Genomic DNA, 60,948 nt, shown 5'->3' on the forward strand with positions numbered 1-60,948 from the left:
CCATGTCTGCATGGGTGTCCTTCCATATTCCAGAACTATACAGGCAGGTTCATTGGCTCCTGATAAAACTGTCTGTTATGTTAATGTGATAGGGACTTACCAATGTAAGCTCTGCTTGGTCAGGGATTTATATGCACAATCTCAGTTAAGTAATATTATTAATTTAACATTATTAATGTAATATTAAAATTTCACTTTAACATAACATATCTGATCTTTCCCTTATTCTATCTTAAACTAATTTGCAATTTATTATTTTTTTTATATTTATGTTCTCTTGTGTATCCTGCATTACATTATACATAGCCATGGTTTGTTTGCATAAAAACAAAGATTTTTTATATAATGAAATCGTGTTATTTGCGCACTATACCCGTCAATATTTTTCATGGTCTGTGTTGTTATTAAAGAGTTAAAAAAAGCAGCAAATAAAGCATCTTTAGAAAGACAACTGCTGGATGTTGATTTTACTTTTTTTTTCCTTTTCAATTTGATTCCTGGCAGGGTACATAACCATTAGGTAATGAAGAAAATAATATTCTGTTCACAAGTTAAGGACATAAGTGTGTGACTTTTGCCTGCATGCGATGCGGAGCAGTCTATAATTAGAACATGTGCTGCCACCTATGACATTGGCCAGCACAGGTTCTGCATGAAAATGTGTTGTTATTGCTTCAAGGTTTTTAAATTTCCATAAAAAGTACTGGACCTAGAGATAATAAAAGGCAGTTTTTGCATCCTCCTCCCCTGTCTAAACTGAAGCAGAATGATATTAATTCTTAACTGCAACCCACACAAAATTCCCCCGTAAATAAAATAGAATAAAATATTTAAAATCTTTTAATAAAATGATAAAATATATAAAAGAGATTGTGGTAAAGTTACTTAGCGGCGATAATGCGCCAGTGATGGCTTCGCAGCCATCGCAACACTTTGCCAGGCGAAAATTCGCTCAGACAACGGTAATTTACTAAAATTCAAAGTTGCGTCCAGGGTGCCGAACCCTGGCGAATTTTCGCTAACGTTACTTCGGCAATGCGAGCTAATCAAAGCGAAGATGCGCTAGCATTCAGTTCTGCCTAGAGGTCTTCCCTCAGGCCAATTTGCATACTGCGGGAAATTTAAAGTTGAATAGTATATGTTGCAGCAAATACATTACACTACACAAGTCCAGGGAACCTTAATAAAGAAAATAGAGTTGTTATATTGCCCTACACATGAGCCCACTGTATAGTTAATGTTCCATATGTTAGAAAATGTATGGGGGAACCCCGTTACCCAAAAAAAAATGTAAAGACTTTTGCAGGCTATCAGTCTGAAAAAAAGGAAAAGACGCCAGCGTTTTTTGGACTTAGAAACTCTTTCCACTAAAAAATATGACGTAAGTAATAAAAAAGAATGAGGAAGATCTATACACTCTAGTGCACTTCACCTGGTCTCAGCTGGCGAAGGCAAGTCTGGCGAAAGAAGTTACGTTCAGTATAATTGCCATTTTAGTGAATTTGCAGAGAAACGACCATTCGCCAGATCAAAAATTCGCCTGGAAAATGGTAACGCTGACAAATCTTCTCCAGCGTTAGTCACTTCGCTCTTTAGTAAATCTGCCCCATTGTCTTCCTGCTCCCTTGCTAATGTTGGGGATAGTGATGTGGTGAAGACAATGTTTAGAATACAGGTATGGGACCTGTTATCCAGAATGCTCGGGACCTGGGGTTTTCCGTATAACGGATATTTCCGTAATTTGCGTCTTCATGCCTTAAGTCTACTAGAAATTCATTTAAGCATTAAATAAACCCAATAGGCTGGTTTTGCTTCCAATAAGGATTAATTATATCTTAGTTGGGATCAAGTACAAGCTACTGTTTTATTATTACAGGGAAAAAGGAAACAATTTTAAAAGATTTGGATTATATGGATAAAATGGAGTCTATGGGAGACAGCCATTCCGTAATTCGGAGCTTACTGGATATCGGGTTTCCGGATAAGGGATCCTATACCTGTACTTACTGGTCTCATTTACTGGCCTGCTCCCCCTGAGAACAGAAAGAAAACAGGGCAGGCACTAAATAGAATCCCTTTCTACCACACCTGGAAAGAAATGTCCTTTAAAACTGACATATTCTACTGAACTCATTTATGAGCTTAAGAAACCCTTGTAGTGGGTTCAGTTGTTGTGGTTAGCCACAATATGGATCTTCATACCTACTAGAAAATAATTCAAACATTGAATTAACCCAATAGGCTGGTTTTTCCTCCAATAAGGATTAATCATATCTTAGTTTAGCTCAAGTACAAGCTACTGTTTTATTATGAAAGAGTAAAATCATTTGTAAAAAAAAATTGATTTGGTTAAAATGGAGTCTATGGGAGACAGCCTTTCCGTAATTCAGAACATTCAGAATCGGTTTCTGGATAACAGATCCCATGCCTGTGCATATATATATATATATATATATATCTGATCCTGCACAACCACCCTAGCTTTAAATAAAATGTTCTTCTTTATTAATACATCTTTAAACATTGTAGGAATTACAATCTGCACAGCGCAGATATCCCATTTACATGTGAGTATAGTCAGAACCACTCAGAAATTGTATTTGCTAAATCCCATATAAATAAAGCTGCACAAGGCAGTCAAATTCAAACGTTCAAAGCCAACAGCCTTCAATAAACTAGGAATTTTCTTTGCAGAACTAAATAGAAAAATGGTACTAGCATTTTCTCTGATGCAATATAGACCTAATACCTGTGCCACAATGAAAATACATAATTTATTTATATGTTTTTATATACTGTGGAAAGCCCATGTTTAGGGGCAGATTTACATAGGGTCGAATATCGATGGTTAATTAACCCTCGATATGTAAAGATTTAGCGCAAATAGTTTGATCGAACGATCGAACGAAAAATCTTTCGATCGAACGATTTTTCTTCGACCTATAAAACATTAGAAAGCCTATGGGGACCTTCCCCATAGGCTAACACTGACTTCGGTAGGGGGTCGAAGTTTATTTTTTAAAGAGACAGTACAGTCGTAGTCGAAGGTCGAAGTAGCCCATTCGATGGTCGAAGTAGCCAAAAAAAACATTCGAAATTAGAAGTTTTTTTTATTCTATTCCTTCACTCGAGCTAAGTAAATGGGCCCCTTAGTGAGAACGACCATTAAGTTCACTTAGGAAATCTATGGCAGTGATCCCCAACCAGTGGCTTGCGAGCAAAAAAAAATTAATCTGCTTAATTTTTGAATTCCTAACTTGGAGGCAAGTTTTTGCTGCATAAAAACCAGGTGTACTACCTGAGACTCCTGAATTCCAGTCCACATAGGATCTACCAAATAGCAAATCACAGATCTTATTTGGCCTCCCCAAAACTTTTATCATGCTTTTGTTGCTCCCCAACTCTTTTTCTATTTGAATGTGGCTCATGAGTAAAAAAGGTTGAGGTCCCCTGAGTTATTACAGTTGACACCAAAGATACATCACTTCAACCTTTGGGATAACAGGGTTCTAAGTGTGGTACATTGCAAATTTTCTTTTTAGTCCATGTATAAAGAGACCTTCTTAAAGTTGGACACTTTGGTCAATTGTAGGCATTAAGTCACTTTGTGTGGGTGTTTTCTCTAGTTTCATACTTATATTTTGCTCTATATTGAATGCATTTTTAGCTAGTAAAACTAGGAAACGAACCTATTACTGAGACACTAAGTTATGGATGCAGGTTTCTGCATTAAAGCAGGAGATACTGCAAATGGTTCATGAACACCTTAAATTAAAATGATTGATCTTTATAATAAGCCATTTTCTGAGAACAAACAAATCATGTGACACAACAAAGAAGTAAAACCAGAAATGTCTGCGTTATGTGTGCTTTGTTAATGGGGGGATCGTGCCTTCTCTTTTTCTTTGGCTTGCAGCATCTGGAATTTCACATTCTGTGTCTCCCCCTGAAGTAAAACTGAAGACTTTGAGACAGCAGCTGCATATGGTGCATTGGCAACAAACAGAGTACCTTTAATCCGAGCATAGTTAAATCAGATACTGACCTTCTGTTAGCGCTTGCAGGTGAAGTTTTCTGTGAGGAAAACAAATAGCACTCTGCCTACCCAACAGATGTTAATGCTTTATGAATCAAAAAACTGTTACTTTGCCCAGCTTTAACGGATGATCATGATTTTACTGTGCTGCAGCGAATGCCTGGCTCTTCCCCAGCTACCACCGAGCAGCTCGCTTCATTATTCTTGCACAGCTCACTGTTTTGGGGTACACAAGAGTCATGTCTTTCTTTGGAATAGCGCAGTGAAAGATTAGTCATGCTCTGCAGAACAGCACTATGCATCCCGTAGGAAGTGGTGTCAGGTTATCTGGTAAAAGATGCTTCCGTTATTCGTTTAATATTGTGATACAAGCTTCCCAGACAGGCGGAAAAGACTTCTCAGCTAACAGATGTTACAGCTGAGGTCAGCACTGAATGTTTCAGAGCCGATTAGTAATAATGTCATCCATGTTGGAAGCTGCTGTGCACATAAGAAGAATATCAGAAAACTCATTACAAAGCAGGTTCAGAAAATGTGAGCATTATCACTTGCTAAGAAAGATATTCTGCTTTTCATATAACACTCAGTAGGCCTGTCTGTATCATGTTATGGAGTCTATAACATTATAGGGCTACTTCTGGTAACAAAGGGGCCCTGTTATCTCAAATCTCAGGTCTTACCAGCAGATCCAGGCAACAGATCCCTTATTATTATGACTAATGCAATGGCACTGAATTTGTCAGAAAACATGAATAAAGTGGAAACAACTACCCAAATGGGAAAACAATTAAGCTGTATTTAAGAGACCCAATGGCTGCTGGGCATAACATTTTGAATATCTGTGTGTGAAACAGAGGTCAAACGAGCTCTACAATTAACTGCCTACCATAGGATGATGGTACAAGGTTCCCCAGTGCTTTAGGCTTGTCAGTGCTCATTTGCTTGTGCGTGAATTACGCTCAAACTAGGGGGGCCTTCCAATAGAAACCTTCATGCCAGCCACCTATCACCCACTCTGGATGCAGTGCTGCATTCACAGTGAGTCACAATTTTTTCCACCATGTTCATGCAAGATGTAAAGTGCAAACAAGAAGTTGATTTGCACCCATTTTTTTAGATTTTTCACCTCGCCATGGCTTTATATGTGATCCTCTGGTCCCAACCTGCTATAATATAATAATGACTGAATTCTAGTTCATCTCTCTCAAATATTCAACCGATTATAACTGTCAGGGCCCCAAGGTTTAGTTTGGAGTTGCGGACCAAGGAGGAAACTGTAGGCTCCAATCCACAGTTCGTGGTAACAAGGGGTAAAGAAGGAGAGTAGTCAATCCAGGCAAAAGGTCAGTTCAGGCAGCAAAGGTGCAAAGTCACAGGCCGAAGTCAAAGATCAGAAATCAGATTAGCTCAAGACACACCCAGGAACACAATATAGTAGAACCTATAATCGGGCAATGGCTGAAATCTTCTGGCGTCCTTTTATAGGTAATTTTTCACGCCAAAACGTGCGTGATGATGACATGCATCATGTGCTGACATTGGGTGTCAATGCTGCACGATTTGACGCTGCGTCCAGATTGATATGCTGGCGTCGAATGACCACGTGGTTCCCCCTGGGCACCGCCATCTTGGATAGGATGCTTCCATGGAAGCACGTGCTGGCGAGTGCTCCTTACAATAACAATGCCTACTTCTCTACATTTCTGTAAGGATTGATTACCCTGGTGGTCTAGTGGTCTAGTGGCCTCTGGCAGGGATGCCAGTCACATGCTTCCTTCTGTCTTCGTTGCCAGTTCTCCTGCAGAGCGCACTTCCTGGTTTTACGCGCTGGTGTGATGACGTCATTGCGCATTGGCGCTAAATTCAATGGTATTTAAAGGGACTATAGATTTGAATGAGTTGCTAGGTCTAACTTGTTTAATTCCTGGGTGATTATTTCTACGTGAATCCTTTTATGTATCCTGGTTTTGACCCTTGCCTGCCTGTCTGACTATTCTGAATTTTGCAATCCTGATCCTAGCCTGTCTGACCTTGCTTGAACTCTGCCTGTACCGACCCGTCTGTCTGACCTTGCTCGAACTCTGCCTTTACCGACCTGGCATGTCTGACCTTGCCTGAACTCTGCCTGTACCGACCCGTCTGTCTGACCACGCTATTCCGTTGGTTCCTCCTGAGTTGCTGTCGCCTTCCATCCTAAATCCATGGTAAAACAATCGTGCCCCAGAACTCTTGCTTGGCTCCTCTCTTATTAAGACCTGGTGGCATCCGATTAGCAGAGGGCTCCTCCCGAAGTTAAAGTCGGCTGCTACAGGCAGAAGCAGAGCCAAGATCAAGGAGCCTAGCACTGGTTCTGGATTTAGGGTGCCGATCGTGACAACTTCTATATAATGGAAAAACTTTCCACCAAACTGCTTTAGATTTATCTTTCCCCATTTCCTTATCTGATCCAATTATTAAATATTTCAAAAACCTTTCTCATTCGTGTCATTCATATCCTCACCCTATCAATATGTTGTCAGAATCCTCCTGTTCTTACCTAAGAAAGAAACCATGGCTCCCTAATAAGCAAAGAATAATGTACTGAAACCTTCTCTTAACCTTCAAAGCCCTTCACTCCTCTGCACCACACTACATTTCTTAACTTGTGTCTCCAAATCCAATTCTTAACCTTCATAGCCCTTCACTCAGCCGTACAATACTATATTGTTTTAACTTGCAGATAACTCTAAAATGGAACGTACAGACCCGCGGCAATTCATTTAGGCTGGAAGGCAGGGTGCAAGGTGCATAAAAGTGTCGCATTGCTTTCAGCCTTCCATTTCATTAATTACCCCCTAATGTCTTTTGACTTCTGTTTGGCTTTACTTTACATAGAATCTTAGAGTTATATAGTATCTGAAAGAGAAACTTGAATAGCTATGGTATAAACTGCTGAAGTTTACAAATGTAGTTTCAAAACCTCTGCACAATAAGAAATGTAATTTCTGTTAATGGCATTTTACAATTCACTGTAGATCCATTTATTTTGGTTGCTTTTTTTGTAGACATTTGACGGCTTTACATTCTAGTGTGGTTTACAATATTAGCATTAAGCCTAATAAAAACTGTTCAATAACAGTTAATTATATGCTTCAATTCTTCATCTTATTCTTTTTAAATGATTCATTTTCTACTTTATTAGGCTACCATAGAAAGGGGTGTTAATTATATACATACTGCTCATGGTGTAGAACGAAAACTCACAATTAATAGCAACATAAAACATGAATCGAAGACAACTGCTAAATGAAAATGAAATAACAGAAGTAAATACTGTGTCTGGCTGTGCTGTAAAAACAACTATCTTATAAAGATCCAACACTCAGCAGATGCAGATTATTTGGGTCTCAGCCTCGCCCCCGTTTTAGAGCTTTTTAGTATAGTGGTGCAATAATGCTCCAGCCACATACCGATGATCCCCTTATCTCCAAATTGAAATTATTAATGACCAGTAGCTTTAATGCAGGTTTATATTTTTATTGTTATTGGATATCTTGAGTTTTTATTTCATAATGTCTCCTTCATCACTTCTAGTCTTGCATTCAAAATTCTGCCTAGCTTCAAGAGTCTTTAAAGAAAGTACTGAAATGGATACCCAGTATTTAGACATTTTTCATAAATGGGCCATAGTACAATTTATTCAAGTGGCTGTTATTAAAAAAGGTAAGAGCACCACCATGTGGAGGTGATGTTTTAAAGTTATTGCTCCAGAGGGAGGATAAAATAATCAAATACACAGGTACCAGTAGGAATAAATGATGGCTAAAGTTGTTATTGCTTCCTATGATAATAATGGTGTGCATTTTCTTTGCAGATTGTAATGACTGCCATATCTAAGAACAGAACAGGTCGTAGTCCTAATTTTCCAGGTACACATTTAATTGATGCATATCACTAAGCTAATAAAGTCCTCTTGCTCATGTGATCATATGTTTCCTTTAGCATCTCTTGATAGGCCTTAAAGGTAGTACCCAATTGGCAAGCATCCATCTGTATGATGTTATGATGTAGGTAATAGGCTTCTTATAATAAACAATTTTATGGATAGGTGTTTGGACTTTGACATGTGTGATGATGGACATTATATGGACTGGTATTGAGGACAACTGAAGTGGTGGACACTATAGACTTGCACAGTTGCATAAAGAAGGTGGGGTAAGGATGGTGTAATTTCCTGTGATGTGGAAATTGAACTTGTAGGCACTCACACTTGATAAATAAAGGTTCCATGCTAAACGCTAACATGTTGTCCGAATAAAGAACTCCATAATCCTGTTAGATTCCAGCTTCCTTGTGTTACATATAATTGAAACAGTCGCTTCTGGAGTCAGCAAGCAGTTATTAACTGGCATAAAATAAAAAAATAAGAGAATGGCAAACGGTCTTCCAATAAAGGGACAGTCCGTTTGCAAATACATCATTTTCAAAAACCTGTAATTGAACTAAACTGCAGAACAGTGTAGTTGCTCTTCGTCTCCTGTACTTTCTGATGCACTGTCCTTTGTAATTCCCTTTATAAAAATGGGTTCCTGTTACAGGTTCTGACATTTTAGAATTTCTTTCAACTAATGATCTACTGAATAATAGTCTATAACATTGAAATTAAGCAATATTGGATACCTACGGTTTTATTTCTAATTCTGATCATTTAGCAGGGCTAAGACTTCACATGAGAAAACGCTGAAGGTTTTATGCTATGATAATACATACAAACGAATAAAAACAGGAGTACACTTGAGAAAATCTGCTAACATCTTGTGGGCAATCATTTGTTCATATGTCATAAGCCAAGGACATAGAAATGGGTTGGAACTATGCGGATGCAGGACTGATTCAGTATTTATCTAGTATATAAATTACAGGATTTTGTATTTTTGCACAAATCCACCTAATCCATCTGTAAGATACAATGTAAGCACTATCTGGCAAAGTAGCATTATTATTGCTGCTAGTTTTGCTGTCCAGCCTTTAATTCATAACCGCAGTGAAGCCCAATCTGCAGTAAGTGAATGTCCAAGAGAGACAAACAATGTCTCCTGTTATAACTTGGTTCTTATAAAGTGATAAAGGCTATAAAAGTCAGAATATACACCAGGGATGATGTAAGTACTTATTAACGCCTTTGGTGGCAGAGAACAGGAAAGAGATGGGAACAACGACTTACAGATAAAACGAGAACACCATGCTTTTAAACGTGCATGCGTTCAAGATCTGATATTAAAAATAATTTAAGGCTATGGGTTTTTATACCATGACAACTGCACTGTACGTTGGCAGGTTAGTTTGCTGTTAGTTTCTGGAAAAGTTGTTGAAAGTAAATTGTTGGTGTGCGTCTGTATGAAAGTTTTACATTCCCTGTAGCTCTACAGCCATCTGAAATATATACAGATTGGTAGACAAATTACATGAGCACCCACTTTAGGACTATTTAACTGCTTTCTTATCATTTCATGGCCCCATCACAGACAATGCCCAGCAGCGAACAGGCTGCTTCCCAACTGAGGATACGATTGCAGGCAATCTGCACCACGATTCAGATAAATTGGACCATTATCTGCATCTGTCCTACAGATTTCTTTCATGCTTGCAGATTTCATTAAAGTGAATTTTCTAATATTATGTGCAATTCTGCACACGTTATAAAACTCTTATAGTTACATACATTCTGCTTTCTCGATAATAAATTATCCCTTATGTGGTTGCTGAATCAAAAGGTACTTAGTAATGAGACATTAGCACTTTTCTAATGTTGCTATTAAATCGATTAGGTGCAGCTCTACAGCATGCAAAGGATCTTTTATTGTGGTACCATCAAGAAGATATTTTACACAACATCAATCAATCTAAATGTGTTCAGAGTAGTAACAAGACGCAACTTAAGGAAAAGGAATTGCACATAGACAATATAAATTGCCCTAATGCAATCATATGTGGCATCACTCCAAAGCAGAGGGTTTATTTATCAGTATAGATTAAGGGAATGTGTGTGATTGATTATTTGTCTAGTAAATCACTATTGCAATGCATATAGACAGTATATTGAATTCTTACTGCTTACTCTTATATTTCTGAGAGTACCATACATTAAAGTTATTGCACAAATCTATCTAAATCCATCTGTAAAAGACGACATAAGCATCATTTGATGCAGTATAGGTGGTTCTTCACAGAGAGGACAGTGAGGTTGTGGAATGCACTGCTGGATAATGTTGTGATGGCTGATCCTGTTAATGCCTTTAAAGGAGAAGCAAATTCCAAAACTAATGAAAACCCCTACCCTCCATAGTCCCCCCCTCTCCCTGTTCCCCCCGCACAGGTGTTAATACCTGTAAATTAGTGATGTGCGGGCCGACCCAATACCCTCGGGACCGGGGCAGGTTTGGGCCGACCTCACGTGCTTCTTCACGGGTGGCTCTTCCCGCCCGCCACCGTCAAATGCCAGCTTCCTACTTCGGGGTTCGTCTTTATAGACGCTGCGCCTGCTCGCCCAATACTTTTTGTGACATCATCGGCAGGGCACACGGGTCTATAAAAGCAACCCGGAAGTGCGGAAGCGAGCAAGCACATGCCAAGGGAGGGCGAGTTAGGGTCGGGTGCAGGTAAATCCCGACCCGCACATCACTACTGTAAATACCCCTAAGTCTTTAATTACCCTTCGATGCAGAGCCAGTGCAGTGGAGCTCACAAGGGCCATCTTCACCGCTTCGGGGGTCAGTAACTAAGCGGTATATCAGTGCAAGTACAGTTGTAGCAATATTCCAGGTCCGAACAACTGCACATGTGCCAAAAGCCATGGAAAATGCCGAAGGGACCCGAAGATTACCAAATACCAGAAGATGGTACCTGTTAGCTCCGCTGCACTGACTCTGCATTAAAGGGTAATTAAAGGCTTTGGGGCATTTATAGGTATTAACACCTGTGCAGGGGGAACAGGGAGGGGGGACTATGGAGGGTAGGGGGTAGGGGTTTTCATTAGTTTGGGGGTTTGCTTCTCCTTTTAAGGGGCTTTGATGATTTATTCGGCAAGCACAATATCCAAGGCTATAGTGATACTAAATAATTACAATTAATATAGATATTTGTATATATATATATATATATATATATATATATATATATATATATATATATTATGACAAATGGATCCGCACTCCAAGGTTTTTTCGTGAAAAAAGTGTTGTGTTTTATTTATAAATGCATATCCAACGTTTTGGTCCCCATTGGGACCTTTGGAGAAAGAAAAAAACCTTGGGGTGCGGATCCATTTGTCATAATGTATCATTAAACCTTTGATCAATGCACCCCCTTTCATTGAATCCGGAAAAGAGTGCGTTCACCTATATGGACAATATATATATATATATATATATATATATATATATATATATATAATTTTTTTTTTTTTTTATGTAGGCGTAAGGAGGGTTGGTGTGAGTGTGTGTATGTGTGCTGGGTTTTATTTGCAGGGGTTGAACATGATGGACCCTGGTCTTGATTTGGTGAACTTTAGGTTGGTGTAGTAAGTTTATTTGCTAAAATACAGCATTTATAGGAAAATTTGTTTTTGGGCTCTTTTTTTTAAACATACTATGCAAGCCCCACCTTAAGAACTCCCCTGCTTACAACCATGGTTCTGTATCAGTGGGCATAAGAAAAAAACAGAATTAAAAAAAAAACAAGGAATATTTTTCCTGCTTCCAGCAATTGGCTCTGTCCCCATGGGCACAAAGCCTTTGAAATCAATTGGACCAATTCCAAAATTAACATTTTTATAATTTATTTACATATGTCAATCATGTCTAGCACATTTGTGAAGGGCTGTATAGTAAACAGCAGCAGTCTACTGTAAAATTGTGTATGATTTCTCACTATGCCATTTATTTCATTACTCTAATTCCCTTCTCTTATTAAATATTTAGCTACTATATCAAATATGTCCATAGCCCATTTCCCAAAGGACAACTATTCAAAACTTGTGTAATCAATTAGCAATAAATCAGACCTGTGGTGTGAATGTTCATTTAGACATGCTATAATGAAGATTAATAACTGCTTATGGCTATTAAATGTATAGGCTTGGTGTTACACTGCAGTGCTAGTTGAAATTCTAAATCAATCCTCATTATTCCCAGTGGACAATCCAAGACCTTTCAGTATTACATTGGAATTTTTTAATATCCTAAACTACAAGATCAAACAGTGTCTTAAATATTGTATTTTTTAATTGTAATGATGGCAAAGACACATCTCAGATTTATTTCACATGCATTTTTGTTTTATTCCATATATTTATGTACAATACAAATGATCGTTGATGCTGTGTATGTGGCAGTCGATAATGTAATAGAGGGTGCACATTATTTTATTTATACCATAAAACGCTTTATAGTCAATAACAACTATCAAGAAATGGCAAATGAAAATGGGTTTATTTGCAAACATTTTCTTTAGTTGCTTATTTTTTAAGTAAATAGATTGACGCCCATAAAGGATAAAAAAAATGTGTATGTTTAGAAGCAAACGACCACCTGAAAAGAATTTAGGGCTGCAGTGTTATTTCTAATCTACAGCAGCGCTATGCATATAAAATAACTACTGATTAACCCTTCTCTGCTTGTAGGTATAATAAAGAAACTAGAGAATACAGCAGAAAGAATGAACACTTACAACTAAAGCTGCGTAAACAAGTACAGGTATGTGATACATTTCATGGAAATCCCTTATCCAGAAATATCAGAATTATGGGAAGGCTATCTGCCACAGAATCAAATTTTTACAAATGATTTCCTGTTTTATATAATAATAAGAGAGTATCTTGTACTTAATCACAGCTAAGATATAATTAATCCTTATTGGTGGCAAAACAATCCTATTAGGTTTAAAGGAGAAGGAAAGCAACTGAGGCATTTTATTGCCAATAGATTAGCTGCAATAGTGCAAGCTAGAATGCTATATTCTGTAGAATGTTTTACCATGTAAAAAAGCTCTAGAAGCTCTCTCTGTTTTTGTTTAGGATAGCAGCTGCAGTATTAGCTTGGTGGACATCACTTCCTGCCTGAGTCTCTCCCTACTCACTCATAGCTCTGGGCTCAGATTACAGCAGAGAAGGGAGAGGAGTAGAGAGGAGCAAACTGAGCATGCTCAAGCCCTAGCCCTGGAGGCTTATTCTGAAAACAGGAAGTCTGATACAGAAGCCCATGTGTACACGATAAAAGGAAAAAAATGCTGTGTTTCTTTTGACAGAGGACTCAGAGCAGCATTACTTTGAGGGTTTACTGGTATATTTAGGTGGACCTTTCTGATAAGGCTTACTTAGTTATAACCTTTCCTTTACTTTAATGTTAATGTTAATGTTTAAATGTTTTTTAGTAGACAAAGTTTGGATATCCAAATTACAGAAAGTCCCCTTATCCAAAAAAAACTCCAGGTTCCAGGAATTCTGCATAAACAGGTCCCATACCTGTACCTCCAAAGAGTTTATTGTGGAGTGTGAAACAACCAAACTCATCAGGGGCTTCCCATCCCCCTTCATTAGTGGTAGAACAGACTCCGGGTGAGAGTATTGCCTTCTACCTATTATTATATAGAAATTGGGCAATATTTCATTTGATAAGAAATATTTTAAATTGTTTATCTCCGGATTGCCTCATAGACTGTATCTGAGTTTTCATTAAGGTATTTCTAATAAACTAAGAAAAAACGTGTGAGACATGCATGTGTAAAACTCTGTTTCATGTTAATAAACCATTTTCATAATAACATACATTTTTGTAGTATGTGCCATTGGGTAATCCTAAATAGAAAATTGCCATTTTAAGAAGGGTCGCCTCCTGGGATCCTACGATTCATGATGCACACAAACAAACCATACATGATAGGTCACATGAGCCAATTCTAATTTTTAAATTGGAATTTTGAGTTTATTTTAGTGTGAGTCTACTAGGGAATAGTCCAAATTCAATTTGAGTTAAAAAAAATTATTTCGAAATTTATCATGTACTGTCCCTTTAAGAATTTTAATTTGTCTATTCGCCAGCTAAAACCTGCCATACTGGTGTTTTAGCCTATGGGGAATCTCCTAAAATTTTTAGTAATTTGGTGGACTTATGAAAAAAAATTATTTTTTAAAAAATTTGGTGAAAAAACTACGATTCAAGTTTGCAGGCAGATCCTATTCACCTGAATTTAAAAAATTATATATATTTTTTTTTTTTTATAAATTTTTTATAAATTTCAATTGGTCATTTTTTTTCTCGAATTTACAGTTTATGGGAATTTTTATAAACTCCCATAAACTCTTAATTTGACCCTTGATAAATATGCCCCTTGATTCAGTATTTCTGGTAAGGTGATCACTGAGGGACCATCAAAAAATGGGGGCTCAAGGTAAAAGATGTAAGCAATAAATATTTACTTAAAAATATATTCCACTTTGGTAAGATTCCAGATTATGCAATTTAATATGATATAAACTCTATAAAATCTGCTTAAATGTTTGTTTTGGGGGTATAGTTTTCCTTTAATCATGGGCTTTGGTCTGCTTCTGGCTTTTTCCATAGAAATAAATAGGACTTGATTATTGGAGAGAGTATAATGTCAATTTGCAGTCTATAGTAACCAATTTAATGTTTGATTTAAAACCTGAAACCAGTAAATGTTGCCTGCTGTTTGGTTGCCATGGGTTATTACAATAAACTCTCTTTACTATGCAAATCCTATTGAGTGTATGTCCTTTTTTAATGAGGTCTATTGCATTAGTCATAAAGTCTGTTTGTACACAGTCGGTGCTGAAATCAGCTCTCCGTTAATTCTATTTTCTATTCTGTAATATATTATTGTAATTTATCATAAATAATGGTAAAGTGTTACATAATTCCCCTGGCACTGTATAAATAATTAATGTTCATTAGCTGAGAAGGGCATTAATATATAATGTAATTGACAGTTAACAAGTAACTTCCTTGGCCTTGCTAGATATTACAATTAATATGCAGAATCTAGGAATAGGAATCTGATATCTTGAATATGCTCTTATTATGGAATTTTTCTATTTTCATACAGTTGTTAGTATGAAAACAACATTAAGAGGGTTGTTCATCTTTGAATTAACTTTTAGTATGATTTAAAGAGTGATATTCTGAGGCATCTGGTTTTCATTTCTTATTATTTGTGGTTTTTATGTTATTTAGCTTTTTATTCAGCAGTTCTTCAGCAATTTCAGCAATCGGGTTGCCAGGAATTTTTGCCAGGCAAATTATCCTAGCAACCATGCACTGATTTGAATAATAGACTGGAATATTATTAGGAGAGGACCTGAATAGACAGATGAGTAATAAAAAGTAGCAGTAACAATACTGTTTAATCGTATTCGGACGAAATCTTCGGGGTATTGCACAAAACACTGCGCACTTAAAAAAATCATTGGGACTTTTCCCATTGACTTATATCCAACATCGACAGGTCTGAGATGCCGGATTTTCTAACTCATACTTTTCCATCCTGGGGTTTAATAAATTCTGAAAGATTCGTGATTTTTTAAAAGACAGATTTTATACTAAAAAAATTTTCAGGATTTTTGCATTCAGAGTTTAGTAAATAACCCCCCAACTGTGTATTAAACTGGTCTGGCAAAGACTACGGGGGTTATTTATCAAAGTCTGAATTTATATATTTAAAAATTTAAAAATATATTTCCTGTATTTTCCCTACAAAGGTCAGATCTTCCGCCAAAAAGTTAAATTTTCCCACCAAAATCAGACTTTTGGTTTAAATTTTTTTTTTTTTTTTTTTTTTAAAAAAAAAAAGGATTTTTGGCCGAAACTCAGCACGGACCGTGATATTGAAATGGGAATTTGCCATTGACTTCTACAGGACCCTGACATGTTGGAGACGGCGGATTTTCGTATTCTGACTTTTTTCAGCATCGGGGTAGAATAGATAAAAATTGTTTGTTTTTTTGGTAAAAAAAAATGTTGTATTTGGAGTTTGATAAATACCCCCCTAAGAGATTTCATCTGTTCTAAGTTGAAAATATACCTCTTTCTGACTCCATCTTACTCCTTTTTTAAATATTGGTTCGCTGTGTTTCTCCTTGGAAAGACACAGTAAATCTAATGCTAATATGGTTTAATTTAATCCTCTGTTTTATAAAGAAATAAAGTATGGCTTTTATTATAATCTCTTGGGGTGTGACTACTGTCTATAGAAGTCATTATCTAGAGTTCCAGGGCTGCTAAGGTCCCCCACCCCTGACAATTATTTATGTAAATATATTATACGAATTATGGTATTTATGAGTTATAGCCCATACTTGGTTCTTTATTTATTTTTTTTTTGTCAAGCATTTTCTCTCTATATCCACAACTCTTTCATTTGTATGTAGGGAAGTAGACACTAGTCACACATACAGGGGGGCAAACACAAGAACAGACACAGGGGGGACAGACACAAGCACAGACACAGGGGGGGACAGACACAAGTACAGACACAGGGGGGGGCAGGCACAAGTACAGACACAGGGGGGGGCAGGCACAAGTACAGACATGGGGGGGATAGACACAAGAACAGACACAGGGGGGACAGACACAAGCACAGACACAGGGGGGGACAGACACAAGTACAGACACAGGGGGGGGCAGGCACAAGTACAGACACAGGGGGGGGCAGGCACAAGTACAGACATGGGGGGGATAGACACAAGAACAGACACAGGGGGGACAGACACAAGAACAGACACAGGGGGGACAGACACAAGCACAGACACAGGGGGGGACAGACACAAGTACAGACACAGGGGGGGGCAGGCACAAGTACAGACATGGGGGGGATAGACACAAGTACAGACACAGGGGAGACAGACAGAAGTACAGACACAGGGGGTTCAGACACAGGCAAGACAGATAGAAGCACAGACAGTAATATCAGGATCTGGTGTAAGGGATGTTACATGTGTTGCTGTTTATCAGGCTGCCTGAATCAGTGTGTGCAAGGCTGGCTATACTTCCTACTCTTGAACATATGAGTTCCATATTGCGCTACGGGCCAAAATAATATCCCCCCCCACTGGTATTTGGTATTGGATCTTTCAGATATTGATCTGATATGGAAATGGTATTTAGGCTTTGTTCATACCCACCATGTGATGCCATTGTTGGCCTGGGTGGGATTGAATCAGTCCAGCAGTGGTGGCCAAAGTAGCAAACTTCATCACATTAGTGGTTCTTCCCTTGTATGGACACGTTAAGTGTCTCCCAATCAGGCTGGACTTCTTGGGTCAGTCCAAGTGAATCAGGTCACCCTCACAAAAATGAGCATAATGCTAGAGCTCCTCCGAACAGTCCTTGATCATACTGCAACACTTTGGGCATTAAGTAAATCTTGGGCCCTAAGCTGTTCTGAAGTCATGGGCCCATTTTCATTGATGCCAATTACCATTCCAGCTATGGACCCTGTAACACAGAGATTGTATGTCTTGGATCTGTGAGCAGTATTTTTTAGGGGGTGATATGTCAACTATGGGCCAAGTAGGTGACATGAGCCTCACTGAGAAAAGGGCAGGTGATTAGGCCCAGACTGGAGATGACAGTAACCCTGAACATTACACGGAGAGAAGGAGACAACACAGGCACACTGTATGCAATGAGAGTCAACGGGTTTTTGCATTCAGAGCACCTTAAATACAGTGAGAGGCAATGGGTGTGAGTACCTAAAAGTACTAAGCATCCCAAAAAATTATTTTCAGTGAAAATCAACACCCCCTGGGATTCAGTTCCACCTTTTCAAACACTTCTCAGATTGAGCAGGAGGTAGACATATAAAGTCCCTCAGGCAGGGGCGATTCTGAGGCGGCAGTTACAGTGCTGAATGGCAAACACCCGCAGGCCAGCTGATTCTTTTTGATTCCACAATGACACATATACAGTATATAATACACAAAAGCCATGAATATCCTGTAGATTATATCCTTATAAACGGTGAGTTCTGATGTCATCAGTTATAAACGGTGAGTTCTGATGTCATTTCTGTCACATGACTCACCGAAACTTGTGTATTATAATAAATAAAGTACCCCCAGTTGTAAAATATGAGGATATTAGAAGTTACCTCGGAGTTTCCTGACCTGTATAAAAACACTCGGCCTTCGGCCTCGTGTTTTTATATGGTCATGAAACTCCTCGGTAACTTATAATATCCTTATATTTTACAAAAGGGGGTACTTTATTCACTATATATTACTATACACATATTTTATCATCAACAGTATGTGGACATTTGCCTTTCCAACATCTCCATCATATAATGAACCCTTTCTGTAAGCATAATCAGCCTATTGGGTTTATTTAATGTTTACATGATTTTCTAGTAGACTTAAGGTACGAAGATCCAAATTATGGAAATATTCATCATCCGGAAGACCACAGGTCCCAAGCATTCTGGATTACATGTCCCATACCTGCAATATACATGTTCCACCCTTTCCCTCTTTGTAGGAACTTTGTTGTTGGTATTTGTTGAGGCTGGGCAGTCGTGATGGGAACATTGGATCAGTGTTCCAGTTCATCCCACTGGTGGTCAGTATGATTGAGACCAGGGCCCTAGTATTCTCCTAGTATCTATTCTCTACACTGACACCTGGGCCCACCAGGAGTTTTCCTCTTATCCCTGTGGGCCAGTCCAACACTGCCTTTGAGCAGCTCAGCAGTTTTTACCTACTACTTCTTAGAAGGAGAAAAGTCAAATTAAAGGAATGCTCGGCTTAGCCTTTGAGCAGCTCAGCGCTTTTTACCAACTACTTCTTAGAAGGAGTAGGCCCCCTGCAAAATAATCTATTGGGGGTCCTGACGCGAACAGTCACCCCTCCCAGTCAACTCATTTGTCTAATTGGTTGCTACAATGGTTCACTGTTTTTGTTTTTTTTGGCAATTGCTTATTTCTGCTAACATGTCTCCGGACAGGGTTTTGTATATCCACCATGTGAAGTTCGGTTCCACTATTGTTTGCTTTATTTACATTACTGTAACTGTTCCATATTTCATTCCTCTTGAATAATTTGGATATTATGCATATATCTATATTTGTTCACATCCTTTTGCTGTGTAAGCTGCATTGTATATGCATCTATGTGATGTTACTTTGGTTTCATTATATGTCAGAAATGGAAAATCTTTCATGTTTGTTTGTTTTTTCGAAAAACCAATAAAAAAATTACGGGGAAAAAAAAAATCAACTGCATGGATATATCAGTTAGCCAATGGACCGAATATTAAATTATGAACTTGCTGTATATATGCTGTAGTACTGTTTCATTAGGAACTGGTCCCTGAATCCCTTTGGTTTACTAACATGCTACATATTTAAAATAAAAGGCGAAAAAGAAATAGGATTCATATATATTACATAAGTCAAAGGTGCAACATGAATGGAATCAGCTCACGTCCTGAGGCATATATCCTCAGGCAATCCTATCAAGGCTGGAGAAGTGCTTTATACTTTAAAAGAGCCAAGAGCCCCTGCTTCACCTATCTTTCCAGCACAGAGACTGCTTCAGGGAGTTCTGTATTTAGGAGCCAATTGCCTGTAACATTCAAAAACCAGATCAGCCAATGTAAATAATGTTTTAATAGGAGTAAAAGGATTATCTGCCAAAATGGGAATTCTCTCTGAGCTCTTTACTCTACCAAGCATCGCTGCTGGCTACTAATGATCAGTCTGCTTTTACTTTATCTTTAAGAGCAAACATTTGGAGATTATGTAAATAAGGGAAATCCTCCTTATATACATTATGGCACATCAGAATAGCGAGTTACCATAAGAGCAAGACACACATATCAGCTTGTAATAAATTGCTGCAAAATGCTATAGTACACACTACAGATACCAGCTGTCTATGGATTCTGATTGCTATTTGGAGTTTAGTATAAAAAAAAAAAACAAGTGTGTATTAAAGGGATACTGTCATGGGAAAAAACATTTTTTTCAAAATGAATCAGTTAAAGGAGAAGGAAAGTTTAAAAGTAAGTAAGCCTTATCAGAAAGGTCCATCTAAATATACCAGTAAACCCCCAAAGTAATGTTGCTCTGAGTCCCCTGTCAAAAGAAACACTGCATTTCTTTCCTTCTATTGTGTACTCATGGGCTTCTGTATCAGACTTCCTGCCTTCAGCTTAAACCTCATTGCCCTGGGCAAGAGCATGCTCTGTTTGCTCCTCTCCCCCCACCCCTCCCTTCTCTACTGTAATCTGAGCCCAGAGCAGGGAGAGACTCAGGCAGGAAGTGATGTCACACCACATTAATACTGCAGCTGCTATCCTAAACAAACAGAGAGCTTCTAGAGCTTTTTACTCAGGTATGGTAAAACATTATACAGAATAAATATAGCATTCTAGCTTGCACTATTGCAGCTATCTATTGGCAATAAAATGCCTCCGTAGCTTTCCCTCTCCTTTAATAGTGCTGCTCCAGCAGAATTCTGCACTGAAATCCATTTCTCAAAAGAGCAAACAGATTTTTCTATATTCAATTTTGAAATCTGACATGGGGCTAGACATATTGTCAATTTCCCAGCTGCCCAAAGTCATGTGACTTGTGCTCTGATAAACTTCAATCACTCTTTACTGCTGTACTGCAAGTTGGAGTAATATCACCCCCTCCCTTTCCCCCCCCAGCAGCCAAACTAAAGAACAATGGGAAGGTAACCAGAAAGCAGCTCCCTAACACAAGATAACAGCTGCCTGGTAGATCTAAGAACAACACCCAATAGTAAAAACACATGTCTCACTGAGACTCCTTCAGTTTCATTGAGAAGGAAAAACAGCAGCCTGCCAGAAAGCATTTCTCTCCTAAAGTGCAGGCACAAGTCACATGACCAGGGGTAGCTGGGAAATTGACAAAATGTCTAGCCCCATGTCAGATTTCAAAATTGAATATAAAAAAAATCTGTTTGCTCTTTTGAGAAATGGATTTCAGTGCAGAATTCTGCTGGAGTAGCACTATTAACTGATGCGTTTTGAAAAAAACATGTTTTCCGATGACAGGATCCCTTTTAACTGGTCTGGCAAAGACTACGGTTATTTATCAAAGTCCAAATTTATCCCATGCCGAATTGCTGATTGGACCTTATTTATCATAGAAAAAAGTTCTCTAAAATCGGTTCAGACACAAAATCTGAAAAAATATTTTTCCTGTGTTTTCCCACCAAAACTCACTTTTTTTCACCAAAAAGTAACATTTTCCTGTCAAAGTCTGACTTTTGGCGCCAAAATTCAGATTTTTGTCCCAAACTCAGCACGGACCATGATATTGAAATGGGACTTTGCCATTGACTTCTACAGGACCCTGACAGGTTGGAGATGGCGGATTTTCGGATTCTGACTTTTTTCAGCCTCAGAGTATATAAAATAAAAAAAATTTGGTAAAAAAAATCTGAATTTTTTGTGATTTTTGTATTCAGAGTTTGATAAATAACCCCCTAAGAGATTTCATCTGTTCTAAGTTGAAAATAGACCTCGTTCTGACTCCATCTTACGCTTTTTTAAATATTTATTCGCCATCTTTCTCCTTGGAAAGACACTGTAAATTTAATTCTAATATGGTTTTTAATTTAATCCTCTGTTTTACGGCTGCTATGCGGCGGTTGGCTTTTTTTAAAAACTGCTGTGCGAACCACTCCAAAAATGCTCAGTAAATCCATGTGTGTCTAGGGCCTTACACCTTATTGGAAAACAGGAGTTAGCTGGCCAGGGTCTCCTCTAAGGGCACTGTACACTTCAATATTAGAAAAAACGGTAAAAAAAAACCGGTGCGTTGTGGGTTATGTAGTTCCTGCATGCTGTCTGTAAGCTGTGGAGAAGTTGTAACAATTTGTAACATCAGTGTTTAGTCCCTCCTTCCCTGCCAGGATTTCAAATGATGCAGAAAGAGAAGAACTGTTACACAGCTGGATTTCAGCATAGAAATGGCATTTATTCGTACTTTTTGGAGAAACATGTATCTGTGATGGGTATATTAGGGGGTTCTGTGTTATCTGGGCCTCTTTATCAAATTTTGGTTTGGAAGTTGGAGTTCCCCTTTAATGATTCTATCTATCTGAAACCAACTGAACTAAAGTCTAACTAAAGAAGTAGGTAGAAATGTTGTACATTATGTTTTGGGTTTCTGTACCAACCCAAGGCAACCACAGCCATTTAGCAGTAAAGATCTGTGTCTCCAAAGATGCCCCAGTAGCTCCTCATCTTCTTTTCTGCTGATTCACTGCACATGCTCTGTGCTGCTGTCACTTACTGAGCTTAGGGACCCACTCACAATATACAGTACACATAGAATAGAAATATCACAATATAAGGCTGATTAGTCATTAATACAGAAAATTACTACATGGCAGCACAGAAACCAGTACAACTAGCATCAGGATTTAATAATCAGCAAACCTGTAGCATCAGCTTATATTACAGACCAACCTCATTTTTTGTTTGATGGAGAAAATGAGGCAATGAATTTGAGGCAATGGCATACAAGGAGAAAGTGTGCTTCTATTTACCTGAATGGGAATAGCCTTAGAAAGCCAATGTACTTTCATGACAAGCCATTATTGCCCAAAAATGTCCAAGGAACTAGAGAACTATAATTTAGAAAAAACTAAAAATTAGCCTGTTTGTTATTTCCCTTGCTCTATTTGGCTATAATAAGATCAGCACTCAACATCAGAATAGCAAAATGAAGGTAAAAGAATCATAACAATGCAGTCTTTTGTGCTTTATAAAAACTCAGCATTTTTTTTTAATCCTCTCGCAAGAACTGCAGAACATTTCTGATTTCCAAAACCTTTTTATGCTATTTGCTAAGCTGAAGAAAAATATTTTACTTTTTATATTTCACCTGTGAATGCCATCTCCCTTATGAGCCCTAACTACAGGCCGCTAGTGCAGTGAATCAGCCGCACACTGATCCCCAGAAGGTCAGCGGTGTTGTCTATGTACCAGTTTGCTGACTGCGTGCTTCTAAATAATACTGCCTGCAAACTCTTTCAAATAGATGGTGACTAAATATAACAGCGCTGCCTGTTTCAAATTCATGTCGCTTTAAAGGAATAGTTCAGTGTGAAAGTGAAAACTGTGTAAATAGATAGGCTGTGCAAAATAAAAAATGTTTCTAATATAGTTAGTTAGCCAAAAATGTAATGTATAAAGGCTGGAGTGAACAGATGTCTATTAAAACAGCCAGAATCCAACTTCCTGCTTTTCAGCTCTATAACTCTGAGTTAGTCAGTGACTTGAAGGGGGGCCACATGGTACATTTCTGTTCAGTGAGTTTGTAATTGATCCTCAGCATTCAGCTCAGATTCAAAAGCAACAGATATGACCCATGTGGCCCCCCCTCAAGTCTCTCATTGGTTACTGCCTGGTAGCCAGGGTAACCAGTCAGTGTAAACCAAGAGAGCTGAAAAGCAGGAAGTAGAGTCCTGACTGACATGTTATACATCCAGTCACTCCAGCCTTTTTACATTACATTTTTGGCTAACTAACTATATTAGAAACATGTTTTATTTTGCACAGCCTATCTATTTACCCAGTTTTTATTTTTACACTGAACAATTCCTTTAAAAACCCTTTTTTCTACCTCCACAAAAATAAGTCTGCTGCAAAAGCATGATTTGAACTTGTTTTTTTTTATCCTTGATTTCTGAGCTTTAAAAATATCATGTATATAACAGAGTTACTATATTCACAATGCTAACAAGTGCTATCACTATAAGTAATATTAACATAGTACTGTACTATTAACATACAGCAACGTAACTAGAGGGGGGCGGGCCCTGGCGCAGGACGCGCAGCCGGGCCCCCGCCCCCCTCCGTACGCCTGGAACTGGCCGGAAAAGTGGCGCGTGAGCTGCCAGGGGGCCCTGAGGGGGTGCAGGCCCTGGCCCAATCGCACCCCCTGCTCCCCCGGTAGTTACGCCACTGTTAACATAAGAGGCTTTTTGAAGAAATGAGAGAGAAGCTGTTATTCTGGGGTTTGTTTGCTCCTAACAAGAGATAAATCATCTCATTTATAAAGACAGGGTCCATTTGCCAAGTGAAATAGGTGTACTGTGCATTTTGACCTGTGTATTGAGCCCTTAGACACAATATTTTTAAGCTAAAGATTGTACATAATACATGGAAATGATCAAGGGATGTATCACAGTTGGGGGCAAATTTACTTAAGGTCGAATATCGAGGGTTAATTAAACCTTGATATTCGGCTGCCGAATTGAAATCCTTCGACTTCGAATATCGAAGTCGAAGGATTTACCGCACTTCGTTCGATCGAACGAAAAATCGTTCGATTCGAAGGCTTTTAATCCATCGATCGAACGATTTTTCTTCGACCAAAAAAGATAGCAAAGCCTATGGGGACCTTCCCCATTGGCTAACATTGACTTCGGTAGGTTTTAGGTGGCGAACTAGGGGGTCAAAGTCTTTTTTTTAAAGAGACAGTACTTCGACTATTGAATGGTCGAACAGTCAAACGATTTTTAGTTCGAATCGTTCCATTCAAAGTCGTATTCGAAGGACGAAGTAGCCCATTCGATGGTCGAAGTAGCCAAAAAAAACATTCGAAATTCGAAGGTTTTTTTTCCTCTATTCCTTCACTCAAGCTAAGTAAATGGGCCCCTTAGGGTTGCCACCTTTTCCGGAAAAAAATATCGGCCTTTTCCCTATTAATAACATTGGGCTCAACCATAATTTTTACCGGTAAAATACTGGCCAGGTGGCAACCCTAATCACAATGTAATTGTACATGTGGATTTTTGCATATAGTAATGGGAAGGTACAATATATTTGATACAATTTTGGCTATTGTTTAATAAACTATCCCCCAAGTGTAATAAAATGCACTAAGTTTGCCCAAGAACAGTAACCCACAGCAACCAATAAGATAGTTGCCTTTAAAAAGGTGACCAGTAAATGCTACCTGCTGATTGGTTGCTACGGGTTACAGCCCATGGGCAAACCGTGCCTTTAATTATATAACCCTCCCTGTGAATAAAATGAGAAATTAACAAGCCCAGTTCCCCCCTATCCCCCCATCATTGCACCCTAGGCAGGTGCCTCTTCTGCTTACCCCTAGTTTCAGCTTTGTATATAGCATAGATAAGTGTCCTCTAGATGATAAAGGATTTCTGCAGAGATTTTCAAAAAAAATAACCTGTTTGGGTGGGTTTGAGTTTATGCTGGGAAGGCTAAAAATGAAAGCGTCGGGAATACCTTAGATAGGTTACTAGACAAGTAGCAAACTTTAGACCATTTATTACATTACCCTTGGATTTTTCCCAGGTGCATAACCCATAGCAAACCAAATAGTAAGTAGCATTTACTGGTCCCCTGCACCGAATTTGGTTGCTGAGGGTTAATAGAGCTTATCAAGTTCCATGGAAAAAGTCACAAGCAGACTATGTGGGTTTATATGTAAATGCAACTGGGTAGAATTTAGTGCAAAGTGTAACAGCTCAAATTGTATAAGGAATTGCTTGAGTCTGGCAGCACTGTATAAAGAAGGTATAAGAGGTGGGCTCAACATGGGCATCCACCCCTTAGCCCTTGAGCCATTACAGTGGTGAATTCATTCCTAAGGCTTCAGAGAGATTGTGATTATACAGGTAATTTGTCATATATGGATATTTATTATCCCATATTTGTATAGTGCTAATACATTTACACAGTTCTTGCCCATGCAAAGTATATTATCCCTATAACACATGCACACATACAGCATTCTCATCTGTACTAAAGTCAGGAAAGTCTTAGCTACACAGTAGCTAAGGGTTGAAGAAAGACACACCGTCATCAGCCTCAACCTTTTCTCTAAATAAACCCTACTTAAGGAAGGTGAAAAGCCTCTTTTGAATCTATCTCTGATTTGCCCTTTTTGTGATTCAGATCTATCATTTATTAACATATTTATGCAATGTACAGAGGGGCAAATTCACTAAGATTCGTAGTTGCGCCAGGCGTAACTTCGCCAGGCGTAGTTTCGCCAGCGCTTCGCAAATTCACTAAAATCCGAAGTTGCGCTCAGGGGTAGCGTAAGGTTGCGAAGTTGCGCTAGCGTTGATTCGCTAAGTAAAGCGAAGTTACGCTAGCGAAGGCTAATTTGCATACGGCGCCAAATTCAAATTTCAATGGAGGAATACGTATCAGCACTACAAATGGCTAGAAAAGCTTCAAAACATCAAATAAAAATTTTATTTTGCCCTACACATGTGCCCACTGTCTAGGTAAGTTGCCATGATTCAGGAAATGTAGGGGGGAGGAAGGGGAGCCCCAAAAAAATTTTCGATCTTTTTCAGCCTATCACCCATAATGTAGAAAACACGCCAGCGTTTTTTGGGACTTAGAAAAAATGTTGACTTTTTTTGAAGCAATCCCTATCTACTCTATTGCGCTTCGCCTGGTCTGAGATGGCGAAGGAAGTCTAGCGTAAAAGGTAGCGTTCAGTACACTGCGCGCGTTAGTGAATTTGCGTAGTTACGTTGCTAGCGAAACTTCGCCAGGCATAAAGGTGCGAAGTAACACTAGCGAAACTACGCCAGCGTTCGTTAGTGAATTTGCGCAGTAACGAAAATGCCAAACGCTAGCGAAGTAACACTAGCGTTCGGCGCTTAGTGAATTTGCCCCAGAGTGTCCAGGGGCCAATGAGGCGAGTTGAGGCACTCGCCTCAGGCGGTAGCTCCCCCCTGGTTGCCAGGGGCGGCAAAAATGCCACTTCTGGTAACTAAAAGACGAATTTCTGGTTTTCAACCCGGAAATTCGGCTCTTCTAGTCCAGAGAGCACAATTGCGCTCTCTGCACTAGCGACGTGGACCCGCCCTGAGCTGAAGGTGAGAGGCGGGGGGGCGGCAAAAACGAAGGCCGTTTCGAGCGGCAGATTGGGCAGGATTGCCCCTGAAAGTGTCAAATACAATAGAACCCCCATTTTACATCCCCTGATTTTAAGTTTTCCCTCATTTTACATTGTTGTTTTGTGGTCCCACCTATATATTATGCATAATACATTTCCCTGATTTTACATTTTCCTGGATTTTACCACATTTTTTTACTGGTCCCCTGAAAGACGTAAAAATGGGGGTTCTACTGTAATGTCATAAAAATATTACATGTAACATGAGATCATTGAACCCCTCCCTCAGAAAACAGAAGCAAGCAAGCAATATAAAATATTTACAGAATAAAATCACAAGAAATGTTAATAAATTGAATAAAATAGGCAGCATTTCAAATCATTTCAACAGGCGACTGGAAAAGCAGAACTAAAATTACTAAGCATCCATCGGGATAAGAGCTGAAAAGTAATTCTTATATGTAATTAACTGCTAAGCCCAGCAGAAAGACATTTAGTTGATTTTGTATATAGCAGGAATTAATAAATGGGTCCTTAAGCAGGAATGCCATGCAGGAGGTTTGGCAACATTTTGCATTCACTTTCTAATTACACTGTAATGACAGAGCTGGCTTTCCATGGGCATTTTTATTGAAAGCCTAGAAATACATGTCTTTTATGTCCAATAAATTGGATACTTAATTTGAAGGGAAGCAGAATGTCATCAGAATGGTATATAACGTAGCTGAAATCTCTTGCACCTAAAAAATCATAAAGTGCTATGCTGTGTTTTTAAATCATATCTTTCTAATTCCCAATAAAATCTGTAATCTGTTAATGTAGGTTCTGTTTGAAAATAGGACAAGTTTGCCATCTAGAGGCATACTTCCAAACAACAAAGAGTCTTTTGGGCAATGATATACTGTATATTCAATATAAAATACAACAGGTACAGCTTAAACAATATTAATGATAGGCAACATAGGGAACATTTTGGGGCATGCCATTCCCTTTTTCAAGTCCATCATTATTAATAACACAGCTGTAAGCATTTAAAGGCATTGTGAGCCTTTATGACAATGATAATCATTGTCCACACATTCCCTCGTTCTCTTCACCATTTAATTGTGTAGCCAGGGCATGGGGATGGACATTGGGTCCCCCCAATCTGGTGCACAAACAAGACTCTGAGATGATACAAGGCTTGTCTTAATAATAGTGTCCACAAAATGGCTACTGCCTGCTTGCTATAATTATGAATTCCCAGACTGAAGGAAACAAGATTCTAATAATTTATATTGTGTAATTAAAGTTCATTTTGCTTGACTAATGTTATAAAATAGGATTTTGCATCATTTTTTTGGGTGACGGGTCCCCTTTAAATCTATTAGGTCACAACGTGTCATTTAGTGATCCAAAATATCTTATATTGCTTTAATATTATCAGCAATATTATGAGCTCCCCCGAATGGGTTTCAGTACTGTTCAATCACATCTGTTGCTTAAGTATTAACGTAGGGGGTGTAGTTTTCCTTTAAGATGTTGCTCTGGCTATGCAGAGTGTCATTCTGCTGAGTACAGACCTTTGGTGGTCTGGGGGAGGACTGCAAAAATGGCTTCTGGGTATGTTACCTTGAGAGGCTAGCCAAAGAAAAAGCAAATGTGTGACCCCTCTTCCACTCTGGAACTAATTACAAGACTCTAGATCTGAAGGAGGTATATTGTAGCAGAATCGATTTATTAAACCATGGCAGTGTAGAGCAAATTATGTGAGAAATGTTGTACCTGCCATTTTGGGAGAACCTGACCGTTTTAATAAATGTGGATAACTGTTTTATTTGTTTATATTATGGGGGTTTATGTAGTTAGTCCCTATTTAGCATTATAGCCCAACAAAAGGCTTGGTTTGAGTAAGCATGGCTGAGATAGAGGTGTTTTATGAAATAGTTCTCTTCCCCTCTTGGATGGTGCCCAGAACATGGTAGTAATGGGCCCAGCAAAGAGAGAAACCTAGTGCAAAACTGCACTTCAGAATTTGGAAAGTGACCTATGGACCAGGGCTAGCTCACTGTAGGCCTAAATCCTATAGGAGAAATACACTAACGGGCGAAAAATTCAATAGGCAACGCCTTCGCCAGGCGCAACTTTGCACATACAGCACTAATTCACTAAGTTGCGAAGTTTCGTCTCTGGGGCGAATGCTTGCGAATTTGCGCTAGCGATACTATGGCAGACATAGCGAAGTTGTGCTAGCGTTAGATAATTTGCATACGGCAAGAAGTTAAATTTCAATGGACGTATATGTTGCAGCAAATACATTACACTACACAAGTGTTTTTTGGGACTTAGAAAAAATTTGTATCTACTCTATTGCACCTGCCAGGTCTGAGATGGCAAAGGCATGTCTGACGATAGAGGTAACGTTGAGTAAAAACAAAAACTTGTAGTGTATTTGCATAGTAATGCTCTTTCGCCAGAGCGTAAATACCCCTGGCGTTAGAGTGTGAAGTTGTGCTAGAGTCTATCTCCTTCGCTAGCGTACTTACGCCGTTAGTAAATTGTTAGCTAGTAAAAACGGACGGATTTCCGCCAGCTTTAGCCACTTCGCCCTTTAGTAAATTTCCACCTATGTGTATTTGCTCCATGATTGAAAGATTGTCCGGGCTGTTTGGTAATGTTGTTTGTACAGCCAAGTAGTAAAGAAGGTTAGTACCCTTAGGGGTAATATAATAAAAAATATTAAAGGGCAAATTTATTAACACTGGATACTGGAGACTTCACTCACCGCAACCAATAAGCAATTCGACTTGAACAGTCAACTACAAGTTACAAAAGCAAAGATCTGATTGGTTGCTATGGGCAACATCACCAGTGATGTTTGTCTCTAATTTTAATAAATATGCACCTAAGTTTGGCCAGGTCCAGTAACCCATGGCAACAAATTTAGCAGATAGCATTCACTGGTCACCAGCTTAAAAGCAAACATTTTATGTGCTTCCCTTGAATGCTGCGGATGGAACCAGTGTACTACTTCTGTCTGGAACATCTGAAAACTTGTTTTTATTTTAAAATCTGTACTGTGCTTGTTCAGGTGATTAATGCCCATGGCATCAGTTTCATTACAAATTAGCAATTACTTAGTATGAAAAATAAATTGGATTTCAGGGCTACCAGAACTTATTTAATTTTTAAATGTTGATATTATACACAGTATGCATTCCATGATGCTGTTTGGGATGCTTTTCTCATTAGGCTACTGCACTGTCTGGTGTGGGCATATCAAGATTTCTCATCAACCGGGATGTTTCAGCAGACAACACAAAATCATTGATCTCAAAATGAAATACTGTTAGCATTAAATAAAGAACTGACAGGCACAATAAATTAACAGCATCAATTGATTTCTCTGACAGAACATAACTGAACCAAGTGAACTTAAATGAAGGCATTCCCCGCGGATCCTTTCTGCTTTACAGAACACAAAGCTTGCGGTTATTGAATAATGTTTACTCTGTGGAAGTGTTAGGATTCCTTAAAGGAAAACTGTCAAAAATTATATTTTTCCATGAGTCTATATATATAGCCTGATGTGTACAGTAACTATGGTAAAGAGCTTGGAATATTCTCATTCTCATATTCTCTTCTTACGTGAGGTTGGCTATATCTACATCCATCCTGTGACATGCACAACCAGGGCATTTGGGGTATGTGCACTAAACTATTCATATACCTTTTTAAGAAGAGATAGAGAATTACAGCTTTACTTACTGTAAGTAATTGCTGCAGCCCTGCTCCCATTTGTTAGACCAGGGCACCAAGGGCCCACCAAAGAACCTAATATCAAAGGCCAACCAAACAGTAGTGAGCCCTGAAACATTTTATTCTTGCTAATACAAACACTTGTATCTCCATGTTAAAATATCTCTTGTTCAATTGTAAATACTTAATAATAAGGCAATAGACGCCAGTTCATTTTTGGGAAACATTTTATACTAGTGATGTGCAGGTCGGGATTTCCCCAACCAGCACCTGACCCTAACCAGCCCTCCCTTAGCCTGCTCTCGCCCGCATCCACACTTCCGGGTTACTTTGATAGACCCGCGCCGCCGATGAAGTCACAAAAGAGGCAGGGCGAACAGGCGCAGTGTCTATAAAAGACAAACCCGGAAGTCCGAAGCCGGCATTTGACGGTGGCGGACGGAGAGAGCAAGAGAAGAGCTCAAACTGCACCCAGCCGCCACCCGTGAAGAAGCGTGCGAGGTCTAACCAAACCCATCCGACCCGCGGACATCACTATTTTATCCAGATTGTTGCTTTATAAAGTTGTTTCAGGTACTGTATTGGCTCTTACTCTGTCATTTACACCGACAGATCTTGTTCTGACAGATCTTGTTCCCGAAACGCATAAGGCCATGTGGATCCTCTCATTGTTGGAATAAAATTCTATTTAATCTTATCCGGAGTGCCGCCCATCAGCTTTTATTGCCAATTAACAGACAGAGTTCTGTGTTTTGCTTCCACACTTCTTCCTGTTACAGTTAGAGCTGCAGTATTTCTGGTCAGGCGATCTCTGAGGCAGCACACAGACCATCACAAAATGGTGGTTCAAGGCAAGAGATGTAACAGGGCAATATTTACTTAAATATATATATATATACACCAGTTTGATAAGATTCTTTTAATATGCCACTTAATATTATAAACTACAGTATCTGTTGATTAAGTATTCATTTGGGGGTATAGTTTTCCTTTAAAGGGTTGCTCACCTTCCAAACACTTTTTTCAATTCAGTTGTTTTTAGATTGTTCCCCAGAAATAAAGACTTTTTTCAGTTACTTTCCATTATTTATTTTTTACTGTTTTTCCAAAATTTAAGTTTAAAGTTGAATGTTCCTGTCTCGGGTGTTTGGGTCTGGCAGCTCAGTAATTCAGACGCAGGCTCTAAACTGTTACAATTTTGCAACATTTAGTTGATACATTTCTCAGCAGCATCTCTGGAGTATTAGCAACTATTGTATCAATTCTAACAGCTGCCTTTAATGAAACCCAGAGATTCTGCTCTGCAGGGACAAAGATAAGAAATGTATCAACTAAATGTATCCATTTAGAACAGTTTACAGGGTCGGTGACCCCACCTCAAAGAGCTGATTCAGAAGATGAAAAATGACACTTTAAACTTCAATATTAGAATAAACGGTCACACAGAGAAAGTCATTGGAAAAAGTTATTTCTGGTTATTTCTGGTGATCTATCTGAAAACAACTAGTTGTTTGAAGGTGAATCACCCCTTTAAAGGAAAACTATACCCCCAAAATGAATACTTAAGCAACAGATAGTTTATATCAAATTGAATGACATATTAAAGAATCTTACCAAACTGGAATATATATTTACATAAATATTGCCCTTTTACATCTCTTGCCTTGAACCACCATTTCGTGACTCTATCTGTGCTGCCTCAGATCACCTGACCAGAAATACTACAACACTAACTGTAACAGGAAGAAGTGAGGAAGCAAAAGGCAGAACTCTGTCTGTTAATTGGCTCATGTGACCTTACATGTGGTTTGTATGTGAGCACAGTGAATCTTACGATCTCGGGGCGGCCCTTATTTTTTAAAATGGCAATTTCCTATTTATGATTACCCTATGACACATACTACTAAAAAAAGTATATTATTATGATAATGGTTCATTTACATGAAGCAGGGTTTTACACATGAGCTGTTTTACTCAGTATCTTTTAATAGAGACCTACATTGTTTGGGGGGTATAGTTTTCCTTTAACAACTGTTTAGACCCGGGTGTTATTCTGGACATGACTGGGAACAGCCTAAATTTTCCTTGTATATGATTTTTAAAGGTTGGGAGTTATGCTGTAAATATTTACTTCTATATAAAAATACACCATGTCCACATGGCTGTCCAACATCTCATCCCAAAAGCAAGGGTATTTATTTAATGTTTATATTCCCTTTGTTCCTATATAAGTTTGCACAAAATGATAAAATGTATTTGCTGTGACTTGTTTCTATTCAGGAGCAGGGGTATTAGTAATTTTTTGTGATCAAGCCTGGCTCCCAGTCAGCATTCCAATGGATTTAGTTTGGGGCCCTTTGAGCGACATTCAATCTTTTTCACTGCCATCATTATCATTATTTATTTACTGTATAATACACAAAAGCCATGAATATCTTGTAAATAATATCCTTATAAACGGTGAGTTCTGATGTCATCAGTTATAAACGGTGAGTAGTGATGTCATTTCTGTCACATGACTCACTAAAACTTGTGTATTATAATAAATAAAGTACCCCCTGTTGCAAAATATGAGGATATTAGAAGTAACCTCGGAGTTTCATGCCCTGTATAAAAACACTCGGCCTTCGGCCTCGTGTTTTTATATGGTCATGAAACTCCTCGGTAACTTATAATATCCTTATATTTTCCAAAAGGGGGTACTTTATTCCCTATATATAGTGCCATCAATTTACACAGCACTTTACATTAATTTATAACAAACAAACTAAAGAGATTTGTGCATGAATGATAGCATTTGAGTTTGCTTTTACTGGAACCAGGGGCCTTGGCCAAAACTATGGGGAACAACCCCAGACCATTTATAATTCATTCACAAAACCTTACGGTCAGCATCTAGCATACTCCCAGCATCTGCCTTACATGCACTTGTCAGTCAGTCAGATGGTGAAATGTGATTTGTCACTCCAGAGACTGTGTTTTCTTTTTTTTTTTTTTTTTGATCCACAGTAGTGCAGATTTAAACAGCGGCCAACAAATCTCCATGTGTGTCATAGAGCAGATACATGACCAAATGAATGCAGATACCAGCACAGTAAGGGGCCTATTTATCATGGCGTATAAGGGTCAGAGCACACTCTCAGATTCGGGGAGTTAGTCGCCTGGCGTACTCCCAGCATCTGCCTCCCGCCAGCTAGAATGTAAATCGCTGGCGGGATGGCACTCGGATCGCTTCATTTTCCGAAGTTTCTGCAACTTCCGCCAGCGATTTACATTGTAGCCAGCGGGAGGCAGTTCAGGGAGATTAGTCGCCCCGAAGAAGAGGAGATTTGTCGCCGGTGACTAATCTGCCTGAATCTGAGCGTGTGCCTTGACCCTTAAACGTTGTAGAAAAACTTCACAGGCGATGTTGCCTATAGCAACCAATCACCAATTAGATTTCAACAATCACCTACAAGTTAGAAAAGAAAAACAAAGATCGGATTGGTTGCTATGAGCAGTACAGTATCTTGTACATGTACAGTATCTGCATTCTTTTGGCTGTGTATCTGATCTATGAGCAAGTTAGAGAAATATTTATCTGATGGTGGGAATGGAAATATATACATACTGGCTGAACTGCAAAATTGTCATATATCCTCCAATGTGCCTTTTTTAATAATGAACAAGGGGAGTACCTTTTTTCCATAAGGCCTGTGTTTCAACAGAATGGGCACCAAATACATTTGGGATACCATTAAAAGAATGTCCTATCGTTATAGTGACTTGGAGATTGATTGTGCTTACACAGCAAGATACAGAATCAATTTATCAGTCTCTAAGACAAGAGATTTAGCTGCTATCTCTGGTCTATTTTAAGGCTGGCATTTTGAATAAATCTGGTACTTCTCTGAATATTGGCACAGTTATAAAGCCAGGTTTGCTGCCAAATGAACCTGCTAAAAAGCAGCTCCCTGATGTCCCAGGAAGCACAACAGAGATGAAAAGGCCGGGACTTCCACGCAAACATATTAAGAGAGATGAATGCGACTTACCATTAGTCACAAGCACTGTCAGCACAAAACAGACAATCTATCCTCAGAGCGGAATTAAGGATTAGGTTAAAGTGACAGGAATGTGTCCTCTCTGCAGAACTAACATTGGGAGGATGAATGAAGAAAGTAAGGCAAGCATGCATACATTTCATTAGTCTCTATAATTTCCACCATTGGATCACTTTAGAATAATTTTGCTTCTGGCCAGATATTTGTAAAAGCTATCACTGTGCTGCATTTCCCACAGGAATCTGCAATGTAATATACGTGCCAATATACGTTTTTTTTTCCACTGTGGATTTAAACAGAATCTGACAGCCTTGCTTCCAATTTGCATGTGCCTCTCAGCACCAGCTCCCCAGTGAGACTCTTGACAGCTCCAAGCGGCAATGACAGAAGAGATGCAGGAGCTCTCCACAAATTTACTGTCAACTTAAGTGTTTACTTACTTCCATTTCATTAAAATTGATTTTTTTTTTCATGCAGTCAAACACACCCATAGTTTGGGAGCTTCCTAAGGCGAACATGTGAGGTTAAAGGACAAGGAAAGTCTAAAATAGAATAAGGCTAGAAATGCTGTATTTTTTATACTAAACATAAGCATGCACTTACTGCACCACAAGCCTAATCAAACAAATGATTTATACTTTCAAAGTTGGCCACAGGGGGCTGTCATCTTGTAACTTTGTTAAACATCTTTGCCTGACCCTGCACATGCTCAGTGTGGTCTGGGCTGCTTAGGGATCATCATAAACAAAGCTGCTTGAATTCTTCATGGCTTGTAAGTAAGGCGGGGGCTCCCCCTGCTGTTCATAAGTATGACTGTTTAGCTGTTTAGCAGTTAGGGACCATCTGACAATTCCTATCCACAGCAGTAAATGAAGGGAGAATTTCACTGCATACAATCAGGTTTCTTATAAAAACGGTGCACATTTTTTAAATGAAGTATATTGGAGATAGGTTTGTTTTTCATTAAAGAAAGTAAAAATGGGATTTTATTTTTTTGCCTTTCCTTGTCCTTTAAGGGGGCAGCAATCATAACCTAAATTGTTGTATTTCAAAAAAAAGTGTTGTATTTCAAAAAAAAGAAAAAAAAGGTACAGTTACTACTTTATTAAAGCTACAGTCTTAAAAAATACTGCCATATAGTAGTTATTTTTATAGCACAGATTCCAGATTCCCCTATAGGAGCTTTGGGGCAGATTTACTAAAGGTTGAAGTGGCTAACGCGAGCGACATTTCGCCGAAAAATCACATCCACAGGGACATCGCCAATTTACTAACAGGCATATGAAACAACTTGCTAGCGAACGGGACCGTCGCTAGCATTCGTTCACACTCTATCGCCAGTCGACTTTTCGCTCTATCGAACGGGCGTAACTTTTCGTTAGTTTCTTTCGCCATCTCAGACCAGGCAAACTGCTAAAAAAAAAGCTACATCATATCCTGTTAGGGTTGCCACCTGGCCAGTATTTTACTGGCCTGGCCGGTAAATATGATGGCTGATCCTAATGCTGTTAATAGGGGAAAAAAGATAAATATATAGGAAGGCCGGTATTTTTTTCCAGAAAAGGTGGCAACCCTATATCCTGTCTGCCATTGAACATTCGTTTTAGGGTGGGCTCATGTATAAGGCATTAGAGGACCTTTATGTCTTTATTCAGGTTCCTTGGACATTTGTAATTAAAAGTGGCCACTTACAGCATTTGCACCAATATCTCTAATAAAGACATCTATACGACTTTAATGTACCTGCCCAGGCCTGGATCTGTGGGTTCTGGCAAATGCCAGAGGGGCTGTAATAAGGTGCCAAAGAAAGTCAGTATTTAGTGGGCTGGTGGGGGCTGATTGGGCCTCTGTGTAGCTGAAATGCCAGGGCCTATTTTAATTCTGTCCAGACCTGTACCAGCCTTATTCAAATTGACTTAATTGTAAGAAAACTAACAAAGTTTCGCTAGGCAGAAGCGTTCGCTAGCGTCATTTCGATTTGAAACGTTCGCACTGCCGAAGTAATGCTAGCAAAAAGTTGCCAATGTTCAGTGTCCAGGACACTAGTTTGCATTTTAGTGAATTAGCGAAGTGGTAATGAATTTTCACCCAGCGCGAATCATGGTGTATCGTTCTCTGGCGACAATTCACCCTTTAGTGAATTTGCCCAATTGAGTCTTGTCCGGGTCATAGTTGGATAGAATGCTTTTTTTCTGCCTTATATCAGAATAGTAACAGATACAATTTATCTGCATAAGAATTTAGAACACATCACCCAATAAATATATTTTCTGAGTAACACATTGTTTACTAGCAGAGCAAGTTGTAGAGTATCATCATATATTGTAGCATTGTTATTATCAAGTATTACAGCAGAAATGTATCTGTAACTATGTATACAGCCATGTAGTCTAATGAAGCCAAGGGATGCTAGCATCAGGCAGGCACAGGGTGGAATTATGTGCTACACGAACCACAACATTCCAGACACACACGGAACAGATAAAATGTTATCGTACCTTGGAGGACTGTCACCATTTTCAGGGGATCATACAGCATATAGAGCCAATTTTATATGGCTAAGATAAGAGATTTGTATGGTTTAGGTTTATTACTCTAAAGTCTAACCAGAAATATAGCAAGAAATACTATATTTGCACCAACCAAACGGTTTAGCAGTGTTGGTGGAGCTTATGATACGGTTTTGTGGGCTGCTAAGAAGTTAATCTTAGGGATTGTTGGAAATCATCAAGGATAAAATTAGGTCATAGCAGTGATTCCAGAAGGCTGATTATCACACATATCCCATGTATTGAGTCCCAATTACTAATTAGTGTTGTATTTTTATATTAGAAATAAACTGTATATGTGGCATATCAAATGTTTTGGGTAGCAAAAAATTTTCACCCATTGGAAACTCTGCAAAAAATGTTGCTGATCAATACTAAAGATCTGTAATCACTTTGGGGTGGTACATTAGCCTAAAACTGTTAGTGCAGCATTTGTAGCCTACATCTTTGTTAAAGGAAAACTATACCCCCCAAACAATGTAGGTCTCTATTAAAAGATACTGAGTAAAACAGCTCATGTGTAAAACCCTGCTTCATGTAAATGAACCATTATCATAATAATATACTTTTTTTAGTAGTATGTGTCATAGGGTAATCATAAATAGGAAATTGCCATTTTAAAAAATAAGGGCCGCCCCGAGATCGTAAGATTCACTGTGCACACATACAAACCACATGTAAGGTCACATGAGCCAATTAACAGACAGAGTTCTGCCTTTTGCTTCCTCACTTCTTCCTGTTACAGTTAGTGTTGTAGTATTTCTGGTCAGGTGATCTCTGAGGCAGCACAGATAGTCACGAAATGGTGGTTCAAGGCAAGAGATGTAAAAGGGCAATATTTATGTAAATATATATTCCAGTTTGGTAAGATTCTTTAATATGTCATTCAATTTGATATAAACTATCTGTTGCTTAAGTATTCATTTTGGGGTATAGTTTTCCTTTAAGCTTAGATCTCCTTTTAAAGAGATACTGACACCTGAAATTAAACTTTTTTTTACATCTATTATAATATTGGCTTTGCAAGCTACTTCTAACTTTGCCATAAAGTATTTGCATGATGCTTTTACATTACCTGTCTGATCCCCATGTTCCTGTATGAGGGGGCTGCCATATTTGTGCAACAGGAGTCGGTTAGCATTAGAAACTGTAACTAACAGGCTGAGATGGGACAGTCAGGTTGGCAAAGTCAGAGAGTCAGACTTAGGAACTTCAACTAACAATTATATACAAAAACAAACCTCTCAGCAAAAAATGATCAACATGACCTATAGGTAACATTTAATGTACATTCATATGCTAAAATTAATTTTTTAGTGTCAGTATCACTTTAAGGAAAAGTAACACCAAGAAATGAAAAGTAATTAAAATATAATGTCCTGTTGCATGAGTAAAACTGGACTGTTAGCTTCAAAAATTCTATAAGAGTTTAGAACAAGCTGCTGTGTAGCCATTTAAGATGAAAAAAGGAGAAAAGGCACCAGATAACATAAGCTCTGTAGTATACAATTGGGTTCTTCTGAACTTTTATCGCTCATCTACTGTGTATCCTTTGCTTGAATGGCTGCCTCCATGACTACACAGCAGCTTGTTTACTGTATATAAACTATAGCACTGTTTCTGAAGCAAACAAACCAGTTTTACAAGCACAGGCCCATAGTGCATTATATTTTAATTAATTTAATACTTTCATTTGTTGAAAATAATTACATTTCAGAGGGGGAAGCCACACAGATACTAGTAGCAGCTACAAAATAAATAGTGATAACCTGCATTATCAATGCTCACCATTCTTATCTTTTTGACCTACTCTGGATCAACTAGGTAGGTTTCACTTGTGTGTCTTCAGCCTAATAAGTAACTTTGTATCAGAACCCTATCTCCAGACTGCTTTCCTCTTCCTAGTTCTTTGACAAAGGATAAACACTACCTTCGAAGGGCACCTGTTGAGTAAAAATGGTATCCCCAACCAAAGGTGAGGGCTTATACAGCCTGCATTCCAGTTGTGGATAAGTTTTGTTTTTAAACGCCCCCTGCCAGAGCTACGCTACCCTCACCGGGAGGGAGCTTCCCAGTGCACGCAACCATGTTGTGTCACTCGCATGTGCATAATGAAATGTGCCACGAATTGCTCACAATGCGCATTCGCGGGATGTCACATGCCGTTATGCACATGATTGACATAACGGCAATGGCTGTTCGCACTGGGAGCTCCCTCCGGTTGCGGGTAGCATAGCGCTGGCGTGAGGCTTTTTTTTTTTTTAAAAAAAAAAAAAATGTTATCCACAACAAGAATGAAGGCTCTATCAGCCGGCACCTTTGGTTGGGAATAACATTTTTACCCAACAGGTAATATGTGGCAGAATAGACCTTTGCTCAATGTGAGCACAATAAAAAGGATTCGATGTGAATGACAATCTTTGTAAAGTGCTGTGGAAATGCACATTTTATAAATCCAGTAAGTAAATAAAATTTGAGCTTAAAAGCACTACTTCACTTAAAAAAAAATGGGTTTCCAAATATACAATATTAATCCTGGTTTCCTTTTAACTCCCACTGTAATCAGGGTAACTTGCTTAAATTGAAATGAATGAGCACTATAATAAACTAGCTTGCTGCATATATTAGAACCAACAATCTATCCTACAACAGGATTTACAGCTTCGCATATGTAGGAAGCCCTATTCCTTTTTAATGCTATTAAAAAAAAAGCCAAAATACAGCTACTAAACGGTATTTAAATGTTTAAAAACAAATAAAAAACACTTTGAGACTGCACCAATTTTATTTACAAAACAGAAGTATATTGTGAATCCATCTGCTTGGTGTCGATTTAATGGGTATGATCTTTATTCCCCAAGTCTCACACATCTATTGCATTTGCTCAGGTGTCTAGTCCAGCTGGGGGGGAAAAGGAAAATTTTAAAAAGTGAATATTTGCAATAAAACACTTTATTCCTGAAAGAGAGATTTAAAAGACATTTGGAAGCTAATAATCTATCATTATTCTACAAATAAAATATTTGTTATTTACCAAGTAGTGATGCTCTAATAATGAGATACTGTAGTAAGACAACATTGCAAGCCTGGGTTCTGTCTGGAAAGCCAACAGCACATCACAGTTCTGGATATAAATTCATTAATGCATCAGCAGGGTAAAGTCACAAGATAAGCTTTAAGAGTACTGGCACATGGAGTCATTTCAAGCATTTACCCTGCCCTTGTTTCAGAGGTAGGGAGAAAATGCTCAAAAGTGGTCAGTCATTCACTACTAATGCAATTGCTGGTGCAGTTGCTTGGAAACACAGACTGTCCGCTCAAGTGCATGCATGTTTTGCAGGTAATCGACCCAATATAAGAATGGAGGTTATTTGTAGCTGTGAACCAAAAGCTCCCCATAGATCCTTTCTAGGCGGTTACACCCAGTGTTTGTGTCTTAAGATACCACAGTTAAAGGAACAGTAACATCAAAAAATAAAGTAATGCAGTGATGCCCTGCATTGGTAAAACTGCTGTGTTGGCTTCAGAAACACTACTATAAGCTGCTGTGTAGCAATGGGGGCAGCCATTCAAATGAGAAAAGGCTCAGGTTACACAGCAGATAAGCTCTGTAGAACATAATGGCATTATCTGTTATGCACTATTTAACCTGTGCCATATAGCCATTTTTCAAAATCTGCCATTGCTACACAGCAGCTTGTTTATATAAACTATAGTTGTGTTTCTGAAGCAAACAGATCAGTTTTACCAGTGCAGGGCAACACATGATATTTTCATTACTTTAAAACACTTATTTGTTGGTGTTACTGTTCCTTTAAAGGTACAGTAACATAAAAAAAGTGTTTTAAAGTAATACAAATATAATGCAGTGTTGTCATGCACTGGTAAAACTGGCGTTTGCTTCAGAAACACTACTATTGTTCATATAAATAAGCTGCTGTGTAGCAATGGGGGCAGCCATTCAAAGCAAATGAGAAGAGACATAGGATACACAGCAGATAACAGATAAGCTCTGTAGAACATAATGGTGTTATCTGTTATCCACTATTTAACCTGTGCCATAGACTTTTTTTTAATTTCCACCATTGCTACACAGCAGCTTGTTTATATGAACTATAGTAGTGTTTCTGAAGCAAACAGATCAGTTTTACCAGTGCAGGGCAACAATACATGATATTTTCATTACTTTAAAACACACAGTTTACTGCCTACCCAGCATATGGTGACCGTCTGGAACCCTACAGTACAAAATGTTCCCTTCTTCTACACAGCCTAGGCTGAAGAGCTGGAAATAAACAGATGGCTGGTGCTAGCAATGTTTTGGGGGACATTAAAATAAAAAGTTATGAGATACAACACTGATTTTTATTGGTGTATAATGCAATAGCAAAACTATATGTCCCATTTAAAAGTATAGGAGTGGGAACTGCCATAGTACAATTAAATGCTACACAGTACAGATACTCCAATTTGTATACAATTGCTCTTTTCAGTAGGCATGCACCGAATCCACTATTTTGGATTTGGCCGAACCTCCAAATCCTTTGCGATAGATTCGGCTGAATACCGAACCGAATCCTAATATGAATATGCAAATTAGGGGTGGGAAGGGGAAAACATTTTTTACTTTCGTGTTTTGTGACAAAGTCATGTGATTTCCCTCCCCACCCGTAATTTGTATATGCAAATTAGGATTCAGATTCAGTTCGAATCCTGCTGGAAAAGGCCGAATCCCGAACCGAATCCTGGATTCAGTGCATCCCTACTTTTCAGTACCCTTTTAGTTAACACTGCAGTAAATAACTGCAAATATAGTACATACACAATAAATATGGCGTCAAAACAAAGTATTTGCCATTGCAAGATATGCTTCTAAAAACAGAAGCCTACTTTAATCATTTCTCCAGTGTTCTCCTTGCAAGCACTAGCCAGCTATTTCACTCCTTCTGCGGTTTCTCAGTCTGTTTCAGCAGCAGGTCTCAGCATTTTGCAATGCAGGATGCCAACCAATCTCCCATTGTGTGGATTGGAATGCAGCCAGCAGCTCGACACACAGCTGACAAGAAATGCAGTTTACATTTCCCTGAGTAAAGTCATCTTTGTTAATAACTACCTACATTGCAGTGGGATGAATACTATACAAAAGTTGCTATACCTTTATTTGTAATGATAAAAATATTAAAAGGTAAAATATTGGGGGTAATTTTTTTCACCCCTAACTTGTATCAAGCTTGGGGTAAAAACAATACGAAAAGGCTGATTTTACATTTTCCATGACCAAGAAAAAATAAGTGTTAAATCAGGGAAACACATTTATTGGTGGAACTACTAAAAAGTGATGTAAAATATGGGTAAACTTAAGTCAGGGAATACAGAGGCTTCACTGTATTTCTATTTTTTAGAGTATAGTAACTAGGTGCACAGTATTAAATGTGTCTCAACTGCAATCTTCAGTACAGCTGGCTACATTCAGGTTCTGCAGGCCTCCTTTTGTATTATAAATACTTATAAGAAGCTAGAAGTGTCATGTGATTGCCCACAAGGGCATATAAAACTACAACTTGCAATTGCAGGTACAACTACCTATATTTTCACTATGTGCAGAGATAGAAAATTGTCAATAAAGTAGTATTACCCAGTAACAAACAATGCATGTGGAAAACGTTAAGGCTACAGGGCGCCATTAAAAGTACAAAAACATACCTTGACAAATCCAATATCCTTGGCATACTGTCTGAAGCACTGACGGCACATATTAAGCCCGTATTTACGGATCAGTCCATGTCTGTTTGAGCATACACGGCTAGAAAGAGCAGAGAAATAGAATTAGGTTTTAATCTCTCATTCAGGGTTACCAGGTTGGCGGGTTTCCAGCCAAATTGGGCTACAAATTTAAAGCCCAGGCAGGTTTTGAAAGTACAAACTAGCCAAGGTACAGATTTGAAACCAGCCAAAGTTTTTTGTTGCCCTAGTGTGCCAAGCCTGTGTCTGCCAATGCATGTTGGGTAATGTAGTTTTTGTTTAACAATTTGCAAACTGTCAAATTTAATGTAAGACAATAACCAGCATGCAATGGGACAGAGTTGTGTAGAAGTCAGGCGTTACTAGATTTTGGGCTCTGTATCCCAGTCTCGTCCCTCTTAAGCACTCGTGTTTTCTGGTGACTTCTCAATTTGAGACAATTTTGAGGCAAAAATCTGCTGGCCTCCAAAATGTCTAGAGGTGACCTGTTTTACCAATATTTATTGAAATTGTATATGTATTAGGGCCTTATGGGGTCCCTATACCCCCCTCTGTAGTTACACCCCTAGTGACGGGCGAATCTGTCCCATTTTTCTTCATGGAAAATTTGCAAATCAGTGAAAATTTGAAAATAGCGTATTTTCACATAAATTAAAGGGATACGGTCATGATTTTTATGGTGTCATTTTAATTTCTAAATTACAGTTTACACTGCAAAATAATCTGCATATAATTCACTCAACAATATAAAATGTAATTCTTGAAACAGTAAGTCTTTTTTGGTTTTTTTAGTTGTAATATTGGTGTGTAGGCGCCATCTCCATTCATTTTGCCTGGTCATGTGCTTCAGGATGGAACTGCTTTCTGGCAGGCCGTTGTTTCTCCTGCTCAATGTAACTGAAATGTGTCGCAGTGGGACCTGGATTTTACTATTGAGTGCTGTTCTTAGATCTACCAGGCAGCTGTTATCTTGTGTTAGGGCAGGGGTCCCCAACCTTTTTTACCCATGAGTCACACTCAAGTATAAAATATTGGAGAGCAACAGAACCATGCAAAAAGTTCACTGGGATTCCAAATATGGGCTGTGATTTGGTATTGGTAGAACCTATGTTAAGTTGCAGGCAACAGGAGGCTCGGATTGTCAGTATTCCTGTTTATGCAACTATAGCTTGCCTTTAAGCCAGGAATTCAAAAAGAAGCACCTACTTGGATGCCACTGGGAGCAACATCCAAGGGGTCAAAGAGCAACATGTTGCACACAAGCTACTGGTTGGGTATCACTGTGTTAGGGAGCAGTTATGTGGTTACCTTCCAATTGTTCTGTTAGGCTGCTGGGGGGACTTATATCACTGCAACTTGCAGTACAGCAGTAAAAAGTGACAAGTTTATCAGAGCACAAGTGACATGACTGGAGGCAGATGGGAAACCGACAATATGTCTAGCCCCATGTCATATTTCAAAATTAAATAAAAAAAAAAAATCTGTTTGTTCTTTTGAGAAATGGATTTCAGTGCAGATATTCAAAAAGAAGCACCTACTTGGATGCCACTGGGAACAACATCCAAGGGGTCAAAGAGCTACTTTCGAAGCGACTCTTGGCTAGTGTTGGGCTGGTTTTGTAGACCCGGCAGCTCTGCTCTCTCATTTCATTACAGCAAGTCACAAGTTGAATTGGCTGGTACACGACTGTTACTGGATACACATTATATTAGCCACGAGTGCCAAGACATTTTCTGACTGAGCCACAAAAGTGAAGTGTGTAACAACAATGAATCACTTACACAATGAGAAGTGCTGCAAATAAAGCGCAGTGATACTGTAAAAGCAACACAACCATCAACACACATTGGGAGTTTCTCAATGGCGCTCCCCATATTCCATACCTGCCAACTGTCCCTTTTTTTGGAGGGACAGTCCCTCTTTTGACAACTCAACCTGCAGTCCCTCTTTTGTACTGGAAAGTCTCTAACTTAATTGGCTTTTAGCAGAGAGCCAACAGGCGCAAATAAGATACTTTGAAACCATTTTGAGACACTAAAACAGTTTAGATAAGGAGAATCATTTTCAAACTTTCAGAAGCTGCCAAATTGTGTAAAATTAACATGGTAATTAGGGGGTGTGGCCATGTTAGACATGGGAAGGGGAGAAATCATAACCTATATCGTATAAACGCCATTCCACCCACAGGCGCCATGATTGTCCTCACGAGGCCCCAAACCATATGCCGTTCGCACGCCCTACCCCTTAAGCTTTCAGCCGACAGAGAGCGGGAGCGAGCTTACAAACGCTTCCCAAACAATCCCGATACCCACCAGGAGCGAGATCCCTGACCGAATTTTCTCGGATGGCTCCAGTACAATTGCTGGTGACCCATCTTGTCCGACGCTCTACAATGGAAAAGGAAGAGGCGGGGCCACGCACGCGCTATTCAGGACCAGGAAACCGATCCCAGAGTGCATTGCGCGAAGCTCTTTCCCTTGGTACTGTTGTCATCAGAGCGCTTGTGTGCGGTTGCGCAGATGGTGTCAGTTATGGAAGCTGTCTGCAAATGATGTTCTGCTTTCGAGTAGATCTAAACACAGTGAAATAAGGGTGCTCAGGCTCAGATGAAGCCATTTATTAGCTACAGATTGTGATAGAATAACTGCGAAAGTGCAAGATATTTATCTCACAAAACAGCCCCAGCAATGCGTTTTAGTCACAAGCATACCTCCCAACATTTTGGAAGTAAAAAGAGCGACAACATTTTTTTTTCCGCATGTAGCGCAGAAATTTTTTGACCACACCCCTTTCTGTGGCCACACCCCCTAATTACCATGTTTGTTTTACAAAATTTGTCAGGTTATGAAAGTTTGAAAATATTTCTCCTTAACTGTGTTTTTGTGTCTCAAAATTGTTACAAAGTATCTTATTTGCACCTGTTAGCTGTTCTGGGCTCTCTGCTTAAAGCCAATTAAGTGAGAAACTTTGTTTCTTTTTCTGGCTGTTCAGTGCAGAGAAAAGAGGGACTTTCCAGTACAAATGAGGGACTGCGGGTTGAGCTGTCAAAAGAGGGACTGTCCCTCCGAAAAAGGGACAGTTGGGAGGTATATAAATTGGCCTATGCATGACCAATTTAAAATTGGCTCCTCTAATTTAAACTAGAGTATGTAATTGCTACCTAGGTTGAATTAATAGTTAACACATAGGTGGCTATCTTCTTGGGCTGAACCATATGAACGTCAGACTGAAATTATGCACAATTTTTGTAATAAAACCAATAAATGCTTTTTAAATTGACTCTACGGAAGGTGCTGATCTATTGATTAGTCGGCCAGCGACAAATCTCCTCTTGTTCAGGCAACTAATCTCTCCAAATGCCTTCCTGCCGGCAAGAATTCAAATCGCCAGCAGATGGCATATGTAGCGCTTTGTTTGCCAAGTTGCCTCACAAGGAAACTTCAGGCGTCTTTGAAAAACCAAAGCGATCCCTATGCCTTCCTGCCGGCAAGAATTCAAATTGCCGGCGGGATGGCATACGTAGCGCTTTGTTTGCCGAAGTTGCCTCACAAGGAAACTTTGGGCGTCTTCGAAAAACCGAAGCGATCCCTATGCCATCCTGCCGGCAATTCACATTCTTGCCGATGGGAAGGCATTTTCGGGGAGATTAGTGGCCCGAAGAAGAGGAGATTTGTCACTGGGCAACTAATCTCCCCGGAATTGCCACGTGTGCCACCACCCTAAGGGTGAAGACACATGGAGCTACTTTTGTGGTTACAAAATGCCAAAAAATGCTACTTTCCTGGGAATACACATAGGGTTGCCACCTTTTCTGGAAAAAAATACCGGCCTTCCTATATATTTATCTTTTCCCCCTATTAATAACATTGGGATCAGCCATCATTTTTACCGGGCAGGTGGCAACCCTAAATACTCAGGAACCGGATATCGCTTAAGGTAGCCATACACATACTGTGGATTGATACCTAGACTAGACACATTGAAAGTTCATACACAGAATGGATATTTTTATATGCACATAAAGTCGCCATCTAACCATAGGTACCAGTTAAGCCATAGAATGCTGTGCCAATATTATAAAATTGGGGGTGGAATAAGGGAGATAGGAAGGACAGAAGGAAAAACTTTTCGGACATTTTCGTGACTTTCGGCGCATGTGCAGTCGTACATGACGAGAAATTTACTCCAACTGCGCATGCGCCAAAAAAACTCAGATTCCGAAAAAGACCAAAAAAAGAAGATGGTGCCTGTGAACTCCAGAGGCCACGGAGGGGTAAGTAAAAAATTAGGGGCATTTCGCTGTGGGGGAGGAGGGAGGTTGGTCTATGCAGGGTAGAGGGGTAGGGTTTTTTTCTAGTACGGGTTTGTTTCTCCTTTAAAGCAGCATTTGCATAACTCCTGTTTCTTACTTTTTAATGCAAAAGTCTTAGTTTACCAAGCAAAGACAGGTTGTTAATCAGCTGCCTTGTCTTACTTACGTTGTATCAACAGTCTGAGCCTTCAGGGCAGAGAATAGACAGGGACAGACAAACACTGCTTTCAATAGCAATATATATACAGATAACTTAAAAAAACCATAGAAAATGTGTAATTAATGTATATTGCAAAATTGCAATTTAATTTTTTTGTGTTGACATACCCTTTAACCTAATTCCTTCTAGAGGGCACTCTGCATTGTCGGAGTGGCTAATTATTTGCTGAAAATTCACCCAGCCAGCTTGCTGGCCCACACGACTAACACTGGTATACAATGGCATATGACTACTGACCTGTTGGATCTGAATGCCACAGGTAGAAAGAGGGAGTGAACATCTCAGATGGTAATGTTATTTGCAGTAACTTACACTGACCGCCACAAGATTTATCTGCCAAGGCTAACACTAATTTTAAAGCACTACATTGTAATACCTGAGGATTTTATTACACACATACATTTTTTTAATAAACAGCTGGAAAACAACATTGAACAGTTCTTTACTAAGTTTCTGGGTGAGGGAAAAGCTACACTACATCTTAAGGAACCAGCATTGGATATATGTTTAAGTAAGGTAAGGTGGCATAAGTCATATGCTCATATTACTGCTTTCTTTTACTTTGCACAGGGACTACATCTATTTTTTCCTTCATTGCCTTCTGTGACAATAGATTCTGGGTTTAATTTTTCTTAGCTCATATCCTAGGATCAAGTGGAGCTGATTTGTTTCACTACACAGCTGCAGTAACTGAAAAACATTTCTTTTGTATTTGAGAAATATTGATCCGTGGGCAGATAAAGCTGCCGATATCGGTCGTTTAGACCAATTTGACAGCTTATCTGCCCGTGTATGGGGGCTTCCAACGGGTCTTCCCGATCGATATTTGGCCACGATATCGATAGGGAAGGTTTGATTGTTACCCGACCGACCCGTCGGAACCCCTTGGCGTATCTTAATCCGATCGTTCGACCATACGGCTGAATGTTCGGATTACCCCCGATATAGCCATGCCGTTAGTGGCATATCGGGGAAAGATCCACTCGTTTGGCGATGTCGCCAAATGAGCGGATCTTTGAGTCTATGGCCAGCTTTACTTTACAGTTCAGGAACACACTCTTAGATAACATTAAAATCTTATCTTTCGTTTTACCTATGATCCGTGCTGTGCTGCTAACTTTTTTTGGCTGCCCTGCTCAAGTATAAGAAAATTTCACAACCATCATATGGGTCTGAATTTTTTGTTGTATTTCTAAAATTTCTTCAAAAATGTTCTTAGTGAACTTTCATGCCAGATTTCTCTTTGGCTTCACCAATTTATGCCCTAGGGCAATACAGGGTTCAATTGGGCATTATAGCCCGGCAAACAACAGGAAATTAAAGGGATTTATTTAGGTGGCAAATTTCTGTTGCATAGATTTATAGAAGAGAGAAACAACTTCCTTTACCAATGATATTATTGTTCTCACAGACCCCTCCCCCAAGATGCATTTAGATTCAGGACAAAGTCGTTTCCTCATAATTCCTTTTCCTAAAGATTGCACATTTATGCCACAACCTGGGTAAAACCAAGAAGTAGTTCAAAAAATAAAGGGAAAAAACACCACAATGCCACAAACATAGAGTTTAATATTTTAAAATTATTTTTTTAATTTTAAAAATAAAAAGTAATTTTGTGATACAGATGTGTACATCACAAACACCTATTCTCACTGTGGACTTTGGCAAGATTGCATCCATTTAAATCAGATTTTCAACCTGTGTTTGCAGGTGTTTATTTAGACCAAAATTGTACGATGTTGCATCAGTTAACTTATTTTTAATTTTTTTTTTAACTTCAAGGCTGGAATATGAAGTCTAAAGAATTTTAGTGGGACTGGCAAACAAAGGTACTGCATTATTACCTCACTGAGCCAGCCAAGACATCTGAAATAGAGAAACTAACTGTTTATAACTACTAAGAAGCATTATCCCATCACAAAAAGAAACTTCCCCTATTCTTTGTAGCATCTTCAAGTGTCTTTCTGTAAACTTGCAAGGGTTGATATGCGCATGCTTTGCTTTAAAGAGCTGCAAAAGCTTGACCTCTGCAATAACCATATTAAAAAGTTGCCAGAGACCATTGGTGTTCTTGTTCGTCTGCAGGAGCTGATACTGAATTACATTTTTTGGAATCCTTTGTGCTGGTTTTTTGCAACACTACACTGAGAGACACTCATGACGCAACTTCGGAAAATGAAGTGCTCCGAGTGCCATCCAGCCGTCGATTTAGATTCTAGCTGGTGGGAAGGCTTTTCAGGGAGATTAGTTGCCCCGAAGAAGAGGTGATTTTTTCGCCGAGCAACTAATCTCCCCGAATCTTCACGTGTGTCTCTGCCATTAAGAGGCTCACACTTGAAACAGTAGATTTATCCTTTTATTCAAGCCACACCTCTGGTTCCTGACATACAGCTGAAAATACCATTGCCTTTACTAGAAACTGCGGCAAGAGCAACTTTAAAGTACAGGTAAGAGTTATTCTGGCATTGATGAGATAAAAGCTTCACTATCACAAAATGTAACAACAGTCCATAAAACAAAAACCTTGTCAGGCAATATCTGAATCACCTTCAGGTTTTAAGTTACTCCACTCAAAAACTGAATGAAAATGAAGATAACAAATCTACTGTATCTTAAACGGGAAGTGCCTTAAATATATAAGTGCCAATGCGGGGTACTTTTAGTACTAGCATTTTGTTTCATGGAAAATATTTGGTCTGTATTATATTGATTTTTGAGAAAATGTATATTGCTATATTTAACAAACAACTATTATGTAACCTTAATGTAATACATATCTGAATGAAAAGCATGAAACAGGCGGGTAACTTAGTTAAGCTGTTTGTTGGCAGTGTCTAGAGATCTACTGATCACCAGCTAAAGGTTTCATGTTACTTTTTGGTCACCCCTGCTGTAATGAGCCTCCTTTTGAAAAAATTCTCCTGTGGCATCAGCTTTAGAGGCCCCCCATTATTTTAGGTTGTCTAAAGCTAGCCATGAACAGAGAATTTTATTTAAAAAGGACCGATATACTGATCTATGCATTTTTCAGTATGTGCTGTTGGTTGTGAATGCATACACTCTTACTTTAATAATGGATTGGTATTTCTTCCCCCTTTCCCGCTTCAAGAATTCCTTCAGGACCTCAACTCATCCCTGCTACCCTCTGCCTAGATATGTCCATGGCTAAAACATGTGACTGTAGCCTCCCCTGTCTCAATTCCTTTATTGAAACAGTTATACTCATGAACCTCCACCAGGTGTCTCAGAGTGTGGTCCTTATTGATACAATGGGAGGAACAGACGGCCCCATTGTTTGTTACTTTTGTTCTCTCGCCTGCTACTCCCCGTTCATTGATAGATACTTGCAAAGCACTAGAGTTTAACATCTAAGATGCATAGTCCTTTATTTTTTTTAATTACCCAAAGCCCAAAATTATCTGCATCATGTAATAGATTTATGATCACCACTCACACCAAACCATATATGCTTTATGTAGTCTGAACAAACATGTGTTTTTTTAATATAGCAACAGCTTGCAATAAGTTTTTATGGGTTGGGGATTAGGAGGCCTTACAGAAAAGATGAAAAGATGTGTCACCCGTTATGCCTTTCAAGCACTTTAATGTACTTTTTTTTGTTTGTTTGTTTAGTTTGTTGCAATTAAATTATAATCTACTCCAGTTATGCCTTTCTTCCTTCTCTACTCATCTGTAAGCACATGGTAAAATGTATGTGCTGCTTCCCAGGTATGTCAGCCTGAAAGCAATGGCCCCCAGTTCTCCACCTTCCATTTATTTTCTGGTGTAGTTCACTCTAAAGCAAGGTGTGCCTATGCAGAGTAAGCAATTAGATCAGTGGCGTTTCTGCCATGAGGCAAGGTGAGTACGTTGCCTCAGGCGGCAGCTCCCCCGAAGTTACCAGGGGCGGCAAAAAGCCACTTCTGGTAACTTTAAGAGCCGAATTTCCGGTTATTAAACCGGAAATTCAGCTTTTCTGTCGCAGAGAGCGTTATTTCGCTCTCTGCGTTAGCAATGCGCCCCTCACCAGACCTCCTGTCGGAGATCTTAAGGTAAGCCTGGGGGCGGTTTTGCGAACACTGCCTCAGGTGGCGTTGATGCCTGAAACGAGCCTGAATTAGATACAATAGGACACAGTCAGAGGAAGTGATTACTGTTTTATATTCTCTATCACTCTGTAGTTGTAGCTTATGTTTTAAAGGCCAGTAATGAAAATACCTTAAACGATTGTACACATAGTTTATACACTTAGGGGGTTTACATATAAGTCAGTGGGAGAAGTCCCGAAGATATCCTGATCTGCACTGCTTTTCGTGCAATAATCTGAAGATTTTGTGGCTCTCGGGCAAAAATCTGAGTTTTTGGGTGGAAAAACTTTTCATTTTCACAATTTTTACACAGATTTTTTCCCCCACTGGAAATTTTCTGTAAGATGTATTAATAAATAAGGGGAAATAACCCGTCCAGATTTGGTCAGAGTATATTTCAGAAAATAATATTTTTTGGATTTTTATAAAGGTTTTGCACCCTCAAGCAAACAAATGATATCTATGCACATGCGCATAAGGCCAAATGTTCTTTACCTAATCTAAAGTGAAGATGTAGCATGAACTCCATCCTGGCTACTTCCCAATTAATCTTCTGCATAATAAATTTATGGCTGAAATAAAGGCAGCTCAAGGGTAAAATCGGTAAGCCTTTCTAGCACCAGGAGGAAGGGTACAGGAAGGAGAACATTGGCTTTTTTTAATAAAGCGTTCCTGTATTTTTATATATATTTGTTTTTTCCGTAGACCGTTTTACATTTTTTACTGTTTTTTGTAACATTTTTTGTGTTGCACTACTTTAAAAAAAAAAAAATAGGATTTCTCATACAAATAATTAGCCTTACTAGAAATGCAATGCATTGTTTTTTATTAATGTCATAATGGAATAATGGAAGATGAAAAATATGAAACATGCATCCAGTTACTTCATGACTGAGACGTCATGCCTATGACACAGGACAGACAAACATCTATGGATTAATGTGCCTTTTATTGCTTTTATTGTGGTAAATAGCAATAGCCTCAAAGCACCAGCTGGTGTCCGACAATTACAACTTTTAGAAACAGAACCAGAGATTACCATGTAACCACATTTGCTGACCAATGATACCACCCAGAAGCTACTGCTGAGGTCAAAGAGACCATGTAGCTTCAGGTCTAAAGGTCCCCATAGACGCAGAGATTTCTCTTGCCGAACAACAAATTTTAGCGAAGTCCGACCAATCCTTCGAAATTATCGTGCGGTTAGTGGGATTCGAACATCTCAGGAAATTGATCGGCCAGGTTAAAAAATCTTTGTCGGCCCCAGCGCAATCTATCTATGTTTGCAGGGCCAAGCAGGCAGCTCCCCTTTGTTTTCCTGGCAAATTGGTCTTTTTAGTTGATGGACAATTGTACGATCATTCCGAGATAATCGTGGTCTCACGATGATGATCGGATCTTTTAAAAATCTCAACATCTATGGCCAGCTTTAAGCTTGACACTATCTTGGTCTGAACGGTGGGGAATACAAGTAGCGTGTGAGCAAGATCTATAGAAGTTCCCTGGGCCAGTGCAGTTTTCTTATTATGGGAGCAGTTGCCTTGGGTATCAGGTAGGCGTTAATAATCTCCCCCCCCCCCAACATGGTATGTCTGTTTTTATTAAACAAACCATTTCTTCATAGGGGACACATGAGCATATTAGTTGATACAAATTAGAAAATCCAGACATGGTCGTATCTATAGAAAATAAAGCAGATTTTATGAGTCCTATTTTAAATGAGCATGTTTTTCTCCTAATGTAACTGCCTCTATAATTATAATTTCCTATAATTCATTTCTTTAGAGAAGTTTACACTAATGTAGGCTAGCGTCAGTGTGCACCATAACCAGCTGCTAAATGCACAGGGGAACTATAAGCTTCATCATAGTGACATAAGAAACTTTGTAAAAACAGTCAACTAAATATTCTGCGTTGTTTCTGAAATACTCAAGTTTATCTTCTATCAAACAAAAACTGCCTTTTGCACAAATTCTGCATGTAGAGAAACAGGATTTCTGGTGATTTTAATAGTGAGCTCTAATACATCTTGTAGGCAAAAGTAGCCCCCCTATAAGGTATATTGGATCTAACTGTCAATGCTTATCTGACAACTATTGTATGAAACAGTACATTGTTTCTAAATAATTATATTAAGAAAGTTTCTTATTTCAGTATGCTGAAGCTTATATTACATTTCCATTTTCGAGATAGATCTCCTTTAATGCCATGTATCTTACTTTGCCTGCTCCTGATTTTTCCCCTCCTCACATTTGTCTCGTATCTTCTCATTTTAGACTGTAAGCTATGTTGAGAATGGCCCTCTTTACTGTTTGTACAGATACAAAATATGTATGTATTTTGTATCTATATTTTTAATGTGCACACCCCTCTAATGCAAAGTGCTGCTGAATATGTTGCCTTGTTAATAATAAAAAATAACCCCCCATCCAGCCCTCAACAAACCACCCACTAGAGTCCTGCAGCAGGTCGGGTACCCGCAAAAACCTGCGGTATCTTGCAGGTTGAGGAGAGAAGTTCTGTGTGTGGGTAAAGACGCGGTTCTGTGGGTTTGCGGGTCGCGCCGCGGGTCTTCTCAATAGCGATATTTACTCTTTTTTTCTGGTCACGGCTACTTCCGATGACGTCACTTCCGGTTTATGACAGCACTTGCTGATTCTTGATGGTCATCGGGTTGCGGGTCAATGCAGCTGCCGGTAAATTCGTAATATGCTTAAAAAGAGCCCTCGGCCTGCCCCCAATCCCCTCGAACTTAACTTTTTTTTTTTGCCTCTTTTAGTGTCCATTGTGCGGCCTGCCCCTTTTGGCGCCACGCCCACCACTTTTGATGTCACGGCCCGCCCCTTTGTGTCCCCGCCCCCACCAGCCGGTAAATAATTTTAGAAAAGGTGGCAACCATAGGTAGGGTCCCAAAAAATGGACCTGCGCAGGACTCTACCACTACCACCCACACCCTCAGCAAACACCCCCTCATGGAAACATCCCTCAGCAAACCTCACACATAAGCCAGCTAAATGCATACAAAATACATATTTATTATAACTCAATCAATAAGCCCACAGAGCAGCAAACAAATCGTGACGCAGTGACTGCGCTACAGCCCTGAAAGCGCTCCCCGCTTTTAGTTTTAAAATATACCACGTGATGACGACGTCTTTCATCACATGCGAGTGACGTCACCGGCGGCCTAATCGTCACTTGGAACTTGCAGCGACCGAGTCTGCATTAACTGTTTTTCTTCCGGGAGCTGTAAGTAGCGGTCAGGGACTGCGGGCTATGTTCGGAAAAGCGGGAGTGTTGGGCCGTGTGAAAACTATGTAGAGGAACAAACATGCAGGCACTGTAGTAACCAACATTCTTCCCGAAGTCTGCAGCTCACTGACAGCTGTGGGGCCGGCGGTGTAAGTGCAGCACATCCGGTCTCCCCTCAAAACCCACTGGCCCGGAATGACTGTTCCCCCCCCCCAAATGGCGTGATCTCTGGTTTTAATGGTCTGGGTTTTATTTTTAATACATTTCTATGATAATTCACCAGACCTTCAACCTGATGCTGAATTTTACACAGGGAAGGGGATCTTACACATTGTTTTCCACAGAAGTGGGGTGACTGTAGTAGAGAAGACAGCGCTGGTTTGTGGAGTTGATTTCGGGAGAAGCCTCGACACACTGCACTGTGGGCAGGTCTGGACTGAGAACCAAAATAGGCCCTGGCATTTCAGCTACAAACAGAGCCCACTAAATCGTGACTTTCTATAGCACCTTATAACATACCCCCCAACATTTTGGAAATCAAGAGAGGGGCAAAAGAGTTGCCCCGCAGTGAATTTTTTTGATCACGCCCATTTTTCTGGCCACACCCCCTAATTACCATGTTCATTTTACAAAAAGTCGCAGGTTATGAAAGATTGAACATATATCTTTGTTTTTTTTTGTTATTACAGTTTTGCTAATGAAGGTGAATTGCCCTTCAGGGGAGGGGCAAATTCGGGGAGATTAAGTCACCTGGCGACTAATCGCCTCTTCTGCGGGGCGATAATCTTCCCAAACTGCCTTCTTCCTGCTTGAATGAGCGCAATGCACTTGCCAGGCGACTAAATCTCCCGAATCTGCCCATCTGCCCTTTAGTCTTAGGGTAGGACTCCACGTGCGATTTTGTCGCGATCCGACACGCAGTGCGTAGCGTCTGCATCCGACAGTCGCGGTGGATCAACGCGGCGACCCCATGCGACAATTCTATCTCTTACCTTATTTTTGTCGCATGTAACAATTCGCATGCGTTTTGTCGCAGCGCGTCGGATCGCGACAAAATCGCTCATGGAGTCCTACCCTAAAGCTGTGAGTCTAACTTCTCCCAAGGAACCTGTTATCTTATAATGTTACAATTACTTATTTTCTATCTCAAAATTGTAACAAAAGTACCTTATCTGCTACACTGATTGTTCTGGGCTCTCTGCCAAAAGCCAATTAAGTTAGAAACTTTGTTTATTTTTCTGGCTGTTCAGTGCAGAGAAAAAAAGGGAACTTTACAGTACAAACGAGGGACTGCAGGTTGAGCTGTCAAAAGAAGGACTGTCCCTCTAAAAATGGGACAGTTGGGAGTATGCCTTATAGCAGCCCCTCTGGCATTTGCCAGAATCCACAGATTGGGATACAGAGCCCAAAATTTGGTAACTCCCGACTTCTACACAAGTCAGTCCCATTGCATGTTGGGTATTGTAGTCCTACATTAAACTTAACAGTTGGCAAACTCTTAAACAAAAACTACATTACCCAACATGCATTGGGAGACGCAGGCTTGGCACATTAGGGCAAGAAATAACTTTGGCTGGTTTCCCAAGTACAAACCAGTGAATGGACCAAAAAGTAGCCCAAATCTATACTTTGGCTAGTTTGCACTTTCAAAACCCACCTGGACTTTGAATTAGTAGCCCAATTTGTCTGAAAACCCACCAACCTGGTGAGCAATCAGAAAGTACAGCATGTAGGAGAGCCTATGATTCTGAAGCAGTTACAGTCTGTCGGTTCTTTGACTTGCAATCTTTTGTTTATTCTACACTGTTTTTAAAGAGGGCTCTTTACAAAGAATGATTGCCAATATCATCATCATGTTAGATACCTGTCAGTACAGTATTCTTGGTGCTTACTAAACCAACTGCTAAGTGTTATGGCACCCCTAGTAAACTTGGGACCCCCCCCCCAAGTGTTTATCATATGCCCTTTATTAATGTCGGTACACTTTGTTATATTAAAGTGATACTGACACTAAAAAACTACTTTTTAAAATATGAATGTACATTAAAAGTTACCTATAGGTCATGTTAATCGTGTTTTGCTGAGAGGTTTGTTTTTGTAAGTAATTGTTACTTGAAGTTTCTAAACCTGACTGTTTTGCTAATCTGACTGTCCCATCTCAGCCTGTCAGTTAGAGTTTCTAATGCTAATGGGCTACTGCTGCACAAATATGGCAGCCCCCTCATACAAGAACATGGGGGATCAGACAGGTCAAAAGCATTGTGCAAATACTTATTGTAACAAAGTTATAAGTAAGTAGCTTTCAAGGCAATATTATGATAGATGTAAAAAGAGTTCAATTTCTGGTGTCAGTATCTCTTTAAAGGGTTTGTTCACCTTTAAACTAATTTTTAGTATGACGTAGAGAGTGAGTTTCTGAGAAAATTTGCAATTGGTTTTATTTATTTTTTTATATGTGGTTTTTGAGTTCTTTAGCTTTTTATGCAGCAGCTCTGTAGTTTGCAGTTCCAGCAATCTGGTTGCTAGGGTGCAAATTACCCTAGCAACAATGAATTATATAAGAGATTGGGATATGAATAGGAGAGGGCCTGAATTGAAAGATGAGTAATAAAAAGTAGCAATAACAATAAATGTTTAAGCCTTACAGAGCATTTGTTTTTTAGATGGGGTCAGTGACCCCCATTTGAAAACTGTAAAGAGTCAGATAAAGAAGGCAAATCATTAAAAAAAACTATATAAAAAAATAATAATGAAGACCAATTGAAAAGTTGCTTAGAATTGGCCATTCTATAACATACTAAAAGTTAACTTAAAGGTGAACCACCCCTTTAAAGGAGAATTCAACCCTAAAGTTAAAAAAAACCTACTCCCCCTACCCTATACCCCCCCCCAGCCTAAGTGTTACCCCGAGCAAATGCTCCTAACGTTTTACTTACCCCTCGGTGCAGGTTCAGGCATCGGAGTTCATGGGCGCCATGGCCAAACCAAATCCGAATTCTAATTTATATGCAAATTAGGGGCGGGGAGGGAAATTTCATTACTTTTTGTCACAAAACAAGGAAATACATTTTTTTCCCCTTCCCAGCCCTATTCAATTCGGTATTCGGCCGAATCTTTCGTGAAGGATTCGGAGGTTCGGCCAAATCCAAAATAGTGGATTCGGTGCATCCCTAGTCCTTTCCCCCACCCCTTTGTATTTTTACATTCTTCTAATGTATGCCTCCTCTCTGTTTCTTTACAGTAGTAGGTCTCTTCATTTTCTGGACTTCTGTAGATAAGTATGGGTGTCCTGTTTTGTTAGTGACTTTGTTAGTAACCTTCCCATCTGCAGGGCAAGAGAAATACGAGTGCACCGCCTCATTAAATGGTGGAGACTTGACTCCACATGACCGTAAATGGTTTAGAGATCACTTGTGTGCAACTAGGAAAATGACAACTATAACTATTCTTTTCATGGTTTAAGTGGATGTAATAGTAACGATTTCTTTCTTGCAGGTACTGCTGGTTGGGAGGGAATTCTGCCCCATGTCCTTTAGCAAATGCTTCATGGATCCTGCACTCATCTTGTGACTGTAGTTGAAACCTCTGCTGATGGTCCTCAGGGATCTACTCTGCAGATCTCCATTAGACCAGGATGAGTTAGCTCAATTTTTCTTTTTTTCTGATGCTTCAATCTGGAATTTGCTTTCCATCGCACAGGCAGGCCCTGTGTTATGTGCCAGCTTCGTTTCATAGCTGCAAAGCACCTATACCATGAGGTGTAGAATATACAAAAGAAAAGTGATCATTCTCACATTGGTGGTGGTTGCTTGTGGCTTGGCTTTATGGAGTAGTGGACGTCAAAAGAAAAATGGTTTTGTTCAAGAAGTGGAAATTGACAGATTTCAAAACAAGGGGCACATCTCCCCGGCAGCTAGAAAATGGTCCAATGAATCCCTCTCAAACAAAGAGCAGAAGACAAAGGTAGATAATATGACGCTGGTTTACAGATCAGTTGTGTTCCAGTGGAATTTCGACCAAGCCATAAGAAATGTAGACAAAATAAACAGGCCTCAGGATGATGTGGTTGTGGTAGTCCAGGTGCACAACAGGCCTGAATTTCTGAGACGTCTCTTGGACTCATTAGGAAAATCAAAGGGTATTGAGAATGTGCTTTTGGTTTTTAGCCACGATTACTGGTCCCCGGAAATTAACCAGATCATCGCGAGTGTTCATTTTTGTCAAGTCTTACAGATTTTTTTCCCCTTCAGTATTCAGCTTTATCCCAACGAATTTCCTGGACATGACCCTAAAGATTGCCCAAGAGACATACAGAAAAAAGATGCCGTTCAACTGGGCTGTATCAATGCAGGATATCCAGACTCTTTTGGACATTACAGAGAGGCTAAATTCTCCCAAACAAAACATCACTGGTGGTGGAAATTGCAGTTTGTGTGGGATAAGTTAAAGGTATTGAAAGAGCATAATGGACTGGTCTTGTTCATTGAAGAGGATCACTACTTGTCTCCAGATTTTTATCACATCCTTAAAAAAATGTGGAACAAGAAAAACGAAGAGTGCCCTGACTGTGATGTGCTATGTCTTGGAACATACGCTCATGTATCATTCGCTGACAAAGCCGATAAAGTGGAAGTGAAAACGTGGAGATCCACCGAGCATAACATGGGAATGGCTATGAACAAGGAAACTTACAAAACACTTACAGCTTGTTCTGAAACCTTCTGCACTTACGATGACTACAACTGGGATTGGAGCCTTCAGTATTTAACTGTTAATTGTCTTCCTAAATTCTGGAAAGTTATGGTCCCTGAGGTTCCCAGAATTTACCATATAGGAGACTGTGGTCTGCACCATAATAAGCCTTGTAGACCAACTACAGAAAGTGCCAAACTCGAGGCTTTGTTTACAAGCAGTCAACGAGATTTGTTTCCTGAGAACATAGCTATTAGCAGGAGGTATACAATGGCTGCTTTATCACCCCATGTTAAAAATGGAGGCTGGGGTGATATAAGAGACCATGAATTATGTAAAAGTTATCATCGGTTACAGTGAAACTGAATCTTTTTAAGTTTGTAATACTGCATACTGTCTTTGCTATTCTCTGGATTTTATCATAAATTGAGCAATCGTACAACGATTGTCATAATAGTCGATGCATTACATTGTGTGAAACCTCTTATGAAAGGCTGTTTTTGTTCATTGTTTCTTACTTATGAAGAATCAAGCAATGTGCATTATGTTTATCAAATTCATTTAGAAAATAAATGATTTCATTATCTGAATCTTATTTTTTTTTTTAATTTTGTAACATTAGGCCCTGACCTAAGCAAGCATCACTTACAGGGGAAATTCACAAAAGCGGTGATATTGAGACAAGATAAAAGTGGCGATAAAAGTGTTGGATTTTCCACCAAATTCACAAACTTCTAGCTCCACTTTTTTGAATTTGTCTTAAAGGGTAAGCTCACACTAAGATTCGGGGGGAGATTTAGTCGCCCGGCGACTAATCGCCTCTTCTGTTGGGCGACTAATCTCCCTGAACTGCTTCCCCCTGTCTTCCGCCTGCTAGAATGAAAAAACGCCTGCGGCATGGCACCCGCTGCGATTCGTTTTCCGACGTTGCCTCACAAGGAAACTCCGGAAAACGAAGCGCCGCTAGTGCCATGCCGCAGTCGGGTTTTCATTGTTACGGGGGAAGCAGTTTGGGGAGATTAGTCACCCCAAAGAAGAGGCGATCAGTCGCCGGGCGACTAAATCTCCCCGAATCTCACAGTTGTGACCTTACCCTTAAACAGAAAGTTTTCAGATTTTGTCTTCACGCCATTTTAAAGACATTTTTTTCTGAATTTGTCCTTAGTTCTTACTACACCTGTCAGTCAGCCATCAAATTTTTGGGAAAGGGTTTTTTTTTCAGGATAACCTGGGCTTTCTAAATCTGCCTACATGCTTGCCTAATTCCAATTCTGTAACAAGATATAAGGGTCTTAATACAAGATATTTTGCTTAATATAGGGATTTATATCAGAAATATGTTTTATTATCGTAGGTCAA

The 60,948-nt window shown here is 39.3% G+C and overlaps 2 protein-coding genes and 1 pseudogene across 4 annotated transcripts; 2 read left to right on the top strand and 1 right to left on the bottom strand.

The window, feature by feature from the left end:
- Positions 1-40,049: 40,049 nt before the first annotated feature.
- On the bottom strand, positions 40,050-45,409 carry rps29.S (ribosomal protein S29 S homeolog). The gene is given in 3 exon segments (NM_001171730.1): positions 40,050-40,184; positions 42,987-43,086; positions 45,338-45,409. Coding segments are annotated over 3 exon segments (171 nt in total). The 5' UTR covers positions 45,400-45,409; the 3' UTR covers positions 40,050-40,175.
- A 2,439-nt stretch (positions 45,410-47,848) lies between these two features.
- Positions 47,849-50,993, top strand: LOC108700480 (annotated as a pseudogene).
- Positions 50,994-54,560: 3,567 nt separating this feature from the next.
- mgat2.S (mannosyl (alpha-1,6-)-glycoprotein beta-1,2-N-acetylglucosaminyltransferase S homeolog) lies at positions 54,561-60,179 on the top strand. Of its 3 annotated transcripts, none has more exons than XM_018231999.2 (2): positions 54,561-54,894; positions 58,393-60,179. In XM_018231999.2, the coding sequence occupies exon 2, from the start codon at positions 58,651-58,653 to the stop codon at positions 59,947-59,949; it is 1,299 nt and encodes a 432-aa protein (XP_018087488.1). In that variant the 5' UTR covers positions 54,561-54,894; positions 58,393-58,650; the 3' UTR covers positions 59,950-60,179.
- Positions 60,180-60,948: the final 769 nt, after the last annotated feature.

This window comes from Xenopus laevis, chromosome 8S, assembly GCF_017654675.1.
Source record: "Xenopus laevis strain J_2021 chromosome 8S, Xenopus_laevis_v10.1, whole genome shotgun sequence".
NCBI lineage: Eukaryota > Metazoa > Chordata > Amphibia > Anura > Pipidae > Xenopus > Xenopus laevis.

What these genes read in the sequence shown, in the direction of transcription:
- mgat2.S (XM_018231999.2), top strand. Translation starts at nt 58,651, where the DNA reads ATGAGGTGTAGAATATACAAAAGAAAAGTGATCATTCTCACATTGGTG.